Below are 72,089 nucleotides of genomic sequence, written 5' to 3'. Positions count from 1 at the left end.
TCCACATTTTCCAATAGTTTCCTCTTTATCAATCTCCTCTCACATTATACTATATTAAGCAAGGAGAAATTAAAACACACCATCCACACTTTGCATAGAAATCCCCTCAATCCCCTCAGCTTTTTTTTTTTTTGACGGAGTTTCACTGTTGTTACCTGGGCCTTGGCCTCCCAAATTGCTGGGATTACAGGCATGAGCCACTGCATTGGGAAGCTTGAACTGGGCAGAGCCCACCTCAGGTCAGCAAGGCCTACTCTCTCTACAGACTCCAGCTCTGTGGGCAGGTCATAGCTGAACAAAAGGCAGCAGAAACTTCTGCAGACTTAAACGTCCCTGTCCAACAACTCTGAACAGAGCAGTGGTTCTGCCAGCATGGCATTTGAGCTCTGAAAATGGACAGACTGCCTCCTCAAGTGGGTCTCTGACCCCCGTGTAGCCTAACTGGGAAACACCTCCCAGTAGGGGCCAACAGACACCTCATACAGGTGGGTGCCCCTCTGGGACAAAGCTCCCAGAGGAAGGATCAGGCAACAATATTTGCTGTTCTGCAATATTTGCTGTTCTGCAGCCTCTGCTGGTGATACCCAGGCAAACAGGGTCTGGAGTGGACCTCCAGCAAACTCCAACAGACCTGCAGCTGAGGGACCTGACTGTTAGAAGGAAAATGAACAAATACAAAGGAATAGCATGGCCAGGCACAGTGGCTCATGCCTGTAATCCCAGCACTTTGGGAGGCCGAGGCGGGTGGATCACAAGGTCAGGAGATTGAGACCATCCTGGCTAACACAGTGAAACCCCATCTCTACTAAAAATACAAAAAACAATTAGCCGGGCGTGGTGGCGGGTGCCTGTAGTCCCAGCTACTCGGGAGGCTGAGGCAGGAGAATGGCGTGAACCCAGGAAGCGGAGCTTGCAGTGAGCCGAGATCGCGCCACTGCACTCCAGCCTGGGCAAGAGCAAGACTCTGTCTCAAAAAAAAAAAAAAAAAAAAGAAAGGAATAGCATCAACATCAACAAAAAGGGCATCCATACCAAAACCCCATCTGTAGGTCACCATCATCAAAGACAAAGCTTAGATAAAACCACAAAGATGGGGAGAAACCAGAGCAGAAATGCTGAAAATTCTAAAAAACAGAGCATCTCTTCTCCTCCAAAGGATCACAGCTCCTCACCAGCAACAGAACAAAGCTGGATGGGAATGACTTTGACGAGTTGATAGAAGTAGGCTTCAGAAGGTCAGTAATAACAAATTTCTCCAAGCTAAAGGAGCATGTTCTAATCCATCACGAGCAAGCTAAAACCTTGAAAAAAGGTTAGATGAATGGCTAACTATAATAAACAGTGTAGAGAAGACTTTAAATGACCTGAGGGAGCTGAAAACTATGGCACAATAATTTTGTGATGCATGCATGAGCTTCAACAGCTGATTTGATCAAGTGGAAGAAAGGATATCAGTGATTGAAGATCAAATTAATGAAATAAAAATAGAAGACAAGTTTAGACAAAAAAAGAGTAAGAAGAACAAACAAAGCCTCCAAGGAATATGGGACTATGTGAAAAGAAAAATCTAAGTTTGATTGGTATACCTGAAAGTGATAGGGAGAATGGAACCAAGTTGGAAAACACTCTTCATGATAGTATCCAGGAGAACCTCTGCAACCTAGCAAGGAAAGTAAACATTCAAATTCCGGAAATACAGAGAACACCACAAAGATACTCGCTGAGAAGAGCAACCCTAAGACACATAATTGTCAGATTCACCAAGGTTGAAATGAAGGAGAAAGTTTTAAGGGCAACCAGAGTTGTGCCATGGCACAGTGTTGTGCCAGGTCCTTTCTCTGTTTTCTTGCCTGTTTATTTATGTCAGATGTGCCACCTACATGTAATAAGGTCAGAATTCTGCCTCCAGTAACACATCAAAGGTGACCTTTGATTGTACTTTTGGTTTATGCTCCAAAATATTGATTATAAATTTCATCACCGTCATATTTTATGTCAAAATAAATCTGCATAATCTGAATGTCAATACATTTTGGAATCTACTAAATAACTGAAATTGCAAGAAATATTACCCACTCCAAAAACTGGAGAGATGGGCATGTCCAGAATTGCAGTTAGCACTTGCTTAACTGGTGCAGAAACTGCAGGAGCTGCAGAAGCCACAAGCTGTTGAAGGCACTTATATGGTAACCACTATAGACGTCTGAAAGACAAATGTGGACTCGGTAAATGTGACCATTCCAGAGGGTCTTATACTTCTAAGGTTTCTGGACTTTCTCTCCAGAAACCTCCAGATTCTAAAATATACAATCCAAATAAATTTCCTGTGGGTCAGAATTGAAGATGAAATGAAGATGATTAATTACAGAAAACTATACCAGGAGCCTACTTCAAAAGCTTCTAAAGGGAATGACTTTTCCAGAACCTTATCCTATGTGAAGGAAGACAAATCTCCCATTCCAGATTCTCTCCCATTCTTCCATTATTATATGAATGAGTAAAGTTAGCCAAAAGGGGTAAGATGTACGTAAATAGTCCAGGGAGGCCAAAACCACAAAAGGGAGTAACAGCCAAAAATGAGCTTTTCCCCTGGAGATGCTTTTTCAAGGTCACAGCCCAGAAGAGGAAGCCTATCGAATCTCTAGGTTTCCATTGGAAGAACAGGCAGTGCTTACCTGCACTGCACAATCCATTCTAACTAGGATGATGACTATGGATTAAAGATGAAAGTGTGGCAATGCACAGACTCTATCTGAGGAGAATACAGAAACACTAAGACAATGACAGAGGGTGAGACAAAGGCAGTACAGCAATGTGAAGCCTCTGACATCATGATTTTTAAGACCAACATCTTGTAAATGCCATCATAGATCTCAGCTTCTTTTATTATGGGGACTTTGCTGGTTTCCTAGCTGAGAAAGTGAAAATAACAACCTGCATGCACTTCCCAAGTCTCCACCTGTATCCTGTTTGCTTTAAATCTCTAGGAGAAGAAAGTCAGATAACTGGGCCTAGTGTCAGCATAGGAGGCACTTCCTAAAAGCTACATATTAGGAAGAAGGGAAAATGTGTGTTATTGGAATAGTGGATATGGAGTGGGCTTTCATCTGAATGTATCTGCACCTGCTGGTATTCTCAGATGCAACATTCAACTGCAAGAGCCCAGTGAAGAAACACGGCACTCCCAAATCTCCTGTAAGTTTTTGTCTTCATTTTGGTTCCACTAATGAAGTGAATCTGGAGCTTCAGAGAAGGGGCTCCTTTCTGTGTCATTGAATCCTTGCTCTGGGTCTCCTTGCAGAGTTCAATAGGTTTAGTAAGGCTAATCAGTTGTTTCAAGAGATCGTGTCAGTAGCATATGGTGTCACTGAAGGAGTGTGATAAACCAGGACACAGCCATTTCATGCTGGGCTAGAGAAGCTTGGGGGAAATGATTTGTAAGTCCCAGCAGGAACCTCTTTGCAAGGCAGGGTCTGGGCTGTTGGGGGCACAGACCAGGTGAGTTAGATATCAATATGTAAAGATGAGGACCTATGGATATTAATTGAAAATACATAAATACTTCAAAAAATTCCAATAAATTGAGTCCAAAATTAACCCGAAATTATTCAAAACACAAATTCCTTGACAAATATTTTGGGAGCAATGAGTTCATAAAGAATTTGAAACTACCGTTTCAGCTTCTGATTCTTATTGTTCCTGAGATGAGAAAATCATCTCTAATCACACATCACAGAGCAAATCTGTAAACAAGAGTGTTTCTATTGAAGATCCGGGGGGATCTGAACACCAGGCAGGTGCTGGAGACACTGTTTCAGGAGTGCCCAGCAGATCTCAGAAGGACCTGCTGGTCACTCACGTGGGACATGAGCAGTAACTTCCTCAGTCATCAGTCAGCTGTGCTGGTGACTGATGGATCCAGGACAGAACCACGGCACCTGCTCAGTGTCATGGAGAGTGATGGTTCCAGAAATTATCCAGGTGGTCTCTGTGCTTATAAAATGTAGGTTCACAGTGAGGAGCGTGTCCTGAGGGGGATTGTTCTTCTGTGAAAGGACCTCTGTTCATGAATGTTCATAAATGGAGCAGGGCATGCATTTCCTCAAACAGGAATAGGGCTTGGACCATCAGCATCTCACTCTTGTAAATCTGATGTGTCATTTATCTTCCCTTTCTTATTATTAACCAGGCTTTCTTCTATGAAATGCTATGTCATGAATATGCAAATAACCTGAGATCCACTGAGGTAAATTTGGATGTCTGTGCCCTGAGAGCATCACCCAACAACCACATCCCTCCTCTATAGAAGCCCCTGAGAACACAGCTCCTCACCATGGACTGTACCTGGGGGATCCACTTCTTGGTGGCAGCTGCCACAGGTAAGGGGCTCCCAAGTACCAGTGATGAGGAGGGGATTGAGTTCAGTCAAGGGGGCTTTTATCAACTCCTCCATTCTCCTCACAGGTGTCCATTCCCAGGTTCAGCTGTTGCAGCCTGGGGCTGAGGTGAAGAAGCCTGGGTCCTCAGTGAAGGTCTCCTGCCAGGCTTCCAGATACACCTTCACCAAATACTTTACACGGTGGGTGTGACAAAGCCCTGGACAAGGGCATAGTGGATGGGATGAATCAACCCTTACAATGATAACACACACTATGCACAGACGTTCTGGGGCAGAGTCACCATTACCAGTGACAGGTCCATGAGCACAGCCTACATGGAGCTGAGCAACCTGAGATCTGAAGACATGGTCATGTATTACTGTGTGAGAGACACAGTGCAAAAACCCACATCCTGAGAGTGTCAGAAACCCCAGGAAGGAGACACCTGTGCTGACACAGAGGAGATGACAAAGATTATTAGATTAAAGATTTGCTTAGAAAATGACATTAAGTCATTAAAGAAAAGGAACAATATTAATGTGTATTTGAGAAATTTTAATTATTTGAGAGATTTTTCATACAACATTTATTCTGTAAACAAATTTCAATGATTAGAGAATTAATCAAATTAATGAAACTAATATAGAACTTCCTCTGAAGGTATCTCTGTAAACATTAATTTCTTAATCAGTGCTGTAAGTATTTTGGAATACAGACACAAAATCACATTTTAAGTCTGCATTTATATCTATTAAAAATGCCAAAAAAATCTCCTTTTGTGCGTGTAGCATTTTGAATTCCCACCATCAATGCATGATAGTTCTTGGTTTTCCACATTCATATTGCCATGTATCCTTATGAGAGTTGTGTGTTTTAACCAATCTAGTAGGTGAGTAATGGGATCTAATTTTTATTTAAATGCACATGTCCCTCAAAAAGTTCATATTTAACAATTTTCCAATAACTTTTGTTGAGATGCCTCTCCTGATATTTGGTTCATTTTAAATGCATTGCTTTGTTTTGATTCATTGTAAGTTTACTTGCATATTGTTTATAAAAGTCATTTAACAAATTAAAAGAATTCATTTAACAAATATGTGACTTGGAAGTATTTTTTCCAAGTCTGTGGCTGTCTTTACTCCCTTATCAGTGTGTATTGCAGAAACATACGTGTGTGTGTGCATGTGTCTGTGTGTGTATGTGTGTGTTTGTACAAATTTAGATTCAAAAACATGTAAAATTGTATTCATTCATAGATGATGTTTTGACATTATATCTGAAGTCTCATTATAGAATACCAAATAGTGGTTATTTTTTCTATGTGTCTAACCTCAGGCCACAATCAACTTATGAGTGTTTAAACTTCACCTACTTGATTGGAGGACTATTCACCTCAGATATTTGGAATACTTCTGTAAGGAGATGTGTTCGTCTTCCCAATATTTATTTTCATAATCATCTATTAATATGTGTATTGGTTTATGAATATATATTTCATACTCTGAAGAAGATCCATGCTATATTACTCATTTTATCGTTCAAATCACCACAGCTTTATTAGGTCCTGGGAGCTCATTTAGTTTGGATCCTGTATCCTTACAGTGCACCTCATCCTTTTGTTTTTGAACACTTCCCTGTTTCCTTGTATTACAACAAATTCTAAGTTCATTTTCTATATTACCTCTTTTGTACATAGAATTAGCCATTTTTCTAAAGCTTGCTTGTTTCTAACGTTAACGAATAGCAGTAAAATAAAAAAAAATTGTGATACCGTGTATAATTACTTCTAGGACCTCTCAACCTACTGGCCTAGCAGATGTGCATGTTTATATGAACCCATGTTTATGGACGCATCAAAACTACTTATGTACCTAATCTTCTGTAACTTTATTATATTAAAAATGAGAACACACTGGTCTCCTGACCCAACTATGCTACCACGTGGACCTTTCTAGCCTTCCTTCCTTGACTGTCCATAACCATCCACTTTAAAGTGAGGAATCCTATCCCACCAATTGCCTTATTATTACCTGGTTGCACAATTTTAGGACACATGCATAGCGGTATCAGAAATGTAAAGCTCATTGGAAATATGTTTATCTACTAGAATAGAGTGCTATGTGTAGTTTCTTTACATTTTAAACATACAGAATTTCCTCATTTTCAAAGTTAATTAGACTAGCAACTTCATTTTCTACTTTCTTCAGTGAAGTCATTTCAATTACACCATATAATATCATTTATTTGAAATTCGGTATAAACCAAAACTATAGTCAAGTAAACAGATAGAGGATATTCAAGGAATTTAGAGAATGAGTATTAAATAAGTAAAAATGGCACTGTTTAAGAATAGTAAAATTATTTTTAGTGCTATAAAATGGTTGAGACACGATGCAGTTAATTTGTCTAAGCTCATAATTGTGTGATGGAAAATATAAACCTAAATATATACAATTTTTGTAAAAAGTATTTAGCAGTTCATTAAACCCAGGATTAAATGCAGACTGTATAAAGTTATCTAATAACTTATTTGGTGAGGGTGGGGATATCATGAGATGCATGCAAAAAAGAATGAAGTAAATTTCCTCATTTGCATATAAGATGTTACCATTCACTAAAGACCTTTAATTTAAAAAAATCAATTTTCAACGTGACCCAGGTTTTTTCTTCCTGACAAGCAAATAACCCAGATAATTCTTTTCTTTCCTTGGTTGATAAAGATTTTCCCCAAACTTCAGCTCAGTTCAGGCACACACTGTCCCTGAATGGGCATTTACCCGCAGATGGGTACACACACCTGTCAACATGGGGACTCTTCTGTCAGACAAACACACCTTTACTCACGTGGATTCTTCCCTCAGACAAACACATATGTCCCCACATGGACTCTTTTCTCAGACCACCACGTATGTCCTTACATTTACTCTTTCCTCTGGTAATGACATTTCCTCATGTGGACTCTTGTCTCAGACAAACATGTCTGCATGTGAACTCTTCACTCTGATAAGTACACATATTTCCACAGTGACTGTTTCCTGACACAAGCAGATATATCCAATGTTGAACTGTTTTATGGGAAAATGATCTCAAGATAATAATTATAAAATCCCTCCCTGACAAGGTGTAGATCTGCATTTTTTTATTGTACCTTAACTTTGCCTTATTGTCAAGAACAGTAGTTTGTAGCTCTAAATGCACCGATTAGAGATTGGTGTCCGTTTTCTCTGGAAATGTATTTTTAAGTTCTTACTGGATGTATTTTTTTGATAATGTTTGCTACTGTGAAGATACCTGAACAGGGTCCACACTAGAAAATAAAAAAGACTAATCAGCAGATTAACCCTGTGCATCCAGACCCACGAGTCCTTTGAACCTGCCCCCCTGAAATGGAGACACAGAGGATGGATGAGCAATGCCGAGCGGTGCACCCAAGACCACGAAAAGAAAGACAAGGAAATGTGTCCCCTCCCCTCCTCATGAAAGGCAGCTCATCCCCTGTTCCTTCAGGCCCTGGCGAGGAGCCAACCCATGTCTCTTCCCTTCCTCAGTGTCCACACCGTGGGATCTGCACTGATTTGGGCTTCCCTTCTCATCACCCTCAATATTAGTGTCCCTTGTGAATCAGGTCCAGGTGCGGCTGCTCCACATGGGGCCGTTCTTCCATTTCCTCAGTGTTTGCAGAAGTCCTGTGTGAAATTTATTGATGGAGTCAGAGGGGGAAAAATTGTACACCCAGTGGCTCACTGAGACTCTCATGCAAAGCCTCTGATTTCACCTTTACTGGCTACAGCAATGAGCTTGGTCCAGCCAGCTTCACGACAGGGATTTGTGTAGGTGGAAACAGTGAGTGATCAAGTGGGAGTTCTCAGAGTTACTCTCCATAAGCACAAATAAATTAACAGTCCCAAGTGACACCTTTTAATGTGCAGTCTACCTTAAAGGGACCAAACTGAAAGTCAAGGACAAGGCCTTGTAATACTGTGAGAGACACAGGAGAGGGAATATCTGTGTGAGCCCCAACAGAAAAATCTCTGCAGGAAGACAGGAGGGAGCTGCATGGTAGATGCTCCTCAGAACCACCAGGGCGCCTTGAGGACAACCTGGGGGCACTCAGAACCACCAGGGTGTGCTTAGGACCATGGGGTGCTCAGGATATTAGGGGGTGCTCAGGATCATGAGGGGGTGCTCATGACACCAGGGGGCACTCAGAATCACAAGGGGGCACTCAGGACACGAGGGTTTGCCCAGGACCACCAGCAGGCACTCAGGTCACCAGGGGGTGTTCAGGACCACCAGGGGGCGCTCAGGACACCTGGGGGAGCTCAGAACCACCAGGGGGCGCTCAGGACACCTGGGGGCGCTCAGAAGCATCAGGGGTGCTCAGGATATCACAGTGCCCTCAGTACCACGAGGGGGCGCTCATGACACCAGGGGCACTCAGAACCACCAGGGGGTGCTCAGTACACGGGGGTTCTCAGGAAGCAGCTCCAAATCAGGAGCCTGAGAAGCTGTGGTTTTCTTTTAAACCTTGGTGATTCCCGACCTGGTCAAGCAAAAGTCTTCCCCAGGATCTCTCACCATTTCTTCCTTGTAAATCCATGATTACTTTTACCTACAAAACATTAACTTAGAACAGGAATTTAATTCAACTTTTAATGCTGCATATTTTCCAAGTAATACTAGCAATGATCTCTCAGGACAATTTTTAAAATAGGTTATTTATATATTCTCTTGATTAAAAATAATACTATTATTAAAATAGTAAAATTATAAAAATCACACCTGTAATCCCAGAACTTTGGGAGGCTAAGGCAGGCAGATCACTTGAGCTCAGGACTTTTAGAACACCCTGGCAGCACAGTGAGGTCTTTTCTATACAAAAATAATAATAATAAATACCTGGGTATGGTTCCACCTGTGGTAGCAGCTACTTGAAAGGCTGAGGTGGGAGGATCCCTTAAGCCTGGGAGGTTAATGCTGCAGTGAGCTGTGATTGTGCCACTGCACTCCAGTCTCGTTGACAGAGTGAGACCCTATTTAAAGAAAATGTATATCCTCAATATAAACTGTTTCAATGATTAGAGTTTTGTATTTTTGTGCTGTAATAGTCAAACAATTGTACATGTTTTTTAACATTAACTCAGCGTATACATGGCATTTTGTTTCTTTTTCTTTCATCTGCTGTTTTTGGAAATTAAACACGACTTTAAATACTCTTGTTCTCCATTTTGGTTGGCTTCAGGTGTCCTGTTTTTCAGACTGTTTCTCCATCTTCCCTTTTTCTTTGAAAGTATTTTACCTTCCTCAGTCTCCATGAAGGAAAAAGAAAGTCACTTTACTTTCTGACCTCCAAGTCTGGTGAATCAGTTCCCTTGTCTTCATAATCATTGAAGCCAACCAAGTTTAGAGGATAATGGCTCTCCTTAGAATATGCTCATCTACCTGCAGACTCTGCCCTACTCACCCTTTTCCAGGGTCCTGCAGACCATCCCCTCATTTCCCTAAGTACCACAGAGTGGGCTCTGCAGCTCCTGCTGCCCTCTGTGTGTTCAGCCCTGGGGCTCACTAGTGTTTTGATGATGAAGTCCAAATCCCCATGTGCTTGGACCCTCTGAGACCACCCTCTAGGAAGATGCCATTGTGAGTGAGCCCTGAAAATCATGGGCTGTGTTCAGTTTCATTATCCTGGATGTTCTCTATCATAAAGGAATATTGACAAATAAATACCAGAGTTTGTATTGAATATTCATGCCAAAAAAGTTTTTTTTTAAATTTTTCAAATGAAACAATTTTATCTTTCCTGGTTTGAAAACTACAATCTAAATTTAACAAATAATGTAATACAATGTTTGTCTTATTAGTTATTCAATTTATTAAAAACAGACTGATATTTAAAGTTAATACCATTGCACATTTGAGTGACATATTTGGCAAGAACAGCATTTACATTCAGCTTTAACAAAACATGTATTTAAATATATTTGTCTTTTTAGTATTGGAATAGGCAGACATACACGTAGAAGAGCATTATTTTCTACTACAACCTCAAACTGCAAACACAGTTTAAATTCAATTAAGTAATTAAAAAATATGAAACAAATAGGTGTGCTATTTTGGTGTTTAGATATACGTTCACTTTTGCATGGGCATATGTATGTGTCTTTGCTGGGCTGTTGTGTATGTATGTGTGTTTGTAGAACCATGAAGTTTTCAAATACATCATTAAATGACATATTAATCTTGGCCAGGCATGGTGGCTCAGGCCTGTAATCCCAGCACTTTGGGAGTCATAGGCAGGCAGATCACCTGAGGTCAAGAGTTCAAGACCAGCCTGGCCAACATGGTAAAACCCCGTCTCTACTAAAAATACAAAAAATAGCCAGGTATTGTGGCAAGTGCCTTTAGTCCCAGTGTGACAGGGAAATGTGGGGTCAGAAATCCCACACAGAGTTTCTACTGGTGTACCACCTAGTGGAGCTGTAAGAAGAAAGCCACTGCCCTCCAGAACCCAGAATGGTAGATCCACTGACAGCTTGCACTATATTTCTGGAAAAACCACATACACTCAATGCCAGCTCGTGAAAGCAGCCAGGAGGGAGACTGTGCCCTGCAAAAGTTTTTTAAAACTTTTCATTTGAAAAGTTTTAAAAAAGTTCTGCCACAGGGGCAGAACTGCCCAAGACCATGGGAACCCACCTGTTACATCAGGTAACCTAGATTTGAGACATGGAGTCAAAGAAGATTATTTTGGAACATGAAGATTTGACTGCTCAGCTGGATTTCAGACTTGCATGGGGCCTGTAGTTTGGACCAATTTCTCCATTTGGAATGGCTGTATTTACACAGTGCCTGAACTCCCATTCTTTCTAGGAAGTAACTGACTTCGTTTTTATCTTACAGGCTCACATGGAAGAGACTTGCCTCATCTCAAATGAGACCTTGGACTGTGGACTTTTGAGTTAAGGCTCAAATGAGTTAAGACTTTGGCAGACTCTTGAACAGGCATGATTGGTTTTGAAATGCGACAGCAATCATGACTCTAGAGGACCACATGTGAAATGCAACAAGCAGGAGCAGAAGACAAGTAATTCATTATTTCACTGTAGTGCATTAAAATGGTAGACTCACAGAAGTAGAATAGAATGTTGGTTACCAGGGGCTGGAGGGGTGGACTAGAAAAGGAGAGATTTTGGTCAAAGTGTAAAATGTTCCAGTTAGACAGAAGGAGTAAGTTGCAGTGTTCTAATGCACAAGATGGAAAATATGGCTATGAATGCATTGTATATTTCAAAATGGCTAAAAATGTAAATGTTAAAATTTTTCCCACTAAGAAATTATACAGGTCGGGAGTGGGGGCTCACACCTCTAATCCCAGCACTTTCGGAGGCCGAGGTGGGTGGATCACAAGGTCAGGAGTTCAAGACCAGACTGGCGGGGGAGGAGCCAAGATGGCCGAATAGGAACAGCTCCGGTCTACAGCTCCCAGCGTGAGCGACGCAGAAGACGGTGATTTCTGCATTTCCATCTGAGGTACCGGGTTCATCTCACTAGGGAGTGCCAGACAGTGGGCGCAGGCCAGTGTGTGTGCGCACCGTGCGCGAGCCGAAGCAGGGCGAGGCATTGCCTCACCTGGGAAGCGCAAGGGGTCAGGGAGTTCCCTTTCTGAGTCAAAGAAAGGGGTGACGGTCGCACCTGGAAAATCGGGTCACTCCCACCCGAATATTGCGCTTTTCAGACCGGCTTAAGAAACGGCGCACCACGAGACTATATCCCACACCTGGCTCGGAGGGTCCTACGCCCACGGAATCTCGCTGATTGCTAGCACAGCAGTCTGAGATCAAACTGCAAGGCGGCAACGAGGCTGGGGGAGGGGCGCCCGCCATTGCCCAGGCTTGCTTAGGTAAACAAAGCAGCCGGGAAGCTCGAACTGGGTGGAGCCCACCACAGCTCAAGGAGGCCTGCCTGCCTCTGTAGGCTCCACCTCTGGGGGCAGGGCACAGACAAACAAAAAGACAGCAGTAACCTCTGCAGACTTAAGTGTCCCTGTCTGACAGCTTTGAAGAGAGCAGTGGTTCTCCCAGCACGCAGCTGGAGATCTGAGAACGGGCAGACAGACTGCCTCCTCAAGTGGGTCCCTGACTCCTGACCCCCGAGCAGCCTAACTGGGAGGCACCCCCCAGCAGGGGCACACTGACACCTCACACGGCAGGGTATTCCAACAGACCTGCAGCTGAGGGTCCTGTCTGTTAGAAGGAAAACTAACAACCAGAAAGGACATCTACACCGAAAACCCATCTGTACATCACCATCATCAAAGACCAAAAGTAGATAAAACCACAAAGATGGGGAAAAAACAGAACAGAAAAACTGGAAACTCTAAAACGCAGAGCGCCTCTCCTCCTCCAAAGGAACGCAGTTCCTCACCAGCAACAGAACAAAGCTGGATGGAGAATGATTTTGACGAGCTGAGAGAAGAAGGCTTCAGACGATCAAATTACTCTGAGCTACGGGAGGACATTCAAACCAAAGGCAAAGAAGTTGAAAACTTTGAAAAAAATTTAGAAGAATGTATAACTAGAATATCCAATACAGAGAAGTGCTTAAAGGAGCTGATGGAGCTGAAAACCAAGGCTCGAGAACTACGTGAAGAATGCAGAAGCCTCAGGAGCCGATGCGATCAACTGGAAGAAAGGGTATCAGCAATGGAAGATGAAATGAATGAAATGAAGCGAGAAGGGAAGTTTAGAGAAAAAAGAATAAAAAGAAATGAGCAAAGCCTCCAAGAAATATGGGACTATGTGAAAAGACCAAATCTACGTCTGATTGGTGTACCTGAAAGTGATGTGGAGAATGGAACCAAGTTGGAAAACACTCTGCAGGATATTATCCAGGAGAACTTCCCCAATCTAGCAAGGCAGGCCAACGTTCAGATTCAGGAAATACAGAGAACGCCACAAAGATACTCCTCGAGAAGAGCAACTCCAAGACACATAATTGTCAGATTCACCAAAGTTGAAATGAAGGAAAAAATGTTAAGGGCAGCCAGAGAGAAAGGTCGGGTTACCCTCAAAGGGAAGCCCATCAGACTAACAGCGGATCTCTCGGCAGAAACCCTACAAGCCAGAAGAGAGTGGGGGCCAATATTCAACATTCTTAAAGAAAAGAATTTTCAACCCAGAATTTCATATCCAGCCAAACTAAGCTTCATAAGTGAAGGAGAAATAAAATACTTTATAGACAAGCAAATGTTGAGAGATTTTGTCACCACCAGGCCTGCCCTAAAAGAGCTCCTGAAGGAAGCGCTAAACATGGAAAGGAACAACCGGTACCAGCCGCTGCAAAATCATGCCAAAATGTAAAGACCATCGAGACTAGGAAGAAACTGCATCAACTAATGAGCAAAATCACCAGCTAACATCATAATGACAGGATCAAATTCACACATAACAATATTAACTTTAAATATAAATGGACTAAATTCTGCAATTAAAAGACACAGACTGGCAAGTTGGATAAAGAGTCAAGACCCATCAGTGTGCTGTATTCAGGAAACCCATCTCACGTGCAGAGACACACATAGGCTCAAAATAAAAGGATGGAGGAAGATCTACCAAGCCAATGGAAAACAAAAAAAGGCAGGGGTTGCAATCCTAGTCTCTGATAAAACAGACTTTAAACCAACAAAGATCAAAAGAGACAAAGAAGGCCATTACATAATGGTAAAGGGATCAATTCAACAAGAGGAGCTAACTATCCTAAATATTTATGCACCCAATACAGGAGCACCCAGATTCATAAAGCAAGTCCTCAGTGACCTACAAAGAGACTTAGACTCCCACACATTAATAATGGGAGACTTTAACACCCCACTGTCAACATTAGACAGATCAACGAGACAGAAAGTCAACAAGGATACCCAGGAATTGAACTCAGCTCTGCACCAAGCAGACCTAATAGACATCTACAGAACTCTCCACCCCAAATCAACAGAATATACCTTTTTTTCAGCACCACACCACACCTATTCCAAAATTGACCACATAGTTGGAAGTAAAGCTCTCCTCAGCAAATGTAAAAGAACAGAAATTATAACAAACTATCTCTCAGACCACAGTGCAATCAAACTAGAACTCAGGATTAAGAATCTCACTCAAAGCCGCTCAACTACATGGAAACTGAACAACCTGCTCCTGAATGACTACTGGGTACATAACGAAATGAAGGCAGAAATAAAGATGTTCTTTGAAACCAACGAGAACAAAGACACCACATACCAGAATCTCTGGGACGCATTCAAAGCAGTGTGTAGAGGGAAATTTATAGCACTAAATGCCTACAAGAGAAAGCAGGAAAGATCCAAAATTGACACCCTAACATCACAATTAAAAGAACTAGAAAAGCAAGAGCAAACACATTCAAAAGCTAGCAGAAGGCAAGAAATAACTAAAATCAGAGCAGAACTGAAGGAAATAGAGACACAAAAAACCCTTCAAAAAATCAATGAATCCAGGAGCTGGTTTTTTGAAAGGATCAACAAAATTGATAGACCGCTAGCAAGACTAATAAAGAAAAAAAGAGAGAAGAATCAAATAGACACAATAAAAAATGATAAAGGGGATATCACCACCGATCCCACAGAAATACAAACTACCATCAGAGAATACTACAAACACCTCTACGCAAATAAACTAGAAAATCTAGAAGAAATGGATACATTCCTCGACACATACACTCTCCCAAGACTAAACCAGGAAGAAGTTGAATCTCTGAATAGACCAATAACAGGCTCTGAAATTGTGGCAATAATCAATAGTTTACCAACCAAAAAGAGTCCAGGACCAGATGGATTCACAGCCGAATTCTACCAGAGGTACATGGAGGAACTGGTACCATTCCTTCTGAAACTATTCCAATCAATAGAAAAAGAGGGAATCCTCCCTAACTCATTTTATGAGGCCAGCATCATTCTGATACCAAAGCCGGGCAGAGACACAACCAAAAAAGAGAATTTTAGACCAATATCCTTGATGAACATTGATGCAAAAATCCTCAATAAAATACTGGCAAACCGAATCCAGCAGCACATCAAAAAGCTTATCCACCATGATCAAGTGGGCTTCATCCCTGGGATGCAAGGCTGGTTCAATATACGCAAATCAATAAATGTAATCCAGCATATAAACAGAGCCAATGACAAAAACCACATGATTATCTCAATAGATGCAGAAAAAGCCTTTGACAAAATTCAACAACCCTTCATGCTAAAAACTCTCAATAAATTAGGTATTGATGGGACGTATTTCAAAATAATAAGAGCTATCTATGACAAACCCACAGCCAATATCATACTGAATGGGCAAAAACTGGAAGCATTCCCTTTGAAAACCGGCACAAGACAGGGATGCCCTCTCTCACCGCTCCTATTCAACATAGTGTTGGAAGTTCTGGCCAGGGCAATCAGGCAGGAGAAGGAAATAAAGGGTATTCAATTAGGAAAAGAGGAAGTCAAATTGTCCCTGTTTGCAGACGACATGATTGTATATCTAGAAAACCCCATCGTCTCAGCCCAAAATCTCCTTAAGCTGATAAGCAACTTCAGCAAAGTCTCAGGATACAAAATCAATGTACAAAAATCACAAGCATTCTTATACACCAACAACAGACAAACAGAGAGCCAAATCATGGGTGAACTCCCATTCGTAATTGCTTCAAAGAGAATAAAATACCTAGGAATCCAACTTACAAGGGATGTGAAGGACCTCTTCAAGGAGAACTACAAACCACTGCTCAAGGAAATAAAAGAGGACACAAACAAATGGAAGAACATTCCATGCTCATGGGTAGGAAGAATCAATATCGTGAAAATGGCCATACTGCCCAAGGTAATTTACAGATTCAATGCCATCCCCATCAAGCTACCAATGACTTTCTTCACAGAATTGGAAAAAACTACTTTAAAGTTCATATGGAACCAAAAAAGAGCCCGCATTGCCAAGTCAATCCTAAGCCAAAAGAACAAAGCTGGAGGCATCACACTACCTGACTTCAAACTATACTACAAGGCTACAGTAACCAAAACAGCATGGTACTGGTACCAAAACAGAGATATAGATCAATGGAACAGAACAGAGCCCTCAGAAATAATGCCGCATATCTACAACTATCTGATCTTTGACAAACCTGAGAAAAACAAGCAATGGGGAAAGGATTCCCTATTTAATAAATGGTGCTGGGAAAACTGGCTAGCCATATGTAGAAAGCTGAAACTGGATCCCTTCCTTACACCTTATACAAAAATCAATTCAAGATGGATTAAAGATTTAAACGTTAAACCTAAAACCATAAAAACCCTAGAAGAAAACCTAGGCATTACCATTCAGGACATAGGCGTGGGCAAGGACTTCATGTCCAAAACACCAAAAGCAATGGCAACAAAAGACAAAATTGACAAATGGGATCTAATTAAACTAAAGAGCTTCTGCACAGCAAAAGAAACTACCATCAGAGTGAACAGGCAACCTACAACATGGGAGAAAATTTTCGCAACCTACTCATCTGACAAAGGGCTAATATCCAGAATCTACAATGAACTCAAACAAATTTACAAGAAAAAAACAAACAACCCCATCAAAAAGTGGGCGAAGGACATGAACAGACACTTCTCAAAAGAAGACATTTATGCAGCCAAAAAACACATGAAGAAATGCTCATCATCACTGGCCATCAGAGAAATGCAAATCAAAACCACTATGAGATATCATCTCACACCAGTTAGAATGGCAATCATTAAAAAGTCAGGAAACAACAGGTGCTGGAGAGGATGCGGAGAAATAGGAACACTTTTACACTGTTGGTGGGACTGTAAACTAGTTCAACCATTGTGGAAGTCAGTGTGGCGATTCCTCAGGGATCTAGAACTAGAAATACCATTTGACCCAGCCATCCCATTACTGGGTATATACCCAAATGAGTATAAATCATGCTGCTATAAAGACACATGCACACGTATGTTTATTGCGGCACTATTCACAATAGCAAAGACTTGGAACCAACCGAAATGTCCAACAATGATAGACTGGATTAAGAAAATGTGGCACATATACACCATGGAATACTATGCAGCCATAAAAAATGATGAGTTCATATCCTTTGTAGGGACATGGATGAAATTGGAAACCATCATTCTCAGTAAACTATCGCAAGAACAAAAAACCAAACACCGCATATTCTCACTCATAGGTGGGAATTGAACAATGAGATCACATGGACACAGGAAGGGGAATATCACACTCTGGGGACTGTGGTGGGGTCGGGGGAGGGGGGAGGGATAGCATTGGGAGATATACCTAATGCTAGATGACACATTAGTGGGTGCAGCGCACCAGCATGGCACATGTATACATATGTAACTAACCTGCACAATGTGCACATGTACCCTAAAACTTAGAGTATAATAAAAAAAAAAAAAAAAAAAAAAAAAAGACCAGACTGGCCAAAATGGTGAAACCCTGTCTCCACTAAACACACAAAAGTTAGCCAGGCGTGGTGTTGGGCGCCTGTAATCCCAGCTACTCGGGAGGCTGAGGCAGGAAAATTGTTTGAACCTGGGAAGCAAAGGCTGCAGTGACCGAGATCGCACCACTGCACTCCAGCCTCGGCGACAGAGTGAGACTCAGTCTCAAAAAAAAAAAAAAAAAAGAAATTACACATTTGTGAGGTGATGGATATTTTAAATAGCTTGATTAACAATTCCATGATGTATACATGTATCATAGCATGTGTGAAGCGACCTACCTGTATGAAGGTGAGGTGACCTGGTCACGTGACAGTGAGGTGACCTGGGGGATGTGTGAGGTGACCTGGGGGATGTGTAAGGTTACCTGGGGGTATGTGTGAGGTGAACTTGGGCTCATGTGAGGTGACCCAGGGTGCATGTGTGGTGGCCTGGGTGCGTGTGAGGTTACCTGGACATGCATGAGGTGACATGGGGAACTCATGAGGTGACTTGGGCATGTATGATGTGACCTAAGGCATGTGTGAGGTGACCTGGGGGACGTGTGAGGTGACCTGTGGGACGTGTGAGGTGACCTGGGGGATGTGTGAGGTGACCTGGGGGATGTGTGAGGTGACCTGTGGGAATGTGTGAGGTGACCTGTGGGACGTGTGAGGTGACCTGTGGGACGTGTGAGGTGACCTGGGGGACGTGTGAGGTGACCTGGGGGATGTGTGAGGTGACCTGTGGGACATGTGAGGTGACGTGGCAGATGTGTGAGGTGACGTGGGGAATGTGTGAGGTGACCTGGGGGACGTGTGACGTGACGTGGGGAATGTGTGAGGTGACCTGGGGAACGTGTGAGGTGACCTGGGGGATGTGTGAGGTGACCTGTGGGACGTGTGAGGTGACCTGGGGAATGTGTGAGGTGACCTGGGGAACGTGTGAGGTGACCTGGGGGATGTGTGAGGTGACCTGTGGGACATGTGAGGTGACCTGGGGAATGTGTGAGGTGATGTGGGTGCGTTTGAGGTGACGTGGGGGATGTGTGAGCTTAGCAGGAGTGTGTGTGAGGTGACATGGGGAATATGTGAGGTGACCTGCCTGATGTGTGAGGTGACCTGAGCACATGTAAGGTCACCTAAGGCGCATCTGAGGTGACATGGGGGACGTGTGAGGTGACCTGGGGAACGTGTGAGGTGACCTGTGGGACATGTGAAGTGACCTGGGGAATGTGTGAGGTGACCTGTGGGACATGTGAGGTGACCTGGGGAATGTGTGAGGTGATGTGGGTGCGTTTGAGGTGACGTGGGGGGATGTGTGAGCTTAGCAGGAGTGTGTGTGAGGTAACATGGGGAATATGTGAGGTGACCTGCCTGATGTGTGAAGTGACCTGAGCACATGTGAGGTCACCTAAGGCGCATCTGAGGTGACATGGAGGATGTGCGAGGTGACCTTGGGTGAGTGTGAGGTTACCTGTGGGATGTGTGAGGTGAATTGGGACTTGTGTGAGGTTACCTGGGAAATGTTTGAGGTGACCTGCGGGATGTGTAAGGTGACATTGGGGATGTGTGAGGTGACTCAGGGCACATGTGAGGTGACCTTGGGGATGTGCAAGGTCACACTGTGTGAGTGTGAGGTCATGTGGGATATTTCAAACTTTGTAAGGAAAGCCTGCAACAATATATGGCTCTAGAAGCTTCACACTCCAACACTGTTAATGCGCACATCCTCAAGGAACTCTAAATGTTTCCAGGTTAGCTTAAATGCCATGGAGTGACACCTGCCCCAGGTACACTCATATATGCATCCTGGGTCTCCCTATCAACCCCTATCCTCAAATTTTCAGTTCATGTTTGCTCCATGATATCAACTCTGATATGCTGAGGTTTTTTTTTTTTTTTTTTATCTGTAGTTGTTCAGGTTTGCTGTTTCACTCTCATTACTCTGGGCTCAGTCCTCTCCTCAGGTGTCCCACTTCAGAGCTTGCTATGTAATAGGAGACATGCAAATAGGACCCTCCCTTTTCTGATGAAAAGCAGCCCAGCCCTGACCCTGCAGCCGTGGGAGAGAAGCCCCAGCCCTGGGATTCTCAGGTGTTTCTATTGGGTCAACAGCAATAAACAAATTACCATGGAATTTGGGCTGAGCTGGGTTTTTCTTGCTGCTATTTTAAAAGGTAATTCATGGAGAACTAAGGATATTGAGTGTGAGGGGACATGAGTGACAGAACAGTGGCTATGTGTGGCAGTTTCTGACCAGGATGTCTCTGTGTTTGCAGGTGTGCAGTGTGAGGTGCAGCTGGTGGAGTCTGGGGGAGGCTTGGTCCAGCCTGGGGGGTCCCTGAGACACTCCTGTGCAGCCTCTGGATTCACCTTCAGTAACAGTGACATGAACTGGGTCCTCTAGGCTCCAGGAAAGGGGCTGGAGTGGGTCTCGGATATTAGTTGGAATGGCGGTAAGACGCACTATGTGGACTCCGTGAAGGGCCAATTTACCATCTCCAGAGACAATTCCAGCAAGTCCCTGTATCTGCAAAAGAACAGACAGAGAGCCAAGGACATGGCCGTGTATTACTGTGTGAGAAATCCTGTGAGGGGACACAAGTGTGAGCCCAGACACAAACCTCCTGCAGGAACGTTGGGGGAAATCACTGCAGGGGGCGCTCAGGACCCATTCATCAGAGTCAACCCCAGAGCAGGTTCACATGGAGGCTGGGGTTTGTTTCCTGTCAGGATTTGGGACTTCCTCTGCTTCTGACAGTTTCTCTAGGGAAACTCTTTAATTTTAGATTTCTGTGCCCACCAATGTCATCTCTACATATTTTTTTTAATCATTGTAATATGAGGACTCATTCTCACATGCACAGTATGTACATTGCCACCTACCGGAATGAGAAGTCCTCAACCATGCGCACCAGCATCAGAGTCGTGAGGAAGCTCAGGGGTGCCCGGTGAGTCTTCTCCAGTCAGACTCAGGACAGGAACTTCAATGGGATTCCCTGACTAGAATGGCTTTTAGGGATTTTGATTACAGCCAAGAGAGAGGCTGGACCAGGTTCAGTGTCATGTAGGACCTCACAGGTTTTATGTATGACATTTCTCCTGAAAATATTCAAATGAGTATCAGCACTGATCTGGTTCTTTCTGACTTTCATTTTTAGTGGTTCTTGCTTTTCCATTTGCTTTTCCTGCTTTCTGGAAAAAATGATGTTGTCCCTGTGGTCTAAATCCTGGGGCTCAAGCCCTTTCCCTGGAGCTTAGGTGGGGCTCAGGCTGTGACTCCTGCAGCCATTGGGAGAGGCTGCTGAGACTTTCTTCTCTCTCATTATTAAGCACACTCCACTCTGTTTTCTGGAGACGCATCTGGGAATGCATGTGGCCATTAGGAATGAGGGCATAAGCTTCTTTGGTCAAAGTGGGGTGAGGATGTGGAATTGATCCTGTGCTGTGTAAACTGTCACAGAGTCACCTTCTTTACCGGTAGTGTTAGAAGAGCCTGTAAAAGTTGTCGGAATCCAACTGGAGTCCCTTGTGTTCAAACCCTGACACATGGAGCTGGGGAAGGCCATTTATGGAAGCTTCTCATGCACATACCCCTGAGAACAAGACCTAGCTTTATAACACTCCAAAAAACCACAAATTGAACAAAGGCAACCACAACAATAAAAGAATTACTTATATCCCTAAGAACAACAGCTAGCTTTATAACACTCAGAATAGCCACAACTGTGCACAAAGGCAACCACAACAACAAAATAATTACTTATATCCCTAACAACAAGAGCTAGTTTTATAACACTCAGAAAAGCCACAACCTTGCACAAAGACAACCACAACAATAAAATAATTACTTCTGTGAAAATATCTGCACAGCAACTGCCTGTCCAACCTTACACTGATGTCAACCTTGTTATTGATGCTTCTAGCCTGGGATCGTTCTCATCAAAATGTCATTCAGATGCTGCGTATGACAAAAATTGTGTTTTTCAGTGCAGTCATGTTCTAGTAAAGCCCTCAGAGACCCTCTCCTTCACCTGTGCCGCCTCTGGATTTCCGATCATAACCAGTACTTCCTCCTGGAGCTGGATCTGCCAGCCCCCAGGGAAGGAGCTGAAGTGGGTCAGGTGTGTAGGTCATGAGGAAGCACACAGTACCACCCGCTTCTCAAGAGTCCAGTCACCACCTCCAGATACACATTCAGAAAGCAGTTTTTCCTACAGCTGAGCTACATGTGCAATGAGTACACCACCATGGATTTTTATGCAAAAGACACAGAGGGGGAAGTCATTGTGGGGCCAGACACAAACCTCCCTGCAGGGAAGCTCAGAACACCAGGGGGTGCTCAGGTCACCAAGGGGCGCTCAGGACACATTAAGGCAGGTGCAAGAGGGGAAAAAAGGTGCTGGAGGTGGGGTTTTTCATCACTGACATATTTTACTCTCCACCATATTTATTCTAATGTATATTATTGTATTATTAGACAATGATATTTATATAAATATATAGCCACACGTAGGTGCACCAAGTTGTCCTCTCCATCTAATGTGGACCTTGTCCTTCAGGACTAAGTCCTTGTATATATTTGAGCACCTCATAAATTATGGTCAGTTATGTAGGATCTCTCACTTGTTCTGTGTCCCTTCCTCCCTCCTCTCTCACACACAAACTGACACACACAAAGAGTTCTACAACTTTAATTACCTGATGTGTTGAAGAAAATGTATTGAAGTGCAGCTTTTTCAGTTTAACTGCTGTTCACGTTGATGTAGGAATAAGAACATTGTCTTTCTCAACTGTGTAGTTCTCTAAGCTGAGTAGCACCTTTCTTTATAATACCCAGATACTGAAAGCAATCCAAATATTGATCAGCAGGTTAAGCAGTAAACACTTTGTTCTAAATTCATTCACTTGAATAATACCCACTGTTCAAACAAGTACTGCTGGAAATGAGCAACAAGGGTAAATTCACAAGTACTTATGACGAGTAACATAAACCAAAGAAATACAAGTACATACATACAGTTCCACTTTTATAAATTCTATAAAATGAAAACTAATCTAAAGTTACATAATGAAAACCAGTAGTTGGCCGTGGTCATGGTATGAGAAGGGAAGGTGTAGGAAGTGGAAATTACAGGACAACAAGAGGAAATTTTGAGGATAATTTTTTCTGTTTTGAGAAAAGTTATGGTTATGTCATTATTTGTTAAATGGTACACATTAAGGGAAGATAGTTACTTTCTAATTTCAACTTATTAAAATACTACAAATTGAAACATATATAATTTGGTAGAAAAGAATTTAGAGATGGATAAAATATATGAGAAATAAAAAAGAAAATCTCAGAACGATGGCATAAGGACTTCAATCATCAAACTAAAGAAATTTTAAATTTCTCAACACAGAATTAAAGATTCATAAAACCAGCTCCTGGATCATTGATATTTTGGAGTTGATTTTCATGTCTTTATCTCCTTCAGTTCTGCTCTGATCTTAGTTATTTCTTCTCTTCTGCTAGCTTTTGAATTTGCTCTTGCTTCTCTAGTTCTTTTAATTTTGATGTTAGGGTGTCAGTTTTAGATCTTTCCTGCTTTCTCTTGTAGGCATCTAGTGCTATAAATTTCCCTCTACACACTGCTTTAAATGTGTCCCGGAGATTCTCATATGTTGTGTCTTTGTTCTCATTGGTTTCAAAGATCATCTTTATTTCTGCCTTCATTTCTTTATTTACCCAGTAGACACTCAGGAACAGGTTTTTCAGTTTCCATGTAGTTGTGCAGTTTTGAGTGAATTTCTTCATCCTGAGTTCTAATTTGATTATTGCACTGTTTGTTATGATTTCTGTTCTTTTGCATTTGGCGAGGAGTGTATTACTTCCAATTATGTGGTCAGTTTTAGAATATGTGCGATGAGGTGCTGAGAAGAATGTATATTCTGTTGACTTGGGGTGGAGAGTTCTGTAGATATCTATTAGGTCTGCTTGGTCCAGAGCTGACTTCAAGTCCTAAATATCCTTGTTAATTTTCTGTCTCGTTGATCTGTCTAATATTGACAGCGGGGAGTTAAAGTCTCCCACTCTTGTTGTATGGGAGTCTAAGTCTCTTTGTAGGTCTCTAAGGACTTCCTTTATGAATCTGGGTGCTCCTGTATTTGGTGCATATATATTTAGGATATTTAGCTCTTCTTGCTGCATTGATCCCTTTACCATTATGCAGTGCCTTTCTTTGTCTCTTTTGATCTTTTTTGGTTTAAAATGTTTTATGAGAGATTAGGATTGCAACTCCTGCTTTTGTTTTTTTTCTTTCTTTTTTTTTTTTTTTGCTTTCCACTTGCTTGGTAAATATTCCTCCATCCCTTTATTTTGAGCCTATGTGTGTCTTTGCACATGAGATGGGTCTCCTGAATACAGCACATCAACAAAATAGATAGAAAGTTAGCCATATTAATAAAGAAGAAAAGAGAGAAGAATCAAATAGATGCAATAAAATGTAATATAGGGGATATCACTACTGATCCCACCGAAATACAAACTACCATCAGAGAATACTATAAAAACCTCTATGCAAATACACTAGAAAATCTAGAAGAAGTGGATAAATGCCTGGACACATACACCATCCCAAGTCTAAAGCAGGAAGAAGTCGAATCCCTGAATAGAACAGTAACAAATTCTGAAATTGAGGCAGTAATTAATAGCATACCAACCAAAAAAAGTCCAGGACCAGATGGATTCACAGCCAAATTCTACCAGAGGTACAAAGAGGAACTGTTACCATTCCTTCTGAAACTATTTCAAACAATAGAAAAAGAGGGACTCCTCTCTAACTCTTTTTATGAAGCCAGCATCATCCTGATACCAAAACCTGGCAGAGACATAACAAAAAAAAAAAAGTTCAGGCCAATATCCCTGATGAACATCAATGCACCAATTCTCAATAAAATACTGGCAAACCGAATCCAGCAGCACATCAAAAAGCTTATCCACCACGATCAAGTCGGCTTCATCCCTGGGATGCAAGGCTGTTTCAACATATGCAAATCAATAAGTGTAATCCATCACATAAACAGAACCAATGACAGAAACCACATGATTATCTCAATAGATGCAGAAAAGGACTTCAACAAAATTCAACACCACTTCATGCTAAAAACTCAATACTCTAGGTATCCATGGAATGTATCTCAAAATAATAAAAGCTATTTATGGCAAACCCACAGCCAATATCATATGGAATGGGCAAAAACTGGAAGCATTTACTTTGAAAACCAGCACAAGACAACGATGCCTCTCTCACCACTCCAATTCAACATAGTATTGAGAGATCTGGCCAGGGTAATCAGGCAAGAGAAAGAAATAAATTGTATAAAAATAGGAAAAGAGGAAGTCAGATTGTCTCTGTGTGCAGATGACACGATTGTATATTTAGAAAACCCCATCGTCTCAGCCCAAAATCTCCTTAAGCTGATAAGCAACTTCAGCAAAGTCTCAGGATACAAAATCAATGTGCAAAAATCACAAGCATTTCTATAACCCAATAACAGAAAAACAGAGAGCCAAATCATGAGTGAACTCCCACTCAAAATTGCTACAAAGAAAATAAAATACCTAGGAATACAACTTACAAGGGATGTGAAGGATCTCTTCAGGGAGAACTACAAACCACTGCTCAAGGAAATAAGAGAGGACCGAAACAAATGGAAAAACATTCCATGCTCATGAATAAGAAGAATAAATATCATGAAAATGGCCATACTGCCCAAAGCAATTTATAGATTGAATGCTGTCCCCATCAAACTACCAATGACTTTCTTCACAGAATTGGAAAAAAATATTTTAAAGTTCATATGGAACCAAAAAAAATCCTGCATAGCCATGACATTCCTAAGCAAAAAAAAAAAAAAAAACAAAGCTGGAGGCATTATGCTACCTGACTTCAAACTATACTACAAGGCTACAGTAACTGAAACAGCATGGTACTGGTACCAAAACAGATATATACACCAATGGAACAGAGCAGAGGCCTCCCAAATAACACCACACATCTACAACCATCTGATCTTTGACAATCTTGACACAAACAAACAATGGGGAAAGAATTCCGGAACTATTTAATAAGTGGTGTTGGGAAAACTGGCAAGCCATATACAGAAAACTGAAACTGGACCCCCTTCCTTACAGCTTATACAAAAATTAACTCAAGATGGATGAAAGACTTATCAAGACCTGAAACCATAAAAATCCCAGAAGAAAATCTAGGCAATACCATTCAGGACATAGGCATGGGCAAAGACTTCAAGTCTAAAACACCAAAAGCAATGGCAACAAAAGCTAATACTGATAAATGAGATATAATTAAAGTAAAGTGCTTCTGCACAGCAAAAGAAACTATCATCAGAGTGAACAGGCAACCTACAGAATGGGAGAAAATTTTTGCAATCTATCCATCTGACAAAGGGCTAATATCCAGAATCTACAACAAATTTACAAGAAAAAAAAACCCATCAAAAAGTAGGTGAAGGATACGAACAGACATTTCTCGAAAGAAGACATTTATGCAGCCAAAAAAACATGAAAAAATCCTCCTCATCACTGATCACTAGAGAAATGCAAATCAAAACCACAGTGAGATACCATCTCACACCAGTTAGAATGGTGACCATTAAATAGGAAACAACAGATGCTGGAGAGGATGTGGAGAGATAGTAACATTTTTACACTGTTGGTGGGAGTGTAAATAAGTTCATCCATTGTGGAAGACAGTGTGGCGATTCCTCAAGGATCTAGAACTAGAAATACCATTTGACCCAGCAATCCCATTACTTGGTATGTACCCCAAGGATTGTAAGTCATTCTACTACAAAGACAAATGCACCCGTGTGTTTATTGCGGCACTATTCCCAATAGCAAAGACTTGAAACCAACCCAAATGTCCATCAATAATAGACTGGATAAAGCAAATGTGGCACATATACACCATGGAATACTATGCAGCCATAAAAAAGGATGAGTTCATGTCCTTTGCAGGGACATGGATGAAGCTGACAACCATCATTCTCAGCAAACTAACAGAAGAACAGAAAACCAGACACCGTTGTTTTCACTCGTAAGTGGTAGTTGAACCATGAGACCACATGGACACAGGGAGGGGAATATCACACACTGAGGCCTGTCAGGAGGTAAAGGGCTAGGGGAGGGATAGCATTAGGAGAAATACCTAAGGTAGATGGCAGGTTGATGGGTGCAGCAAACAACCATGGCGTGTGTATACCTATGTAACAAAACTGCACATTCTGCACATGTACCCCAGAACGTAAAGTATAATTTAAAGAAAGGATTACATATTCCATTAAATATCTATGAGAAATCAGTGACTCCTGAATATATACATGAATACACGCTGGGTCTACCTGTATTTTTAGGGAAACACTAGAATACAGCAAAATAATGTCATGATTTTATTAAAAATGGGGGTTTATCAAACCACACCAGGCATGTCCAGCTCTGTCCTGGAGTTGGTTCAGGGAACAGGTGGGTCCTGTGTTTAGCAGCCATGACAACAAGCTCACAGCGTCAGTTCTAGTTGACACCTCAAAAAGGCGAAGGGATCTCAACTAAAATGTCATGTGGATGTCACATCTGTGGGTGCTGCATACTCCCTCGATGTGAATATGGAAAAGTTAATTACCTCTTGAGGGGTCTGTTGAGATTAGTGCTGGTCTCTAAGGAACACCCAAAATGGCTCGATAGAGCCAGAAAGCAGACTGGCTCAGGGCTTTTGTGATGGTTTCGTGGTGGGTCAGAGTGAGGCTTCCCACTCACAGGAAGGGGATTGCACAGTGTGAAACACCCACTGGTGTCAAATGAGGAAGCTCCTGCGATTCCTAACTAGATTCACATTGTGTGATAAAAGACACACAATAGACATAACTTCATGGTCGGATATCACAAAATGCTGTTAAAAGATGTGGTAAAAAGGCAACTTTAAATTTTTAGTCATTGGAGTGTGTATAACACAAAAATCATTTTCAATATTTTGTTAACACATGCATGCAATAGGACAAAGGTATGTGATGAGGGTAAAATCTCGAAAGTGTGAATCTTCCAGCTACCAAGTCATAGGGTAATAACTGATGTGTGCTGAGGGAGGAAACCATCATGCCATAGTGCTAATGGTATAACCCTTGGTGAATAGAGTTCAATATTTTATTGAAGTTTTCATAATTTTTATTTGAAGGTGCCATTTTTCAACATATTCAGATGCTTGTGAGTGCCATTGATTCTGTATCATATGAACAATGGCAATACCTTCCATGTTTACATAATATTAAAAACCATGTTAAGACTGAATATTTGGTGTAATGGTGCATCACATTATTCTAGCTTCCATACTAGTTGTTTTATTTGTTTGTTTTCTCCTTTGTTGGCATTTGGTTTCAAATTCATATGTCAGGTCTCTATAATGTAGGAATTTATTTAAAAGTGTCTTTTTTGTCCATTTTGATGGGGCTTCTAGGAGACATAAGAACCTCCTCTGCTTGCAACACATTTCAAAATTACACACTAATGTAGAACATCTGTATTTAATCCTGGTTTTTAGTTAATTGACAAGCTCTAATAAGAGAATTAACTTCTCCATTCTGGGCTGATTTTACATCAGGTATAGGAATATACCCTAGGTGAAAGTTTGTACCAGTAATATGAATTATTAGGTAATAACCTCCACCTTTATGATTTAGGTGTTATTCATCAGGAAATAGTGTTAAATCAGGAGTCTCAATGAAAGTATTACTTAAGGGATATACAAAATATGTTGCTAATCTACATAAAACAGATGTGAACACACTCTTAGTATCCAGCCATGTTTCCTGTCAACCACACAGTAACTTTGACTTCACTTGGGACTTGTTCTAATTTTCAAATTAGTTACTTATTAATCTTAATGCTTCTAGATATTATGTGTGACTATTTTAACAGAGAGTGAAGAAAGACAACCTAGGCTGACTACACAATGAGGAAAATCACAACCTGATGAAACAGGAAGCCTCTGGAAGTGAATGGCTCCAGGATTGAATAATTTGACAGCTCATGTGCCCAAGAAGTTTCTTTTCTCAATTTTCCACACTGATGCATCCAGAAAGTCAGCTTCACCCCTCAGGTGACTCCCATCATGCAGTTACATGGTGACAATATTCCCATGGTCACATACATATTTTATATATTGGCTGGAAAAGGGGCAGAGACAGTTCTGCAATTCTCCTCTGAAGGACCAGGAACACCTGAACAGACCACCTCCCCTGCCCCCATGACTAGAACTGCACCACGTGCCCACATGGACACTCATCCCTGATGGGGATAATAAGACTCCATTGATGAGGCCAACTATTTTAGCATATAAATTAGTAAAGACTGATATAAAGGTTTCAACAACTAATTGAAGTCTGTTCTTCTATGTCCACCAGAGACTACAGATGCTCCAGTGATATCTTGTTCTTCTTTGCTGCGTGACTGTGTCTCTTCTCCTTGTTCCATCCTCCAGAGAATCTCTTTCAGCTCCCACAGGTGCATTCCTCCGTTATATGTAACTGACAATTGATAAATTAGTGGAAGCCCTTACACTGAAGGAAGAGTCTCTGACCTCATCTCGGTCCATATTCCTAGAAAGGCATTGTGCCCGTAAGTCTGGGTGTGACCTTCTGAGTGTTCCTGACCCTCCTCCAGATGAGATGCTCATCTGTGTGTTCCTGTCCCTTCCACTGGGGTACAGCCCCCCTGTTTCCCCCAGGTGTTCCCTCCCACAGCTCCAGTGTTCCCCATCAGTGTCATCACCTCCCAGATCTGCTGCCCTGCCCTGCAGACTAAAGCTCTGATTCCATAAGAAAGAGAGTTGTGTCTCAACAGAACTTCGTGGCAGTGACCTCTGTTCCCATCTCAATTCCTGAGGAGTTGCACCAGTGCCCCTAGGGTACTGGTTTTGGTGGTTCCCCTGCAAAGTAATTTTTAGTTCTGTAGTGGATATAAGGGAGTCGAGTCTGAATGCCTTTCAAAAATGGGGGCTCTTGTTCTCTCCCAGACAGACACTTTGGGAAAGGAAGATTTTGTGACTGCCCCTTTTTTGGGGAAAGGGATTCAAGAGGATAGAAAAGCTCTTCAGTATGTGGTCCCTTAGAATTTCAAACTACAACAAGCTAACCATATTCAATTTCAAGCAATCCCATATATATTTGTATTTTTATCTTTAACAGCCTATATTTCATACGCCAGACTCTGCCTTAGGTAATCTCATATGCTGGCTTTGTTACTCTCTACAAGAACTTGCTTCTTGTTAAATTTAAGATTTTTTTTTAACTTCAGTTATCCTAAGCATTCAGAAATTTGCAAAATTTCATCTTGACTGTTTATCTGTTATTGTTGATGTAGTTGTAAGAAAAAAAGAAAATATATTCCTCATTTATGTACATTTTCAAGTTGAGTAGTAGATTTTTAGTACTACCAGAGTAATAAAATAATTTGAACATTGTTAAGCTGCTTAACAGAAAATCAAATTATGGTAAATTTGTTCAATGGAATACTACACAACATTTATAATAAATAATTGTCTGATACATGCAACAAGAAGGTAAAATATCTAAGTATTTTTGCTGAGTAAAATAAACCAGACAAATGAGAAGATTTACCATATAATTTCATTTATATAAATTCTGGAAAATAAAAACTGAACTTAAGCAATATAACAACAAGGTAAAATATCTAAGTATTGATGTTCAGGAAAATAAAGCAAACAAGAATATGTACTATGTTATTCCATTTTAATAAATTCTGATAAATTAAATTGAATCTACAGCAATATAAAGAAGATCAGAATTTACCATTTGGGGAAATGGTAGAAGAAGGGAAGAGGAAAGGAGGAGGAATATGGAAGAATGAGAGGGAAATTTTGAGAATTTTCTGGTTCACCTTGATAACTAGGATGGTTACATCAGGTTTATCAATTGTACACTTTAAATATGTGAAGTTTATTATCAGTAAACTGAAATTTATAAAATTTATTACCAGCAAACAAATGAAAACTTGCACAAGAAGTAAGTGATATAAAGATAGAAAAAATACTAAATTTCAGAAACACCTAATAATTTATCTTCGTGAACCCTAGTTCTCACCATATTTTTAGGTGAATGCTAGAATGCAGCAAAATTACACATGTTCTCAATACAGAAAGTGGGTTTCACAAGCCACACTAGGCATGCCCAGCTCTGTCCTGGAGTTGGGTTAGGGAGTAATATAGGGCCAGTGGATGAGGAGCACAGGCCCAGATACTGGGGCTCACTAACCTCAGGTATGAGCTCTTAGATACATACAAAGCCCCTCCACGTATGGGTTTACTTCACCATCTGTAAATAGAGAAACCATTGACCTCTAAAAATATGATTTACACAAATATGTAAAAATGTAAGAGAGTGATTAGTGCAAAGTGTTTATCACAGCACAATTTCCTAATAAGACAGCAAGTTTTCCAAACACCATCATTGTCATCAGATTCTTGCAGGGCATCATTACCTTATCTGGGCACTGCCCTCTGCTCAGGCGTCCCACCCCAGAGCTTGCTATATAGTAGGTGACATAAAAATAGGGCCCTCCGTCTCCTGATGAAAACCAGCCCAGTCCTGACCCTGCAGCTCTGGGAGAGGAGCCCCAGCCTTGGGATTCCCAAGTATTTTCATTCAGTGATCAGGACTGAACAGACAGGAATCACCATGGAGTTTGTGCTGAGCTGAGTTTTCCTTGCTGCTATTTTTAAAGGTGACTTATGGAGAGCTAGAGAGATTGAGTGTGAGTGGACATGAGTGAGAGAAACAGTGGATATGTGTGGCAGTTTCTGACCTTAGTGTCTCTGTGTTTGCAGGTGTCCAGTGTGAGGTGCAGCTGGTGGAGTCTGCCGGAGGCCTTGGTACAGCCTGGGGGGTCCCTTAGACTCTCCTGTGCAGCCTCTGGATTCACTTGCAGTAACGCCTGGATGAGCTGGGTCCGCCAGGCTCCAGGGAAGGGGCTGGAGTGGGTTGGCCGTATTAAAAGCAAAGCTAATGGTGGGACAACAGACTACGCTGCACCTGTGAAAGGCAGATTCACCATCTCAAGAGTTGATTCAAAAAACACGCTGTATCTGCAAATGAACAGCCTGAAAACCGAGGACACGGCCGTGTATTACTGTACCACAGACACAGTGAGGGGAGGTCGGTGTGAGCCCAGACAGAAACCTCCCTGCAGGGGCGCGCGGGGCAACCAGGGGGCGCTCGGGACCCACTGAGGACGGGACAGGTCCCAGGAGCTGGTGCCGGGAGAGGTTTCCTTTCTCCTCAGCTGGAAAAGTCACGTTTATCTTCGCAGGACTCTGGAGTCTTCTAGGCTGTGATATTTTGTTACTTATATTTATTATGAATTTTATCATTAATATTTAAATTTTAGTAATTATTAACATTCTACATATTATTATATTTTTAAGTATATACTTTCAAGAAATAAACATTCCTAATTGTTTGCACTGATTCTTCCAGAGTTTTATTAACATTTGTTGACATCAGCAACTACATAGCTATAGGGACAAAAATTTATACCCATAAAAAGATGTATAAATACACAGAACAATGCGTATATATGTAGGCATTTGTATTAAACATTACAATGAAATGATAAAAAAAGTTTGAAAAAAATCAAACTTAATTAACTACATTATTAACTTTTAATTATTAAATTATTACAGTAATTCATAATTGATTTCCCAGATTTTCAATTGTTTACATAAATTGGTTTCTATTGGTTCATTTAAAATAGTACATTGGTCATTTTAAAGAGCTAAGAGTAAATGTTAAATGTTGTCACAATAAAAGATAAAAATTTGAAACAATGAATGATAATTACATCAGTTATTTCTTAATTATCTTAGTTATTTCATATTGTATTCACAAACCATAACATTGCCCTTTACCATGTACATATAAACAACCATAATTTGTAAATTTGCAATAAATTTTTTATTGTAATTTTTTATATTTATCCCAGATTATAATCTTTTTCTTCACTTCCAGATCTCACTGGATTGTCTCAAGGGCCCCATCCACACCACTGAGCCCTGATGAAAGGCTCTAGGCTGTGGCCGGGAGAGGCAGTTTCTTCTTCCAGAGCACACTCTGTTTGAGGGGGAGATGTCATCTCTGCCCTTGAGGAGCCCCAGCTGATGGGGGAGCTTTTGCCCTTAGGAAGCTCTCAGTCTGATGGGGAAGACGCTGTCCCTGCCCTCAGGAGGCTCTTGGTCTGAGAGGGGAGACATAATTCATTCTCTCTGAGTGCCCTCAGTCTGATGGGGGAGACACTGTCCCTGCCCTCAGGAGGCTCCCAGTCTGATGGGGGAATATTGGCTCTGTCCTCAGGAGTCCGGTCTAAGGAGGGTGTCTCAGCCCCACTCCTGAGGGTAAGGATTCCATGGCCACAGTCTGGACAGTGGGCCAGTCACGCTTGACAGTGGGCATGTTGCCAGCAGGACCCTTTGGGATGTGTCTGAGCCTGGAGGTGAGTGGCACGGGGGCTGGCAAGGCTAGGGTGGAGGCAAGCAGGTTCCGCTGTCTGCCGCCTTCACACCTTTCTCCTTCCACATGCATAGATGAGCCCACCAGCCCCAGCACTGACCTCCAAGCCAAGCATGTCCCTGCCTTTGCTGTGGTCTCCAGTGCCATGAACTCAGCCGCTGTCCTGGGCACCAGCCCATCTTCCCCGACCTTCACCTTCACCCTCGGATGGCATTACTCGCGGGACTGCAGTGAGCGCTCCCCACACCCCCAGCCCCACCCTTTCCCTCGCTGCCCAGTCCCAGGGGTCTCTGTTAGGTCTGCTGCTGGATGTCTGGCCTCTTCCTCTGGTTTCTGCTTCTCCTGGGGCACCTTGGGAGAGTCACCTCCTGCCCCTGCCTAGAAGGGAGGGCTCTGGGAAGCCCCTGACCTGCTGCCCCGCTGACCCTGAGGCCCGATGTGGGCGGCTTTGCAGGCAGCATCAAGGCTGGCCGCCGCTCCTCCTACCTGCTGGCCATCAGCACGGAGCGCTCCAAGTCCTGCGATGATGGACTCAACACCTTCCGTGACGAGGGCCAGGTTCTGCGGTGAGGCCCTGTCTGGACATGGGGTGGGGTGGCCACAGCCACCCTGGCCAGCTGCTCTGGGGCAGGGCTTTTGGCCCTGGGGGTCCTCTATGCATGGGACAGTGTGTCTCCCCCGCTGGAAGGCTTCTGGGCTTGGGGTTTGGTGGGTGACGAGATAGTGAGGTCCCAGCTTTGCTGCCCACATCCCTCACCCTCCACCCTTGCTTCCCAGGCACCTGCCAAACCGCATACCCAGCCTGCCGTTGCTCCGGAGCTTCTTCACAGACAGGGTGGGCTGCAAGTGTGTGTGCGTGCGCAGGAGTGAGGGTGTGGGGAGAGAGGGTGTCAGGGAGGTGGGGCCACAGCCTCGGCATGGGGGTTCCTGCTCCAGCTCCCGCCTTCCCCCTCCTCCCTGCACCCCTCACCCTTGTGTCCACCGCGGGACCGGCCCTCTGCTGTGGGCCCCGACATCCCTGAATGACACCATGCAGCCCCACCCAGGGGCCCCTGTCTGGACTGCCTCTTTCCAGACCCATCCCCCATAGCCACACGACTCACTTCTCCACTGTCTTCGCAGCCTTTTAGGTCTTCCCTGAAATTCCAGTCTCCACTCCTGACATTTCATGCCTCCCTTCGCTACTCTGTTTTCCTCCTCAGCACGCCTCATGCACAATTGGTGTTTCCCTTCCTCCCTGCCTGGCTCCCCAGCTAGAATAGAAGCTCCCCGAGCTTATATTTGGGGCTTCATATGTTTCCTTCACTACCCTGAGTCAGTATTTGCATCGCATCTTGTCTTCATGGGATGGGGTCGGGGTGGACACTGGAAAGGTGTGGCCTGGACACAGGGTTGAGATTGGTGGACAGGTGGAGTTCCCAGCCTCAGGACCTGGGGAGGCAGGATCAGGCCTGTGATAGCCCTGGCTGTTTGTTTGTTTTGAGACAGAGTCTCACTCTATTGCCCAGTCTGGAGTGCAGTGGCATGATCTTGGCTCACTGCAACGTCCACCTCCTGGGTTCAAGCTATTGTCCTGCCTCAGCCTCCCGAGCAGCTGGGATTACAGGCGTGTGCCACCACACCTGGGTAATTTTTGTATTTTTAATAGAGACTGGGTTTCACCATGTTGGCCAGACTGGTCATGAACTCCTGACCTCAGGTGATCCACCCACCTCGGCCTCCCAAAGTGCTGGGATTACAGGCCTGAGCCACCGCACCTGGCCTCAAGTGATCTTCTTGCTTCGGCCCCCCAAAATGCTGGGATTACAGGCATAAGCCACCACACCTGGACATATTGTTGTTTTTAAAATCACATATATATTTTTCATGCACGATTTTTCTTTTTTTTTTTGAGATGGAGTCTCACTCTATTGCCCAGGCTGGAGTGCAGTGGCATGATCTCAGCTCACTGCAACCTCCATCTCCTGGGTTCAACCAATTCTCATGCCTCAGCCTCCCAAGTAGCTGGGATTATAGGCATGCGCCACCACACCTGACTAATTTTTGTGTTTTTAGTAGAGATGGGGTTTCACCATGTTGGCCAGGCTGATCTTGAACTCCTGACCTCAAGTGATCTGCCTGTCTCAGCCTCCCAAAGTGCTGGGATTACAGGCATGAGCCACCGTGCCCACCCCACCTTCCCCTGGCTGTTTTTGATTCTAGATGGACTGGAAAAGCCATCTTGATGTCAAGCGCTCTGTCTCATTGGTTGGTTGAACACCCCGGTGATATTGGCACCTAGCTTATTTCTTATCACTTCTTCTGCTTACTTAACTCTCCCTTGACTTGCGCCCTCTGGGTGGAGTCCTGTTGACACTGTCACTTCCTCTGTTTAACGCCTCGTGGACATGACTACCTGCTCCACTCCCTCAGCCTTTGTTGATGTTCCCACTTCCCCTGTTTATTTAACTCCTCGTTGACACGATCACTTCCTCCATTTCCTTAATTCTTCTAAGTCTATATAGTTACGGGAGGCTCCGAATTGGCTCCTCTAGCGTGGTGAGGCGTGTGGTCTGCTGACAGGTCATAGCCTTTCCTCCTTTCTGGCTTCTCCTTTATGTAGGTCTCATGACCTCAACACAAGTGGTCCAGAGAGGACAAGCAATGCCCATGAGGTCGCATGGCACATCGGGGTGTAGCACAGACATATATCAGGACTGTGCGGCCACAAGTGGTCCATGGGGTTCCTGAGATGCTGGCATTGTGGGAGCCACCCTAAATTGTCCTCTGTTGTCTCCCTGCAGTCCTTGGATAGCTGGGGCACCTCTGAAGACGCTGACGCTCCTTCTAAGCGACACTCAACCTCTGACCTCTCAGATGCGACCTTCAGCAATATCAGGAGAGAAGGCTGGTTGTATTATAAGCAGATTCTCACCAAGAAGGGGAAGGTAAGATGGGTGGAGGAATGAGGTGGAAGCTGGCTCCAGCAGAACCCTCCAGCCTCTCCTAGGCCTACCCTGACAGCCTCTGGAGCCAGAGAGAACCAGTGTAGGTTGTTGCATGAAGGATGGAGGATAGATGCTAGGAAGAACTTCCTGGCAGGGGGATTTAAAGAACTTATGTAAAAGAAGTTAACAAGAGAGGTGGATTTTGCTGTGGGATGGATCTGATCGAGTCGTGCTTGGAATTCTGGCAAAACCATCCCACAGTGGCCCTGGCTTGACAGGCCATCCTGAAGATGGCCGCTGGGGCTCATGGAAAACAAGGAACAAGGCCGGGGTGATTTCCGTAGGAGAGTTAAGGCCCAAGAAGATGCAGGCAAGCCAGCAAAGGGCTTAGTGTTCATCCTAAGGGCAACCAAAAGCTCTCGGGGGCTCTTGCCAAGGGAGTTACAGCTTTAAAATATTCATTTGGCTCCCTGGGAGTGAGTTAGGGAGGGGCCACGCTGGAGGCAAGAAGACCAGTTAGAGCCACCATGGAGATCCAGGTGAGAGGCAAAGGGGGCTTCGGGTAGTACTTGGGGAGGGCCTGGGAGGGAACCAGCAGGACTCTGAGAGGAGAAGGGCAGAGCCCCTGGATCCATGGGGTGCAAATCCTGGCCCCAGGCTGCGCTGTGGGCTGGAGAAGTGGGAGGAGAGACCACTGCCTTCCCTCCCGGCAATTAGGATGAACCCGGGTTTGACTCTTGACTACATCACCCATTGCTCTGAGAGCCTGGGTGACTCACCTGGCCATGACTCAGTGTCCTCGTCTGTAAATGGAGCTAACAGTAATCCCTAGCTCATAAGCCTATTGCTAAGGATTAAATGAGATGATCTAAGTAAAGGGTTTACCCAGTGCCCAGCACTTGAAACTGCTGTACTTCTGCTTACTGCTATTTGTTTTCTTTTTTTGAGATGGAGTCTCACTCTGTTGCCCAGGCTGGAGGGCAGTGGCGCGATCTCAGCTCACTACAACCTCTACCTCCTGGGTTCAAGCAATTCTCCAGCCTCAGCCTCCTGGGTAGATGGGACTACAGGCACTCACCACCAAACCCAATTAAATTTTTTTTTTGTATTTTTTTAGTAGAGACGGAGTTTCACCATGTTGTTCAGGCTGGTCTCAAACTCCTGACCTCAAATGATCTGTCTGCCTTGGCCTCCCAAAGTGCTGGGATTACAGGCGTGAGCCACTGTGCCCAGCCCACTTACTGCTATTTGAATTTTTTGCCCTGCCTTCTGGGGTCTTGGGGGTCCCTGGAAAGAACATAAGCTTTGAAGCAGACAGACTTCGAGTTCCTATCCAGCCACATATCAAGCACATGGCTTTGGGCACCCCACTTACCTTCCCCGAGCCTCACTTTCTGATCTGTACGATGGGAACAATGTTATCCTACCCCAAGGGCTGCTGTGGATTAAGTGAGGGTGAAGTTGAGGCGGGACTGATGCGCCTCCGTGGAGAATGACTAAGGCCTCCCTGCTCGGGAGCCTCTGTGGAGGTTCTGGGGAGTTAGTGGTGAGGGAGCCAGGGCAGCCCTGCCCTCCTGGGGCTCCTGTTGCTCCTGTTGAGCAGAGAGAACGCATGTGGCATCATGGTTCCAAGTGCACAGACTGCCGTGACGCCCGGGTGCAGGGGCAGGTGGGCGTGGGTAGGGAGGTATCCAGAGGCTGAGACACGAAAGGATGAGAAGCCACAAAACTGGGAGACAGTGGAGGGGCCTGACAGGGAGGATGTCTCCTTAGAGGGTCCTGGGGAAAGGTGGGGAGAGGTGTGCTGGGAGCCAGGGCGAGAGGTGGAAGATGAGCTGGGTAATTGGGTGCCTGCCCAGAGTGTGGGGCCTTCATACCCAGAAAGAGCCTGTCCAGGGTTTTATTATTTTATTTTATTTTATTTTTTTATTTTATTTTATTTTATTTTATTTTATTTTATTTTATTTTATTTTATTTTATTTTATTTTATTTTATCTATTTTTGAGATGGAGTTTCACTCTGTTGCCCAGGCTGGAGTGCAGTGGTATGATCTCAGCTCACTGCAACCTCCGCCCCCCGGGTTCAAGCAATTCTCGAGCCTCAGCCTCCTGGGTAGCTAGGACTACAGGCGCCTGCTACCACACCCAGCTAATTTTTGTAGTTTTAGTAGAGACTGGGTTTCACTATGTTGGCCAGGCTGGTCTCGAACTCCTGACCTCAAGTGATCTGCCTGCCTTGGCCTCCCAAAGCGCTTGGATTACAGGCGTGAGCCACCGTGCCCGGCTCTGTCCAGGGTTTTAAATGTGGGCTGGGGCTGGCAGGAGACTGGGGTTATGTCTGTGACAGGAGGAGCCAATCCCATTGCTCTTGTCCAGGTGAGTGAGGGTGGGGGCCCCGACCCAAGGCAGTGGTGTGGGGCTGGGTGGAGCGGACACTTTAGAGAGAGATTCCATGGGAAGGACGGCCAGGGCTTGCCGGCTGCTGGGAGGTATGGAAGGAGGAGGAGGCGATAAGGTTCCTGGATTCCTGGCTTGGGCTGAGGGAGGGTGGTGGGTGGTGGGACCCTCCCTGGGCCATGGCACACTGGAGGAGCAGGTTTGGGGAGAGGAAGCCAAGTGGCTCCACTTGGGCTATGTGAGTCTGAGGGCCCTGGGACAGACCCCAGTGGAGATGTCCTGGGGACAGAGGCTCTGAGGGCGTATTACTAGAGGGAGGCCCACCTGGGGACGGCCTTTGTCTGTCAGCACCCACGAGTTACATATGCCTCTGTGCAGGGGCTTGAAGGAAGAAGGCAAGAGACCTGGCTGAGCCTTGAGAGAAGTGGGGGGGCCGGGGAGGCCAACAGAGACCAAAAAGAGCCAGCAAGTTGGCAGCGACCCGTGGGGTGGGAGCCATGAGGCAAGGAGGGACCAGCCACGTGCACTGTGCGAGGAGAGCCGCAAGTGGGCCAGCCCTTCCAGTCTAACGTGTGAGCCACATGAAGGGTCCTTGTGAGGGTGGCTGGCTCCCCCTGCTGGGGAGCCTGACCCTCAGCTCCTGGGGGCCCTGAGCCCAGTTCAGGGACAGGAGCTGTCCCCTTCCTGCTCACTGGCCAGTTCTGGAGGACCAGGCCTCCACTCCCTTGCTGGCCAAAACCCGATGTCACTTGTTCCTTTGGTGCTGTGGCCTGGACGTTAGAGGAGAGTCTTCAAGTCAGCCTCAGGCCCTTGGTCCACCCAGGCCGTGGGCACCCTCTCTGTGCTCCCTCCCAGCCCCAGCCTCTTTCAGAGACATGGACTGTCAGGCAGAGGAGGGAAAGGGACAGTGACTTGTCCCCTCAGCCTCAGCCCCAGCATGGGAGCTGCATGCAGCCTTGGTGACCAACTCCCTCACTCATTTACCAGCCGGAGACACTGAGGCCTGGGAGTGCGGTTGACTTGTCCTAGGTCATGCCGCTGGTTTAGCCTCAGAGAGGTGCCCTTGTCACCACCTCACTGTCACATTAAAATTCTCCCTGGAGGGCTCTGCTGTCTCCTACTCTGAATGTCCCTGTCCCCCTCCAGCAGTTCTGTGATGAGCAGGGCTCACAGCTCAGGATCCACATGATGGGAGGCCAGATGTGGGCTGTGCCCATCTGCCAGCCACGGGACCTCTTTGTCTGGTTTGTTCTGAGAGCTGAGGCCTGTGCTGGATGTGGAGCCACCAGCCAGCAGAGAGGAGCTCTTGGTCTGATGGGAGATGGAGCTCCTGCCCTCAGGGTGCTCCAAGGATCATTAATTCATTTATTCAGCAAATATTGATGAGCGCTTGCATGCTGCTGTAGGCCCTGGGATATGGAAATGAGAGGACGGACAAGCTCCCTGTCCCCAGGACAGCCTGAGGCTGCAGTAAGTTCTTGGAAAGGATCAAGCTGATCAGAAGCGGGAGCTGCATTGAGGGAAAAATATGGCCAGAGAAGGCCTCGCTGAGGAGGTGACATTGGTGATGCTGGAGTTCAGATCTGAAGGGGAAGAAGGAAGCAGCCACATATAGAAGTGAGGGAGGGGGGCTTAGGCAGAAGGAACAGCAAGCGGAGAGGCCCTGAGAAAAGAAAGGCTTGGCTCGCTCACCTGCAAGGGCCCCCTGGCTTGACATAGTGAGAAAGGTGTGAAGATGAATTTGGAGAAAGGCAGGTACAGACCACAGGAGACTTTAGATTTGATTCTGAGGGCGATGGGATCTCTTGAGAGGATGCTGAGCATGGGAGAGATGTGATCTCCTTTTCATTCTAACATGATCGCTGCAGCTGCTGCTGGAGAATGGATGCAGGAGCAAGAGTAGAGACTGGGAAGGTCTGTGCATCCTCCAAGCAAGAGGCGTTGATGGCATGGAAAGATGTCTTTCCTCTGGCAGGAAAGACAGAGACAGGGGATGTTTTGGAGGCAGAACAGTTGTGACTTCCTGATGGATGGGATGTCAAGGGCGAGGAAAAGGGAGGAGTCAAGGGCAGCTCCCAGGTTTCTGGACAACTGGATGGATTGACTGAGCTGGAAAAGATGGGGGTAGAGAGTGGAGAAGAGGTTTGATGGTAAGAAATCACATGGCCTGGCAAGTATTGTGCAAAGTGCCCATGGGACCTGCAAATGAAGACACTGAGCAGGGTGGGGGTGCCGGGCTGTGGCTGGGGGAGATGCTGGGCTCGGGAATGGCCATCAGCAGGTGGACCTGGTTTAAAGGCATGGCACAGGTGACATCCTTGAGGGAGGTGTGCAGGGAGAGGAGAGGAGGGGAGAGTCAGGGCGAAGTTCTGGAGCTCCGCCTCCTTTAGGGCGGGGTCTGTTACCCTCTGCTCTGCTGACATTTTGAGCCAGATAATTCCTTGTTGGGGGAGGCTGTCCTGTGCATTGCGCAATGTTTAGCCGCATCCCTCAGATGCCATAGCACACCCTCCAGCTCCCTCCACACAAATGTCCCGTGGTGACGAGTCTCCTGGCTGTTTAACTACAGGTGTAGAGGGTGGGGGAGGGGAAGCAGAGAAGACTAGGAAGGAGCCAGTGGCATTAGGAAGAAAGCCGGGAACGTGGGGTCTCAGGTGCCGAGATGGGGTCTGGAGAGGGAAGGAGGGGCTGGCTGTGTCAGATGCCGCCAAGGGGTTAAGGCAAGTTGGGGAGAAGCAGCCATTGGCTTTGGCCACATGGCGGTTCTGGGTGTCCCTGAGAGGAGCTTCTGGGCAAGTGGAGTCTTGGGTGGGCGGCAGGAAAGTGGGGAGAACGACTCTCTAAGAGTGCGGACAGCTTCTGAGCAGGTTTGCTGGGGTGAGGGGCAGCCTGGGGAGGGGCGTGGGCTGGGAATGGCTTCCCGAGGATTTCATGTACGGAGGGCCATGCTGGGTGTCTGAGCATTGCCACCGCTCGGTGAGTGTTGATGCTGGTGTTTAGAGGGGGAGAGGGTTGGGGTCTGCTGGCGGGCTTTAGGGTGATGGGTAGGGGTGTCTAGGCAGGCGAGGGACTGAGAAAGCATTGGTGGGCTGTGGGCAGGAGGCTGCCCAGGTCTAGCCGGGTGGAGCAGGCGGCTCCTGGTAGGCAGCGTGGGGTCCATCCCCCGGCTGTCCTCTGTCTGCTACTGTGAGAGCAGTGGGCAGAACTGACCTCTCACCACTCCTGTTTCCCCCAACCCCGTGTCTCCCTGCAGAAAGCGGGCAGCGGCCTGCGCCAGTGGAAGCGGGTGTACGCCGCGCTGCTGGCGCGCTCGCTCTCGCTGAGCAAGGAGCAGCGGGAGCCCGGGCCGGCGGCGGCGGGGGCTGTGGGGGCCGGCGCAGGTGAGGACAAGGCGGCGCCCGTCTGCATCGGCTCCTGCCTCGTGGACATCTACAGCGAGACCAAGAGGAGGCACGTGTTCCGGCTGACCACCGCTGACTTCTGTGAATATCTCTTTCAGGCTGAGGACCGGGATGACATGCTGGGGGGATCAGAGCGATCTGGGAGAACAGCAGGGCCGAGGGCGAGGTGAGGGCCCGGCCAGCCCGGCGGCCACAGAGGGCGGGCGGGGTGGCCTCTCACCGGCTGTGGACCTGGGATGTCCGCTCTGAGCCTCACTTCCCTCTGCTAGAAAGGGGGGCTGACAGGAGTGCACCTCGTGATTGTGTCCCCCTAGGTTTCGGGGTGACAAGGGTGCAAGGGCAGGGCTCATGGAGGACCTGGCGTCCTCGGGTGCGGGGACCAGCAGTCACCATCCTGACCCTAATGATGACAGGGATTATTGTGACTGTGTTAGGATCGCCATGAGCAGGCTCTGATGTGGAGTGGTCAGCTCCAGGCCAGTCTCAGCTTTTCTCAGCAGGCGAGGAAGGCAGGGGCCTCCTATGGAGTGTGTTAGGGCATGAGTGTCCCCACACCAGAACTGCACTGGGCTGGCCTGACTGCAGGAGGATGAACACATTGACCTTGTGAGGAGGCTGAGAGGCTTGGCCTTTGGCCACAGGTGGGCAGGGTTGGAGCCAAGGGCCTCGGCAGGGACTTTGGGAGAATTTTTTTTTTTTTTTGAGACAGAGTCTCGCTCTGCTGCCCAGGCTGGAGTGCAGTGGCGCAATCTCAGCTCACTGCAACCTCCGCCTCCCAGGTTCAAGTGATTCTCCTGCCTTAGCCTCCTGAGTAGCTGAGACTATAGGCACATGCCACCATGCCTGGCTAATTTTTTTTTAATAGAGACGGGGTTTCACTGTGTTAGCCAGGATGGTCTTGATCTCCTGACCTCATGATCCTCCCACCTCAGCCTCCCAAAGTGCTGGGATTACAGGTGTGAGCCACTGCGCCCAGCCGAAGAATTTTTTTTAATGGCGCCCATTGCGGTCAGCCGTAGCTACACTCCAGGGGCCTAGGTAGGGATTCCTCCCTGTTTACTTCTTTGGCCAGGAGCCTGCACAGAAGTGCCTTGAGACACCCACACAAAGTCATGTGGGCATCCCGGGCCTGGGGTCTCTGCCAAGAGGGCAGTGGGCCTGGGCCTGCTCTGGCCGTGGGAGGGGGCGCTAGTGCATGGCCTCTTGCTGAGGACACATCCTCTCGCTGACCAGGCTCTGCTCTCCCGGGAACAGCTTTCCCCACTGCAGGGAGGAAGGCACCTGGAATTTGGGCCTCCTCCTCTGGGGGCCTGGCTTGGCTGTCTCCAACAAGGCTTAGTCAGGGGGGTTCCAAGTCACATCACTATGGCAGTAGCAGTCCCTCCTGGGGCACCTCCTCCATGCCTGCTCAGCATCTGCCAGGAAAGTGGCGAGTGCTGCATGATTCTGCACCCAGCCCCGAGCCTTCCCTTTTAGCCCCCCATGTTTATTACCGAGGAGACTGAGGCTCAGAGAGCCTAAGAGGCTTCCCCAAGGCCTCAGCTGGTGAGAGGGTGCTGGGGAGTCCAGGCCTGGTCTTTCTCACTCCAGGGTCTGGGCTGTCCACCTGGCAGGTGGACAAGAGGGGAAGCAGGGCTAGGGATGAACCCAGGGGTGGGCTGGCTGTGGGCACTGACATGATCCGCTCTCTCCTCTCCTGCTTCAGGACCCCGGCTGTGCCAACCAAGCTCTGATCAGCAAGAAGCTTAATGATTATCGCAAAGTGAGGTGAGGCCTAGCCCTCATGGAGCAGTCTCCTCTGTGGGGGTGGTAGGGGGCTGAAGGCAGAGGATGTCTTCCTGGACCACCTCCAGGGCTGCCCTCTGCTGGGGAAAGGGGTATCCAGGGTATCCAGGGTCTCCAGGCTGCAGTTTGGCATGGAGGCATTGCCTCAGGGTGGAGGGGATGTCCCGAGGGGCAGGAGGCCAGGGTGGGTGGCCTGCTTGGCCACCCCAAGTGAAGACCTCTCCTCTCCCCCTTTTTCCTACACAGCCATAGCTCTGGGCCCAAAGCTGATTCCTCCCCCAAAGGCTCTCGCGGCCTGGGGGGCCTCAAGTCTGAGTTCCTCAAGCAGAGTGCGGCACGTGGCCTCAGGACTCAGGACCTGCCCGCAGGGAGCAAAGGTAGGAAGGTGGCCACTGAGACAGGGTGGTGTGTTGGGGAAGAGGGCATGGAGAGGGGAGAGCATGTGTGTGTGTGTTGGGCTGTGTCTGCTCGTGTGTGCCTGACTGTGTGCCAGGGTTACCGGTATGTCTGTCTGCATGTGCATGCCTGTGAGGGTCTGGGGGCTCTCAGGGTCTTGGGGTGGAAGGGCCTGGAGCCTGATTCCCCTCCCTGACATCCCTGCTGGGTGGTCCTCTAATCTTTGCTGGTGTCTCCGCAGGGATGAGAGGCCCACCCTTTCCAAGAGCAACCTTTCCCATTTCCCTCACCTTTGGCTATTAGAAAGTTCTTACCTGGCTGGGCAAGGTGGCTCACACCTGTAATCCCAGCACTTTGGGAGGCCAAGACAGGCAGATCACCTGAGGTCAGGAGTTCAAGACCAGCCTGACCAGCATGGCGAAACCCCAACTCTACTAAAAATACAAAAGGCCGGGCACGGTGGCTCACGCCTGTAATCCCAGCACTTTGGGAGGCCGAGGCGGGTGGATCACAAGGTCAGGAGATCGAGACCATCCTGGCTAACACGGTGAAACCCCATCTCTACTAAAAAACACAAAAAATTAGCTGGGCGTGGTGGCAGGCACCTGTAGTCCCAGCTACTCAGGAGGCTGAGGCAGGAGAATGGCATGAACCTGGGAGGCAGAGCTTGCATTGAGCCAAGATTGCGCCACTGCACTCTAGCCTGGGTGACGGAGCAAGACTCCGTCTCAAAAAAAAAATACAATAAAAGTACCCGGGCGTGGTGGTGTGCGCCTGTAATCCCAACTACTTGGGAGGTTGAGACACGAGAATCACTTGAGCCTGGGAGGTGGAGGTTGCAGTGAGCCGAGACCACACCACTGCACTTCAGCCTGGGTGACAGAGTGAGACCCTGTCTCAAAAAAAATAAAATAAATAAATAAATAAAAGAAAGTTGTTCCCTTGGGCCAGCAGGCATGGTGGCTGACACCTATAATCCCAGCATCATTTTGGGAGGCTGAGGCTGGAGGATTGCTTGAGGCCAGGAGTTTGAGACCAGCCTGGGTAACATAGCAAAGTCCTATCCCTACAAAATATTTTTTTATATATTATTTATTTATTTAGAGACAGAGTCTTGTTCTGTCACTCAGGCTGGAGTGCAATGGCATGATCTCAACTCATCGCAACCTCCACCTCTTGGGTTAAAGCGATTCTTGTGCCTCAGCCCCCTTAGTAACTGGGATTACAGGCATGCGCCACCCCGCCCGGCTAATTTTTTTTTTTTTTTTTGAGACGGAGTCTTGCTCTGTTGCCCAGGCTGGAGTGCAGTGGTGTGATCTCGGCTCACTGAAAGCTCTGCCTCCTGGGTTCGCACCGTTCTCCTGCCTCAGCCTCCTGAGTAGCTGGGACTACAGGTGCCCGACACCACATCTGGCTAATTTTTTTGTATTTTTAGCAGAGACGGGGTTTCACCGTGTTAGCCAGGATGGTCTCGATCTCCTGACCTTGTGATCCGCCCGCCTCAGCCTCCCATAGTGCTGGGATTACAGGCGTAAGCCACTGCACCCGGCCCACGCCCAGCTAATTTTTGTATGTTTAGTAGAGACAGGGTTTTGCCATGTTGGCCAGCTGGTCTCGAACTCCTGGCCTCATGTGGTCCTGCCAGCCTCAGCTTCCCAAAGTGCTGGGATTACAAGCATAAGCCACTGTGCCTGGCAAAAAAATTTTTTTTAATTAGCCAGGTGTGGTGGTATGAGCTTATAGTCCCAGCCACTCGGGAGGCTGGGGAGGGAAGATTGCTTGAGCCCAGGAATTTGAGGCTGCATTGAGCTATGATCATACCACTGCACTACAGCCTGAGCGACAGAGACCCTGTCTCTAAAGAAACAAAGTTCTATGGCTTCCGCCTTGTAGTTTTGGCCCACGAGCCACACAGAAGTCCTTGCATTGCTCTGGGCCTCTCCTTTGGGGTAAGCATCCTCCCCTTCAGGCCTTCTCTCTTGCCATACAATGTCCCATCAGCCCTGGGCATCTGGTTTCTTCTCTGATGGAATCCCCATACATCCAAATGTGTGAATGTGGCAGTGAATGTGTGCGACCCTCCTGGATACTCCAGCTCACTCTGGCTCTGTCTCCCCCACTTCAGATGACAGTGCTGCAGCCCCCAAAACCCCCTGGGGCATCAACATCATCAAGAAAAATAAGAAGGCTGCCCCAAGGGCATTTGGGGTCAGGCTGGAGGAGTGCCAGCCAGCCACGGAGAACCAGGTGGGTCTCTGCCACACGCCAGAGCAGGCCCGGCAGGGGGAGACCAAGGCACAGAGGGTCAGAGCAGCAAGGGACATGGAACAAGCTCTCCACCTCATTGTACAAACACAGCTGGGAAAACAGCCCAGAGAGGGGAGGCCTGCCCTGGGCCTCCCAGGGAGGGAGCAGCCGGGCTGAGGCTGAGCCCGGCTCCTTCTCAGACCATGGCGAGGCTTTGGTGTCATTTGTAGCTCCCAGACTGGAGGCAGCAAAGGCCTTTTGTTCCCCCCAAGGGTTCCTGGCAGCAGCTCTGGGCCTTGCATTGTCCCCTTCTTGGCCTCCCCAGCTCCTCTGGCCCCTGTCCCCCCTAACACCCCTCCCCTGTGTCCCCAGCATGTCCCCTTAATCGTGGCTGCATGCTGTCACATTGTGGAGGCACGAGGGCTGGAGTCCACAGGCTTTTACCGAGTGCCTGGCAACAATGCAGTGGTGTCCAGCCTACAGGAGCAGCTCAATCCTGGGCCTGGTGACATCAACCAGCAGGATGAGGTGGGTGAAGCTGGGGGGTCTGTGGAAGGGGGGCTGAGATGGTGTGTGGGTGGTGCTCCGCTTGGAGAGTTCTGTAGTCTATTGTGTTGCATGCATTGTGCCCTATGACATGTCCGGCATTGGTCCAGGACACCAAGATGGGCAAGATGGGACCTGCCCCCGCTGGCCAGCCCGGGGATGGGCATCACCCCAGGCTGAAGCTGACCAAGTAAATGCAGTCATGGCCTGGGGAGCTCTGAGGCAGAGGCTCACAAACGGCAGTTTTGTCCGAGTGTTTAGGATGAGTAGAGTTCACCAAAGGCCGATGAAAGCCAGGTGAGGGCATTCCAGGCAGCAGAATGGGCTGCGCAATGGTGTAGGCGCGAAAAGTGTGCCAGGAGTCAACCAGCTTTCTCTGTAGAAGGCAGAGAGTAAATATTTTCTGCTGTAGTTTTCTCTGTTGCATTCCCCCCTTCTCTTCCTCCTCCTTCTCTTCCTAATCCTTTAACAACATAAAAATCATACTTAGCTCAAGGGCCATCCAAAAGAAGGCTTGGCTAGATATTGCCTACAGATCAAGTTTTACAAACTGCCGGCTTAGAAAAAGGGGAATATATGATGTTTTCTAGAATGGCCAGCCATTTGGGTGGCTGCAACATGGAAAGAGAAGTGGCTGATCAGGCGAGATGAGACCAGCCTGTGAAGGAATCTGCAATCACACTTAAGTGTTTCCAGTAGGGCCGGCGATTCTCAAAGGGTGTTCCCCAGAGTCCTGGGGTTCCCCAGAGGGGCCTTGGGAGGCCAGGGTCAGGTCAGGACCCCGTGTCCTTGCTAGAGCAACCCTGCTTTGCCCTGTCTGTTGTACTGGGTTTTCACGTACAATTTTATTTGCCCAAAGGGGCTCTGATAAAAAAGATATTTTGGAAAACCATGAACATGGGCAGTGATGTCCCATGAGTCACACACGTGAAGGCTCATGGAATACACAAGTCTTCCTGTCCTTGGAGAATGAGGAGCTGAGACAAGTGTGTGTGAAATTGTGGACAGGAGAAAAAGATGATCTCTCATCAGGGACCACACTGTGATGAGGAAGGACAGGGTGCTCAGGCTGGAGCAGGTGGTGGCTGGAGGATTTGAGTATTGGAGGAATGAATAGGAGGGGGTAGGTGGACAGGAAGCCTTTCGGGGTGTGAGACGATGGCATTTTCCAAAACCCCAGCAAGGGCCAGGGAGGGCTTGAGGGTTAGGACAGAGAGTGGATCTACCTCCTGGGCATGAAGGTGGGGAGGGTGAGGCCCCAGGGGGACAGAGAGGGCATTTGATGGCTTCACTGAAGACTTCGACCTTGATCTGATGGACAGTAGGGAGCTTTTGATGCTTCTTAAGCTGGGGAGGCATCGTGAGTACAAAGTTCAAGAAAGAGTAATGCTCCTGCTCATGTCCATTGGATACGAATGCGGAGGGCAGGGGTCTGGGGAGAAGTCACTGATCTATGGAAGTGCTAAGTGTTGGGAGGACTTGGTGGTCCCGGGGGAAGGGGGAGGATGGGAGCAACCCTAAGAGTTGGCTGCATGAGAAGGAGGAAGGAGGGGCGAGGAAGAGCCGCATGTTTGAGCTGGGGCTGGTGGTATCTTCCCCTGGCAGAAACCAGGGAGTAGGGCAGCGTGAGGAGAGGTGGAAGGGAGGGGCCGTCTCAGGGAGTGGCTCCATTGGATTTGGGGTATGGAAAGTCCCTTGCATGGGGCGAGGGCATAAACAGGCGCTAGATTGAGCGTGGACTAGAGAGTGGCATGGGTCCTGCTGCAGCTGGGGCATGGGATGACCAAGGGTGGGCCGCAGAACAGCAGGGGCCACGCGCTGAGTGGGACAGAAGGAGAGGACCGCCGGTGAGGCTGGGGTGAGGGCAGACACTTCACTCTGGAGGAGCCAGGAAGCACTGGCCAGGGCATTGGGTTTGGCAGCTGGGAGATGAGAGGAGCTCACACCTGAGGGCCAGGAGGTAACGGAGTCGGGTGGGCAGGAGCCGCACTGGGTGTGTGTGAGATGAGGGGGCCGTGCTGGCAGGCAACTGGTCCAAGCCAGGGCCAGCTGGGGGCATACAAGGTATATTGGGTGTGTTGTTTTGTCTTGGATATCATTGTGTCATTTGTTGTGGGTCGTGCTGGGAGTAAGTGTAGTGGGGGATGAATCTAACCCCTGGTGAGCCTGTGCGGAGTGTATTGTTTATGGGATTGTCTGGCATTAAGCTGTGGATCCATTGTAATGAGTGTGTGTACTGCTGTGCTGTGTCTCTTTGTTGGGGGTATTAGGTCGCTTTCTGGGCCTGAGTTATTGTGAGCCATTCCCAGCGAGGCGGCTGTGCCCGACTTGGTTGCAATGTGGGGTGATGCTGCCCCCTGGAGGACAGAAGGGACAACGACCCGGCAGTTAGTTCTTGTACTCAACAACCATTTATTTTAGAGTAGGGTTTCTCAACCTCAGTGGACATTTTGGGAAGAACAATTATTTGTTGTGTGGGGTTGCCCTGTGCACTGGAGGAAATTTGGAATCATCCCTGGCCTCGATCCACTAGATGCAAGTGTCACCTCCCAGTTGGGAAAATCAAAATGGCTCCAGACATTGTCAAATGTCCTCTGGGGGTGGAGTGGGAGTTTGGGGGACAAAATTGCCTCCTTCTGTTAGAACTACTGATTTAGGGCCATGTAAGTATCAGGTTAACTGTCCTAGCTAGGTGATAGGAGCACAGTGGGAAATGAGACAGACGGGATCCTGGCTCCTCCTGGAGCTTACAGTCCTGCAGGGAGACAGGCATGAACATAGAAACAAAAGCAGAAAATAATGACAAATTGGGTTAAGCGCCATGAAGGAAACAAAGTCAGGGCTGGGGTGCAGGTGACAGGGCAGTGGTGAAGGTGGCTGCTTTAGCTATGAGGGTCAGAGAAGGCCTCTTTGAAGAGCGACTTTTAGGCGGGGATGAGGAGCCAGTTGTGTGGAGGCGGGGAGGAAAGTTCTGGTTGAGGGAACCAGCACATGCAGAGGACCTGAGACAGGAAGGAGCTGGCACGAATGACTGCTGTGTCACAGATGCTTAAACTGTGTCCAGTGGAGGCAGCAGCTGCCACTCACTGTGTCCCCACAGTGCCTGGGACTTTCTGTGAATGGGGAGGTGTTGGAGCCCACGCGCTGGCAGGAGCAGGGAGGGGCTGGGGCCAAGTGTGAGTGTGGGCACAGGACCTCTCTGGGGACTCAGTTCTGCTGCCACCATCCTGATGAGTAGAGAGCTTAGTCTAAGTGGGTCCCAGGGAGGGCCTGGTGGGCTTGATTGGGCTCTGGGGTGAATGATCATGGAGGCATGGGCATTGGGCTAGGCTTGCCTGTGGCCTGACATCTGACTCCTCCCCCAGCGCTGGCAAGACCTCAATGTGATCAACAGCCTGCTCAAGTCCTTCTTCCGAAAGCTGCTCGAGCCTCTTTTCACTGCTGGTGAGTAGGAGGTGGAAGTGGGGGTGGGGAGGGGACACCAGTCTGTGCCGCACCCTGACCACTACTTTTGCATTTGGTTTGTTGGTTTTACTCTTTTATTTATTTATTTTTTTGGAGACAGTCTTGCTCTGTCGCCCAGGCTGGAGTGCAGTGGTGCAATCACAGCTCATTGCAGCCTCAAGCTACTGGGCTCTAGCGATCCTCCCACCTCAGCCTCCTGAGTAGCTGAGACAGCAGGTGAACACCACCACACCCAGCTAATTTAAAAGTTTTTTTCAGAGATGGGGGGAGTTTCTCACTATGTTGCTCAGACTGGTGTTGCACTCTTGGGCTCAAGCAATCCTCCTGCCTGCCCCAGCCCCACAAAATGCTGGGATTACAGGCATGAGCCACCACGCTGGCTTTTTTTTTTTTTTTTAACACAAAATCTTATTAAAAAAAAACATAGATTGTGCAGATGTGAATAAAAACAGCACAGGACCCTGTGAATCTCCTCCTCCCTTTCACGGGAGGTTGTGGCTAACACTTTCTGAGCATTAGTGTGTGCCAAGCACAACTCCCTACAGCAACTCCATGAGGAAGGTGCTATTGTCTTCCCTCTACAGATGAGGAAACCAAGGCTCAGAGAGGTTTAATGCCTTGCCCAAGGTCACACAGGTTGTAAATGGCAGAGCCAGGATTCCACCCCAGGCGTCGGGCTCCGATGGGCTTTGGCTGTTTGCTGAACTGCTTATTCACAATCTGTTGTGTTTCTCTCCTGGCCCTCTTATATGCATGGCAGAGATACACACGTGCCTGCGTGGGGTTTGGAGTTGGGTGGGTTCAGGGGTGTGCTGGCAGATGTTTAACATCTGTTTCTGGGAGAAAAAAGCCCTAATGCCTAGCGTTTTCCAGCTTCCATGGTGTAAATACTCCTACCGTGGTTTATTTCAAGCCACCAACATGATGTCACCAACATGGAATTGGGAAGAGAGGCACACAGTCGCTCTCAGGAGCTGGTGTGAGCGGACTCCAGCACACCGCTGGTTGAGTTGTTTTTAACAAAAGCAGAGTTGTAATTCTGAGATTCATTCGTGTCAGTGCAGAGAGCTCTACCTCATTCTTCTTTTAAATCAACCACATAGAATTTCATGGTTTGAATAGACTATAATTTCTTTAAGTACTCCTCTATTGATGGATATTTAGCTTGTCTTCAAATGTTTGCTATCACACAACCTGTTGCAATGGCTTTCCTTGAATAAGTCCTTGAACGCCTGGATCTGTGCTCTCTAAGGGGATTCTTAGATGTAGAATTGCCGGGTCAAAGTCCTGGTGAACCTTTCTGAGACCAGTGTCAATTGCACTCTGAGAAAGAGGCCCTGATTTAGACTCCCACTAACAATGTAGGAGTCTGTCTCTCCACATCCCCAACAGCATTGGATATTACAACTATTATTGTTATTTGAAGGCCAGGCATGGTGGCTTATGCCTGTGATCCCAGCACTTTGGAAGGCTGAGGCGGGTGGATCACCTGAGGTCAGGAGTTCAAGACCAGCCTGAGTGTGGTGAAACCCCATCTCTACTAAAAATACAAAAAGTAGCTGGGTGTGGTGGCAGGTGCCCGTAGTCCCAGCTGCTAGGGAGGCTGAGACAGGAGAATTGCTTGATCCCAGGAGGCAGAGGTTGCAGTGAGCTGAGATCGCACCACTGCACTTCAGCCTGGGTGACAGAGCAAGACTCCATCTCAAAATAAATAAATAAATAAATAAATAAATAATACAATAAAATAAAAATAAAAATACTATTATTTGACACAGGATCTTGCTCTGTTGCCCAGACTGGAATGCAGTGGTACAATCATGGCTCACTGCAGCCTCAACCTCCTGGGCTCAAGTGATCCTCCCATCTCAGCCTCCTGAGTAGCTGGGACTACAGGTTTGTGCCACTATACCCATCTAATTAAAAAAAATTTTTTTTCTGGTAGAGGCAGGGTCTCACTACGTTGCTCAGGCTGGTCTTCAACTCCTGGTCTAAAGTGATCATCGCTCCTCGGCCTTTCAAAGTGCTGGGATTTTAGGCTTGAGCCACCTCACCCAGACAGCATTAAATATTATTAATATTTTAAACTTTTGCTAATCAGATAAGAGAAATGGTATCTCATTATTGTTTTTATTTTCATTGCCCTCATTACTAGGGAGATTAAATCTTTTTTCATTAGCATACTGGCTGTTTCTATTTTCTCTGTAATTACTTGATCAGACCATGTGCCCATTTTTCTGTTGGGTTGTTTATCTTTTTCTTATGTTGATTTGTGGGAGAAAAGCTCTTTGTGTTTTACACATATTAACCCTTTGTTAGTTTTTGCAAATATTTGCTTTGGCCTGCCATTTGCCTTTTCACTTTGCAGTATAGAAACTGAAAACAAAATTTTTGTTTGTTGTTGTTTTGTTTTGTTTTTTGAGACAGAGTTTCACTCTTGTCGCCCAGGCTGGAGTGCAATGGTGCGATCTCGGCTCACTGCAACTTCTGCCTCCTGGGTTCAAGCGATTCTTCTGCCTCAGTCTCCCGAACAGCTGGGATTACAGGTGCCCACCATCATGCCCAGCTAATTTTTGTATTTTTGGTAGAGACGGGGTTTCACCATGTTGGCCAGGCTGGTCTCAAATTCCTGACCTCAGATGATCCACCCTCCTTGGCCTCCCAAAGTGCTGGGATTACAGGCGTGAGCCACCGCTCCCTGCCTAACAATTTTTAATTTTATTTTTATTAAATTTTATTTATTTTTTTGAGACTGAGTCTCACTCTGTCACCCAAGCTGGAGTGCAGTGGTACGATCTCAGCTCATTGCAACCTCGGCCTCTCGGGTTCAAGCCATTCTCCTGTCTCAGACTCCCAAGTAGCTGGGATTACAGGCACCTGCCACCATGCCCAGTTAATTTTTATATTTTTAGTAAAGATGAGGTTTTGCCACATTGGCCAGGCTGGTCTTGAACTCCTGACCTCAATTGATCAGCTGATGCACCTCAGCCTTCCAACGTGCTGGGATGACAGACGTGAGCCACCGTGCCTGGCCGAAAACAATTGTTTAAAATGTGACCAAAGCTGTTCATCTTTTCTTCATGGATTCTGCATCTCATGTTTAGGATGGCCTTAGGATTATAAAAATATTTTCTTATTTTTTCCCCAGTGCTTTTATAATTTTCACAATTGGCTCTGCCGTGTGATTGCATTTGTGTATTGTGAGCTAGAAATGATCCCCCCCGCCCCCGATGGTAGCCATTTGTCCCGGGGACATCTGTTGAGGCCCCCATCCCTCCCCCCGATTGGAAGTGCTGCCTTTATCATATAATAAATATCCACATGGCCCACTTCCCCCCTTTCTAGCCTTAACATTGCTCTGCCTTTTCTGCCGTGCCAGCCGGCTTCAGCTGTGCCATCCATTCAGGATGTTTCAGTCCCTGGTAGGGCAGATCCTCCCGCGTTACTCTTTTTTTAAAAACTATTCCTGGCTGTCTTTGTGCATTAGCTCATCCAGATGAATTTCAGAATAGGCTTATCATGTTCCATTCTTTAAAGGTCCCCATGGAATTGTTCTGAAGGGAGTTGGGGGAATCCTTGGTCGAGGGTGTCTGAAGCCCCTCCTCCTCTCCAGGTGCCCTTCTCTTCTGACCTGCTGAACCTTGGTGTCCATGTCCTGGAGACGGGGGCATGGACCCCTTTCCTGCGATCAGCATGCACCTCAGGTCGTATTGCCTCCCAAATGAACACAGCTGGGCTACCCCAGGTCAGGTGCACACCCGAGTGTAGCTGTGGTGAGTGCAGCTGTGGTGAGTGCAGCTGTGGTAAGTGCAGCTGTGGTGGGTGTGTTCACATACACAAGAGGCTGTCGCCCATGCTGGAGCCCCCGAACTGGAGGAGTTCAAAACACAGCCCTCCCAGCAGGGCCCTCGGCCTGGAGAACAGGGTAAGGTGCTGCCCCTACCTCTCTAAAGAGTCTCTGCTGTGTTTTAGACAAATACAACGACTTCATCGAGGCCAACTGCATTGAGGACGCGCGGGAGCGGATGAGGACGCTGCGGAAGCTGGTAAGGAGAGAGAGGTGCTGCCAGGCACGAGGTGGGGCAGCTGCCTGAGCACCTCTGTCCCAGGAGGCAGGGAGTCCGGTGTTACCCACGACCCCTGTGGCCTTGCCCTGCTCCACTCAGGGCATCAGTTTCCCCATCCACACAAGAGAACGGGGGGTTAGAGGATAGGTTCCAGACTCCCTGAGGCATGGTAGTGGGAGATCTTTGGGGCATGGTGGTGACGGGGGACAGGGGCAGGCCCTTACAGCCTGTCCCCATGCCCCTCCTCTCTCCTGCTCAGATCCGGGATCTCCCAGGACACTACTATGAAACACTCAAATTCCTTGTGGGCCATCTCAAGACCATCGCTGACCACTCTGAGAAAAACAAGGTGGGTAGGAGTCCCGCATGGAGTCTGGGGGAGGCAAGCACGGACTTACTGTGTGGGGGCCCTCAGCACGCACTGAGCTCCTGCAGGTCCAATAACTCAGGCCCCTCTAGGCACGCCCTCCTCCTATGACTGCTCCGTCCCCATCCCGCTCCTACATGCTGGTCAGTGCTTTCCCCCAGAGAGCCATCTCCTGAGTTTCTGAGGGCTTTCCAGAGGCAGGGAACCCCGGCTCCCCGTATCTGATGCATTGCCATCCTCCGAGTTAGCTCAAGTCCCTCGCATTGCATTTTCCTCATCAAACCCCTTATGCCTTCTGGTTCTGCAGTGGAGAAAATGAGGGGAGTGATAGGATTTTTTGTGTTTTTTGTTTGTTTGTTTTTTTGAGACGAAGTCTCACTCTGCCACTCAGTCTGCAGTGCCTTGGCACGATCTCAGCTCACTGCAACCTTCACCTCCCGGGTTCAAGCAATTCTCCTGCCTCAGCCTCCGGAGTAGCTGGGATTACAGGCACCTGGAAGTGATTGGATTTTTTCCCAGGCCTAAAATAACCCCTGGGACCTCCAACATGTTTCCTACTGCAGGGTCTCCCACTGCTGGCACTGACCACTCAGGGCTGCCCTGTATAGGTGTGCAGGTTGGGCACTGCTCATGGCTGCTGGGCCTGGGGATGAAAGGGGCTGAAATCTGGCCTGTGCTCTACTCATCAAGCATCTCCATGCCCATACAAGGGGGTGTCCACCCTCTAAGCTGGGGACTGGTGAGGATGTAGTTGGGGACAGAGGCCTTAGGGGCCAGAGTGAGGGAGGACTGAGTTCAGGATGTTGACAGTGACCTGCTTTCCCTGCTGCCCAGATGGAACTCTGGAACCTGGCCCTGGTCTTTGGGCGGACACTGGTGAGGACGTCTGAGGGCAACATGACAGACATGGTGACCCACATGCCTGACCGCTACAAGATCGTGGAGACACTGATCCAGCACGTAAGCCCCTGTTCCGGGGGTCACCCGGCAGCCCCTGGGGCCCAGGCCATGTTCCTCTGAGCCCCTCACTCTTGCTCAGCCTGGCGGGGTGTGCCCCAGGAAGGGCTCGGCAGCTTTAGAGCATGCTGCTAGGGTGGTATATACTCCTCCAAAGCCATGGGCTGCATTTCAAGGCAAGGCAGGAATGGATCCTGGAATCCTTGCTGCCCTGGGATGTTGTGTCCCCAGCAGGAGAGTCAAGAGGCCCCCGAGCGTCCAAGATGCCTGGGAAAGGCAGAAGAGGAGGAAGGGCAGGGAAGGTGCTACAGGTGGAGGGCAGAAGGGGCAGCTTCAGAAGGTGGCCCCTGGAGAGGTGTCCTGGCAGACACGAGCAGACGGGGGCCAAGGTCTGGCCTGACATCAGGAGGCCCCGGCTCTAGTGACTTTCCCTGCTGGCCCCACTGAGGTTTTGGGGAGGTAGTGGTGATGTCCATGGTAACAAGGGGTGGATGGGGCAAGGCACAGGGCCTTGGCCTGAGGCAGGATCCTGCACCAGTGCTTGGCATGTACTGGGCTGGCCACCTCCCTTCTCATGGCTTCCTGGATGCCAACAGCCCGTGGTCCTGTAGGTTCTTGTTACCGTGCATGGGCGGAGGAGAACCCAGAGTGGCCAGCAGAGGGCTCAGGAGGCCTTGGTCTTCCAGAGCCCAACCCTAAGGCAGCACTGCCGCCTTCTGGGGCACACACAGATGTCATTATGAATCATAGATTTTCCATTTCCAATTCTTGTTACAGCCCACAGAGGATGAGAACAGAGCCCCTCCTGCCAGGGGAAATAAGACTGGCAGCTGGTCAGAGGAAGGGAAGCCTCAGTCCCAAGCACCCTAGACACTTTAGGGAAGGAAAGCTGGGCCCTATCACCCCCATTTTACAGAGGAGGAAACAGGCTCAGAGAGGCAAAGCAACTTGCTCATGGTCACACAGCTAATAAGTGGCAGCCCAAGATTTCAAGCCAGATCTGACTGACCAAAGCCTGTGTTTTCCTCCTGCTATCAACCCAAAGGCCAGACTCCTAGGTCCCTCCTTGAGCTGGCTTGGGACGGAGGGAGGGGGCCAGGGTAAGGATGCGAGGTGGTGGGCAGCTGAGCCATGTTAACAGCCTTGCTTGCCCATCTCCTCCTTCACTGCATGCTCAGGGCTCCGAGCCACAGGAGGGAGCATCACAGCCTGCTGCATCCGGACACTGGGAACACCACTCCAGAACTGTCTGGGAGGCCAGAGCTGCCCTGCAGCGTCCGGGATCCTGGTGAGGCCTTGGGAAAGCTTAGCTCTCCAGGGCACCAGGGAGCCCCGGAACCTCCCAGGAGGGTGTGTTTTGGGGGCAGCAGCAGGGAAGAGTGGGTGTCTGGCCCTGTGCTCCTGGAGCAGCCCCTGGAAGCCCAAGGTCTGAAGTCAGCTGAGGTGTCAGGAACTGCAGTCTTCAGGGAGGAAGGAGGCCAAAGCCCCAAGGGGGAGTCCCTGCTCTGGGCAGGGTGGAGAAGGTGGAGTTTGTCTCATTTAGCACTGACACTAGCGCCTGGCACACAGTGGATACTCTGGATACTCAGTGTTTGTGGAGTATAAATGAATGAGTAAATTGCTAATTGAGGTTATATCAGGCTGGGCTTTTCTTTCTCTTTCTTTCTCTCTCTTTCTTTTCGCTTTCTGTTTTTTTTTTTTTTTTTTTTTTTTTTTTTTTTTTGATAGAGTCAGTCTGTCGCCCACACTGGAGTGCAGTGGGCAAATATGGCCCACTTCCAGGCTCAGGCGATCCTGCCATCTCAGCCTCCTGAGTAGCTGGGACTAGAGATGCCACCACCACACCAACTGGCTAATTTTTGTATTCTTTTGTAGAGATGAGGTCTTACTATGTTGCCAGGGCTAGTCTTGAACTCCTGGACTCAAGCAATCCTCCCATCTCGGCCTTCCAAAGTGCTGGGATTACAGGTTTGAGCCATCACGCCCGGCCAGGCTGGGCTTTTCTACTCAGAGATTCATTCCCGAGAGCTAACTGAGCTAGTGTCCTTCCCTTCTCTGCCTCCTTGGCATTTGAACGTAACCAGCCCTGGATGATTGTCAAGGGAATGAGCCACCCACTCTGCAAGCCCTGAAAGCCTGCCCACCCAAGCGTGCCAGCTCTGTCTAGCCCAGAGGCTCCATAGCCAGGGCAGTGCTGCTGTCACTTGGGGCACCCAGACCAGTCTTCAGGTCGGAAAGAGGGTGGCAACTGAGGGGTAAAGAGGAACAGCGACTTGCCCAGGGCCACGCAGCAAGATAATGGCAGAGCAGAGAGGAGAGCAAACCTGGATGTCTGATCTTGCAGCGGGCAAGTTGCCAGGAGCCTCTACCTATGTTTACAAAGTCAAGTGGAACCCAAACAAAGATCACCCAGGGCATTTGCTCAGGGACTCACTCAGCAAAGGCAGTGACACCTAATGTTTCTCAGCTTCAGCACTAGTGACCACTGAGGTCCAGATAAGTCTTTATTGTGGGAGGCTGTTCTGTGTGTTATAGGACATTTAGCAGAATCGCTGGCTTCTACCTGCTGGATGCTGGGAATATCACTCTAGTTGTCACAATAAAAAATGTCTCCAGACATTGCCAAGTGCCCCCTGGGGTGGGAGATTGACGGCAGTGGCTCTAGGGCCAGCCTGCTCCTATGTGCTGTGTGGCCTTGGACAAGTTCCTTACCTGCTGTGCCTCAGTCTCCACACCTGTAAAGTAGAGATGACAATACTGTTTACCTCACATTGTTGTGAATGTCTGCTAAAGCACTCACGGTGGTGCCTGGCAGGTCCTAAGTGTTGTGTGAGAACTGAATGTCATCCTCTTCCTCGTGGTCATTATTCCACGCCAGAGACAGATCCCCATGCTGGAAACACGGAGGTGAATGGGAACCTGCTCAGAAGGAATATTGCCAGCGGGTGTGGTGGTGCGTGTCTGTGGTCTCAACTACTTGGGGGGCTGAGGTGGGAGGCTGCAGTGAGCCGAGATTGCGACACTGCACTCCAGCCTGGGTGACAGAGTGAGACCCTGCCACACACACACAAAAAAAAATCCATAAAATGATGTTTCTCATTCATTTATTCATTTAATAATGTTTATCAGAGTAAGAGCTGCATCTCTTTTTGCTCTGGGCTATGTCCAAGGAAGCCCCACAAAAGGACCCACCCTGGCCCTGGGTGCAGGGCTGGGGTCGTAGTCATGGAGTTCTTGAACTGCCTTAGAGGACCATGATGAGAACTTAGCCAGGCAGAGCAGGGAGAAAGGGCATCCCAGGCGGAAAGAACAGCATGTGCAGAAACAGGGTGGCAGGAACTAGTGTGGATTCCTCTTGAGAGCCGTGGCCACCCGGGCACTTCCTGTAGATGCTGTGGCTTGCAGAGTACTTCTGGGCACCTTCCAACCCGAGTTAACAGCTGGCTTCTTTGGGCCAATCCTCAGGCTCCCCCTGGTCAGCCTGTCTCTGGAAGCCGCACTTTTGAATAACGGTAGCTGACATCTATTATACATTAACAACGTGCTGCACTCAACATTTTCCATACAGTATTTCATCTCAATCCTCCTCAGGCCTAGAAGGAGGTACTCACATCATGCCCATTTTAGAGATAAGTAAATAGACTTACAGAGGGAAAGTAACTTGGCTAAGGTGAACTCGAACCAAGATAACTGACTCCAGAGCTTCCATTTTTCTTTTTCTTTTCTTTTTTTTTTTTTTTGAGACAGAGTCTCACTCTGTCGCCCAGGCTGGAGTGCAACGGCGCAGTCTCCACTCACTGCAGCCTCCAGCTCCTGGGTTCAAGTGATCCACCTCAGCACCCCCAAGTAGCTGGGATTATGGGCGCACGCCACCATGCCAGGCTAATTTTTGTATTTTTAGTAGAGCTGGGGTTTCACCCTGTTGGCCAGGCTGGTATTGAACTCCTGACCTCAGCTGATGCACCTGCCTCAGCCTCCCAAAGTGCTGGGACTACAGGTGTGAGCCACTGTGCCCAGTCAGAGCTTGCATTTTTCTTATCTTCCTTCGCTCTCTTCTCTTCTATCTCTTTCTTGTTTCCCTTCTGGCCTTCCTGTGCTGTTTGATTTAATCACATGTCAGATCATGAGCAATAATAACTGAGGCTCATGGCGCATGCTCAGGCAAGTCCCCTTGTTTCCCCTCTTCATTCCCCTAGGTGCCCACTCTTAATAGGCTAATATGTGTCCTTCCAGGACACCTTCCACTTATTGTAAATGCATGGCTATCCTTAAATATATATAATATTCTTTGTGTGTTTTAAGTCTACATAATGAGATTATAAATTGCCTGTTCCTGTTCTTTCATAGGTGTTGAGGGGGGTAAAGGGTAATTGACTTAATTTTTATTCATTTATTTTTTTTGAAATGGAGTTTCACTCTTGTTGTCCAGGCTGGAGTACAGTGGTGCGACCTCAGCTCACTGCAACCTCTGCCTCCCGGGTTCAAGTGATTCCCCCACCTCACCCTCCCGAGTAGCTGGGATTACAGGTGTGCACAACCATGCCCAGCTAATTTTTATATTTTTAGTAGAGATGGGGTTTCACCATGTTGGCCAGGTTGGTCTCAAACTCCTGACCTCAGGTGATCCACCCACCTCAGCCTCCCAAAGTGCTGGGATTACAGGTGTGAGTCACTGCACCCAGCCTGTCACTGTCAATTTCTAATGCTTATCAGTTTCTGTGTCTTCCTTCCACCACATCTAAAAGCCAAAAGTGGTGGGTGCAGTGGCTCATGCTTGTAATCCCAAAATCTACAATTTTTTTTTAATTAGCTGTGCAAGGTGGCACATGCCTGTAGTCCCAGCTATTCAGGAGGCTGAGGTGGGAGAATCTCTTGAGCCCAGGTGTTCAAGGGTACAGTGAGCTAGGATCATGCCACAGCATTCCAACCTGGATAACAGCGAGAGACCCTATCTCAAAAATAAATTAATAAATACAATAAAAGCCAAAAGTGCCTTAGTTATTTCTTGGAGCTTGCCGAAGTCCATCTCTTTACTTGCTCAAGTATTCAATTAAGAGAGTCTTTGTGTAAAAAATTTTCTGCTGTCTCAGGATAGCTTTATTTCAAGGCCAGGTGTGGTGGCTCCAGAGAGCAGGAGGTTCACTTAAGGGGTGATTAAAACAATCTGTGGTATGCCTGTAATCCCAGCACTTTGGGAGGTGGAGGTAGGTGGATCACTTGAGGTCAGGAGTTGAGACCAGTCTGGCCAACATGACGAAACCCCATCTCTACTAAAAATACAAAAATTATCCAGGCGTGATGGCATGCACCTGTAATCCCAGCTACTTGGGAGGCTGAAGCCAGAGAATCACTTGAACACAGGAGGCAGAGGTTGCAGAGAGCCAAGATTGCACCACTGCACTCCAGCCTGGGTGACAGAGTGAGATTCTGTTGGAAAAAAAAAAAAAAGAATAGCTTTATTTTACATTCTCATTTTTTTAAATGAGAGTTTAGCAGGGTATAAAATTCTAGGTTCCTTCCACACATCAAAACTTACTTTCTTGTCTTGTCTTCTTGTGTCTTGCTGCTGAAAGTTCCAAGTACCTGTGATACGTGTTCATTTATAAGCAATCTGGATTTTTTTTTCAGAAAACTTAGAATTTTATCTTCAAGATTCTCAAATTTTACAAAATATATTAAACTGTGGGGGTCTTTATTTTGTCTCTTGTTTGGCCTTTATGAGAAAGCTCTCGCCTCCTGCCCGTCAGGAAACCTCCAACACCTTTCTCCTGTCATTTTCCTTTTCTGGGCTGAGTATGTGACACCCCTGTTGTCAGTGTGGCACCCATGGGTGGCAGGTGGCCTGGGGCATGCTCGGCTGTCACAGCCATGGACCTGGCCAACACTAACGGCACTGGTGCCTCCCTGCCCCCCGGCTCGCTGTGGGGAGTATACCATAGGGGTGTGCCCAGGACAGTGTTTAGAGAAAAGCAAGTAAAAGCGAAGCTCTCCCTAAGCCTATCTCCCGTCTGACGTGGCCGCTCCCACTCACTGCCGTGTCTCCTCCCACACTGGGGTCCCACCTTTTCTCTCCCCAAGGGTTTTTCATAGTCTGTGGAGTCAGGTTTTAGCATCCATCAAGCTCCCTCTGAGCCCTCTTTTGCAGCCCCACCAGCCTGGGGTTTGTTGAGAGAGAGGCGCCCCTTGCCGCCTGAGTGGGTCCTCTGGAATGAGCAGGTGGAAGAGACTCTTCTTTCCCATGCTGATTTCATCCCTTCCTTTTGTCTTCTCTGCAGTCAGACTGGTTCTTCAGTGACAAAGAGGACAAGGGAGAGAGAGAGTAAGTGATGCCGTGGGCTGGGCTGGCATGGGGGCTGGTCTGGGGTGAGCCCCAGTCCTTGGGGGTGGGGCAGGCAGCGAGACTTAAGCTGGGGAAGGTGTCTGTCCTTGAGGCTTCCCTCAAGTCTGATGGAGGAAACACAGACCCTCTCCTCAGGAGCCCCTAGTCTGATAGATAAGCACAAAGCTTGCCTTCAGGAATCTCCAGTCTAAATGGGGGAGATACAGGCCTTGCTCAGAGGTAACCCAATTCAGGAGTAAAGGCAGCTCCTGCCCTCCAGGCTACTGAGAAGGACTTAGGTTGGAGGAGTTCCAGTCTAGTGCGGGAGACACAGCTCCTGCCCCTAGCTGAAGGGGCCGCTCTGGCCTTCGTGGTTCTGAGATGTTGAGGAAGGCACAAAGCTGTCTAACAGGGGACATGTAGGAATCATCCTTAAGAGCACCCGGCTGATGAGGGAGACGGTCCCTGCCCCAGTGAGCCCAGTCTGATGGAGGAGACACGGGCTCTGTCATCAGGGCACCCCCCTCTGGGGGGTCGGCAGCCCAGCATCCGAGGGCATGCCAGTTGACCCCTCCTCCTGTTCGCAGACCCCTGTGGGCAGCAAGGAGCCTCAGGCAGTGCCCAACATTGAGTACCTCCTGCCCAACATTGGCAGGACAGTGCCCCCTGGTGACCCGGGGTCAGGTGAGCACAGGGGCCTGGGAGTGGGGAGGCAGGAGGGTGGACACTGCATTCCTGAGGGTCCCAGATACCTGGCCAGATGCCCAGCTTCCCTGTGCCACCCCAGCGGGGCCCTCCCCTGCCAGCCACCATGGAGATGGGGCTGTTGGGGGCCTTCTACCTCCCTGGGGAAGTCCAGCTTGCCCCGTGCCCACCTCCTGTCTGTGCAGCTGCCCCGCCCCAGGCAGGGTTGGAGCTTTGTTCCCCCTCTCTCACTGGTTTCTTTCCTCAGCCTTTAATTTCTCATGGGCTGGCTGTGTCCCTCTGGGCATGTTCCTCTTTTTAATTTTTCTTCCTTTTTTCCTTGCACCCCCACCTCTCCCTCCTCCTCTCCCCGTGCTCTCCTCCCACCCCTTTCTCTTCTCCTCCCCCTCCCCTCCTCCAGCAGACCTGTTGGAGATTTAAAGAGTACAGTGCAGTGTCGCGGCCTCGGTCACTAACAGTGGCGGGTGATTATAAGAAGGCTGGGTGGGCACAGAGGCAGGCAGAATGTCCCGGACTGTGAGGACCCCACACTGACATGCCAGTTACCCCTGCTTTTTATCCACTTACCCCAGCAGTCCATGCCCCTCCCATCCTAGAGCCCCTTCTCAGGAGGAAGGAGGCACTCACTGGGCCCAGGGCCCTCCCCGTTGCCTGGACACCGGGGCATCGAATTGCTGCCCTTCTGCAGTGCCACAGACCTTGTGGCCTCTCTTTGCCGAGTCTCACCACTGCTAGTCATCCGGGCTGGGGACCGACACTCTCTGGAGACCAGCGATGCCACGCCCAGAAGCTTCTCTTTATCTCTAACTCCTGCCTCAGTCACCCCAATGGGCCGCCTCCTCCTGCTTAAGAAACCGGGGCCCTAAGTCCTGTTTGCAGGGCCTGTGGCCCTCTCATGGCAGAGGACAGATGATTTACATGCTCAGAGACAGATGAGGGCCACTCCCTTTGTGGCTGCAGCCACTGACTCCTCCCCCCGCCATTGTTGTCCCTCTCTTTAGTTTTAGCATTTCTGTTTGTCTCTGACAGAGGCACACAGGAGCTCCCTAGTCACCAGAGGCAGGCTCAGGAGGGGCCAGAAGACATGGGGGTGGGACGGCAGAGAGGGACCCCATGTCTCTTCTAATCACTCACCGCCCCCCGCGCCCCGTGTGTCATGTGTGATCGCCCATCTTGCTTTTCTCACCTTGTGCAGGGGGAGGGGTCCGGAGAGGGGGGCATCTAACTTGCCTGCCAGAGAGTGTGGATTAACCACACCTGCCCACTACCCTGTGGGACCCCAGGAGGCCCTTGGACCAACCTGCTCCCTCTCTAGCCTTGGAGAGGACCCACAAGGATGTGTCTCTGGTTCCTTCTCCACCCCAGTGATATTAAGGGAGTGGGACCCAAGTCCCATAGAAATCATGCTTTTAGTCTCCTTCATAACTGGGTGATAACTGGGGACCCTGCCCATGAGGCAGGGTGACCCCAGGTCTGGAGGTGCACTGTGTGGTCTCCATTTCTCCAGAGCATCTGTGATTTGCTGTGTTTCACTGTGGTGGTTTCCATGGACTGCACCTGATATTTAGCATTTTCTCTCCAGTGCTTCAGAGTAAAAGGGACAGGCGGGGAAGGAGAGAGGAACTAGGCTCAAAGACAATGCCCCCTTGCCCTTAGCCTTCGGTAAATGAGGGGCCAGTGGCTGGCAGCCTGATGTCACTTCCTGCCTCTAGAGGAAGTGGCAATTAACATCATTTTCTGCTCCATCCCTTTCCCATAGATGGACATCAGAAGTCCGTCATACTCCTAGGGCCTGGGGAGATCTCATGTTTCAGAATTCCCTGGTTTCTGAAGCCTTTGAGGAGAGGAATTGTGTGCATAAGACTCAACTTTCTTTTTCCCTGATGCAACTTTCATTTTTTTTTCTGTCTTTCACCAACAGATTCTACCACCTATAGTTCAGTCAAGTCCAAGGTACGTACGAAGGCAATTCTGAAGGCTTGATCCCTGTACAAGCCAGCCCACTTTGGTTTTTGTTCAAGAGAATTGAGGGAATGGCAATTGGACCGTGGGGAAAGTTGATGGTCCCTGGGAGGGAAGGCAGGAGGTACCGAGTGCCCAAGGTAAGCTGAGAAGTTGCTTACCTTGGCAGTGTTTGGTGAGGCATCTGCTGTAGTAGAAGGACTTGGCCTGGGAGTTATGTGGCTAGGAGGCAATGTCACTCAGTAGTTAGAAGCACAGACTCTGGAGTCAGACAGTCCTGGGTTTGAGTTCTGGCTCCACCATTTAGTAGTTTGGGACATTGGGCAAATTACTTAACCACTTTCTGATCCTTAGCTTCCTCATCTATAAAATGGGAATATCAGTAAATCTGTGGGGTGCTATAATAAATAAAACAGATATCCTTTAAGGTCTTTGGAGAGCCTAAAGCAAGCAGAAGGAAATAAAGAGAGGAGCAGAAATCCATGAAATTGAAAACAGTTGAAGAAAAGCAATGAAACCAAAAGCTGGTTCTTTGAAAAAAAATCAATGAAATTGATAAACCTCTAGCCAGACTAACAGAATAAAAAGAAAGATGGCACAGATTATCAGTATCAGGGATGAAAGAGGGACATCACTACAGACCCCTAAGTTATTTTTTATTTTTTATTTATTTATTTTTTTGAGATGGAGTCTTGCTGTGTCACCCAGGCTGGAGTGCAGTGGCACCATCTCGGCTCACTGCAAGCTCCGCCTCCTGGGTTCACACCATTCTCCTGCCTCAGCCTCCCGAGTAGCTGGGACTACAGGTGCCCACCATCATGTCCAGCTAATTTTTTGTATTTTTAGTGGAGATGGGGTTTCACCAGGTTAGCCAGGATGGTCTTGATCTCCTGACATTGTGATCCGCCCCCCTTGGCCTCCCAAAGTGCTGGGATTACAGGCGTGAGTCACCACGCCTGGCTATAGACCCCTAAGTTATTGAATTTATGGGCATAAAGTTGCCCATAAATTCAATAACTTAGATGAAATAGACCAATTCTTTGAAAGATTCAGACTGCCAAAACTCACTTAAGAAAAAATAGATAACCTGAATAGTCCTATACCTCCTAAAGAAATTGAATATGTAATTTAAAACCCCCCAACAATGAAAACTTCAGGACCAGATGGTTTCACTGTTAAATTCTACCAAATATTTAAGGAATTTTTTAAATGTTTAAACAATTTACTTTAATAATTTTAAAATATTCTAAATAGAAAATAGTATAATTTTAAATATTGATATATTTAAATAGTTATTTAAATATTTGAATTATTTAAATATTTAAATAGTTATTTAAGAAATAATACCAATTCTCCACTCTCTCTTTTGGAAGATAAAAGAGGATGGCTGGGCACCATGGCTCACACCTGTAATCCTAGCACTTTGGGAGGCTGAGGTCGGATCTTGAGATCAAGAGTTAAAGACCAGCCTGGCCAACGTGGTGAAACCCCATCTCTACTAAAAATACAAAAAAATTAGCTGGGTGTGGTGGCATGAACCTGTAATCCCAGCTACTCAGGAGGCTGAGGCAGGATAATTGCTTGAGCCTGGGAAGAGGAGGTTGCAGTGAGCTGAGGTCGTGCCACTACACTCCAGCCTGGGCAACAGAGCGAGACTCCGTCTCAAAAAAAAGGAAGGAAAATAGAAGAGGAAGAAACACTTTCCAACTCATTTATGAGGCCAGCATTACCCTGATACCAAAACCTAACAATGCTTTTGAAAAAGATAGGGCTAATTCATATGATAATACCACAAATATTTGTTGAATGTCTACTTTATATCAGTACTGTGCTGGGTACTGAAAATATAAATAATGAGCCAAACAGATAGGTTCCTGCCCTCACAAAGCTTATCTTCTACTGAGAGACAGACACTAAGCTAATGAAGAAATAGACTATCTGTCTGGCAGGTTTGGAGGCACAGTGGAGGCAGAAACCAGATGGAATGAGCTAATAAAGTGAGGGAGGGAAGAGCGCATACATAGACCACTCTTGTGAGAAGTCCGATTGTGAAGAGATATTTACAGAACAAAAATGGGAAAATATGTGGCTTGAGGGAAACTTTCATTAAAAGATGAAAGCAGCCAGGCATGGTGGCTCATGCCTGTAATCCCAACACATTTGGAGGCCGAGGCAGGAGGATCCCTTGAGCCCAGGAGTCCGAGACCAGCCTGGACAACATAGTGAGACCTCGACTCTACAAAAAATGCAAAAATAACCAGGCATGGTGGGGCATGCCTGTAGTCCCAGCTACTTGGGAGGCTGAGGCAGGAAGATCATTTGAGCCTGGGAGGTTGAGGCTGCAGTGATGAGCCATGATCATGCCACTGCAGTCCAGCCTGGGCAACAGAGCAAGACCCTGTCTCAAAAACAAACAAACAAACAAAAAAAGATGAAAGCACATATTTACTTGCCAATGGGAATGATCCAGGTGAGAGACAGAGAGAGAGGAAGAGCTGGGCCCAGAGCCCATGAAGCAGCAGTAGCCTGTGCTCCTAGCAGATGCATCCCCAGGTGTAGTAGGAAGAGAGGGAGGTGGCAGGGGCACACTAGCAGGCAGTGTTGGCAGCAGGTCATTGGGGTTGTTCCCAGCTGATGGCTCTTTCCTCAGCGAAGTGGAAGGTGAGGACCTCTGCTGGGCATGAAGGTGGCAGGGAACGTCTGAGCAGAGTGAAGGAAGTCTGAAATAGGTCCCATAAAGCAAGGCAGATTTCCTGAAGGGGCCGAGGAGCATCATGGGCAGGCTGAGGCCTCTGAAGGCTGCGGCCCCTTCTCGAGAGCCAGCACTTTGCCCAGCAGCCGTGCCCTGCCCCTTTGGGCCTGGCTTCTCCACACTCCCCGGAGAGCCCCTTCTGAGTCCCTTCTGGCCAGAAGATGTCCTCATTTGCTTCCTGTGACCCCACCGTGTCTCCAGTGGACTCAAAACTGACCTCCCCAGAGCTCACAGGCCACTGCCTCCCTGAAGCCTCCTGGCTTGAAATTCCTTCCTCCTGAGACCCTAGCAGTTACTGCTTCCCAGTCTGGGCCTGCCTGACTCCTGCAGGAGGCCTTCTCAATTATAGGGGCTTGAACAATAGAACGTGCTTTTCAGAGAGTACGTCTTTACTGTAAACTGACTCAGAGACCTCACTGTGACCCAGTGAGTTCATCACAATCACTAGCATGAGATGAAAGAGGAGGGAATGCACATTTACTGAGCACCTACTAGGTGCCAGCCAGTATGCAGATAACTTTTCACAAACATCGGTTTCATTTCATTTTTACGGAAAACCTTGAATTTTGTACCATCCCCATTTTACAGATGGGGGAACCAAGGCTCAGAGAACTTAAGTAACTAGAAGGTTGGGCATATTCTTGGGCCTCAGGCAGGGGAGCTGGTTAGGTGGCCTCCTTCCTTGGTGGTGCTCTGGTATCTGAGTTCTGATCCTCTGTTCTCAGGCTCTGAGTGTTTCTTGATTTTCTGGCACACGGACTGGCTCTGTCCTGAGCCTGAGCTGAAACCAGCTGGCCAAGCCTCTAAGAAACGGAGGCATGGATGAGGCTGCCAGTCTATTAAGTACAGCGATAGGAATAACTGTTGCAGGGACAGGGACGTTGAGTTGTGTTTGCCGCAGTGGTCTCAGTCTCATCTACTGGGGAGACCAGGAATCAGAGTCAGGGAAGCAGGAGGCACCAGGTGTCTGAGAACCTGTGGCCTCCTGTCCCAGCTGTAGGGAAGGGGCTGCCTTGGGCACCAGGGCCTGGCCTCCCACCAGGCTGTGAGTGCTGAGGGTGGGCACAAATCCTGCAAGTGCCGGACACTCACGACTGCCAGCCTCTGTCTCTCTTGCCTGACTCTAAAACCCAGGTCCGTGATGGTCAAACTGTGTTCCCTGGAGCCACCATGGGGTTGTGACCACCAACAGGTATATGAGAGGACCAAGTGTGCAGGCATCCAAGCTCCCACGGCCTCCATCTGAGCCACTCTTGGTTCTGTCTCACATTGCTGGGTTTCTCGGGAGGATTCAATTTGGACAGGGTGCTCCCAAGCTCATCAGAAACCATTGTTCTAGATGTGACAGCCCTGTCTCTAGACTTTCTCCAGGCTGTGTCCAGGACACCCAGGCGGCGTCGGTGCCCCAAGTTACAGCCACATTCTGATCCTGCCTCCCTGTGTGGATGGTTTAGGCTGTCCTGGGTAGGAGTGTGGGCAGGCACACATGGCGGTCTCTCAGCTCCACGGCAGGTGGAGTAGAGCTGTTCTTTACTCAGAAGCCTCCCTTATCATCTTTTTTTTTTTTTTTTTGAGACAGGTCTCGCTCTGTCACCCAAGCTGGAGTGCAGTGGCCTGAACACAGCTCACTGCAGCCTCTAACTGCTGTGCTCAAGTGATCCTCCTGCTTCAGCCTCCTGAGTTAGCTGGACTACAGGCACACACCACCACTCCTGCCTAATGTTTTTGTATCTTTTTGTAGAAATGGGGTCTTGCTTCTTTGTGCAGGATGTTCTTGAACTCCTGGCTTCAATGGATCCTGCTGCCTCAGCCTCCCAAAGTGCTGAGATTACAGGCATGAGCCACGGCACCCACTCTCCTTATCATCTTAATTCTAAGTTCTTGAGGAAGGGGACCACTTTTGTCTTCTCTGGTGGTCCCTCGCCTAATGCTTAGCTTTCTTTACGGCCTGCAATAATCCCCGAGCACCCCCACTGGTACAGGGAGAAGTCTAGCTCCTGACCAGGCTCTGATTTCCTCGGCCCTGCCCTATTCAAGTTCCTCAAATTCCTTGACCCCAACCCTTGCCCCATAAGAAACCTCCCCATGACCCTGACCCTGACAGAGAACTGGCCGTGAAAATTTTTGCATTGACAACAGATATTGGAATGCAGGGTTTCCCTATCTACTTCAGGCCCCTTCAAGAATCAGAGAAGGCCAAGCATGGTGGCTCATGCCTGTAATCCCAGCACTTTGGGAGGCCAGGGTGGGGAGATCACTTGAGGCCAGGAATTTGAGACCAGCCTGGCCAATATGGTGAAACCCCGTCTCTACTAAATATACAAAATTAGCTGGGGGTGGTGGTGCATGCCTGTAATCCCAGCTACTCGGGTGGCTGAGGCAGGAGAATTGCTTGAACTGGGGAGGCGGAGGTTGCAGTGAGCCAAGATGGCACCACTGCACTCCAGCCTGGGCAACAGAGTGAAACTGTGTCTCCAAAAAAAAAAGAAAGAAAGAGAGAGAGAGGGAGAGAGGGAGGGAGGGAGGGAGGGAGGAAGGAAGGAAGGAAGGAAGGAAGGAAGGAAGGAAGGAGGAAAGAAAGAAGGCAGAATCAAGGAGTAGAGGAACAAAAAAGGCAAGACATATGAAAACAATTAGCAAAATGGCAGACATAAATCCTAGCTTATTAGTGATACATTGAATGTAAATGAATTTAACACCCCAATCAAAAGGCAGAAATTGGCAGAATGGATTATTATTTTTTTCTTTTTATAAGACTGGGACTTGCTCAATTGCCCAGGCTGGAATGCAGGGGTGTGATCCTAGATCACTGCAGCCTTGACATCCTGGGCTCAAGCAATCCTCCCACCTCAGCCTCCCAAATAGCTGGGACTACAGGGCCATGCCACCACGCTTGGCTAATTTTAAAAACAAAATTTTTGTAGAGACGAGGTCATGCTATCTTAACCAGGTTGGTCTCAACCTCCTGGGCTCAAGTGATGCTCCCACCTGGGCCTCCCAAAGGGCTGGGATTACAGGTGTGAGCCACCGGGCCCAGCCCAGAATGGATAAAATAAAATAAAATGATCTGTGAGAGATTTACTTTAGAGTCAAAGACACAAGAGTTGAAAGTAGAAAGATGCAAAAAGAAACCATGTGAGGAGTTATTAAAAGAGAGGGTGGCTACATAAGCGTGAGACAAATTAGACTTTAAGACAAAAATTCTTACTGAAGCCTGGGCGAGGTGGCTCACGCCTGTAATCCCAGCACTTTGGGAGGCTAAGATGTGTGGATCACCTGACGTCAGGAGTTCAAGACTAGCCTGACCAACATGGTGAAACCCCCATCTCTACTAAAACTACAAAAATTAGCTGGGCGTGGTGGCATGCACTATAGTCCCAGCTACTCCGGAGGCTGAGACAGGAGATCCTAATTGCTTGAACCTGGGAGGCGGAGGTTGCAGTGAGCCGAGATAGCACCACTGCACTCCAGCCTAGGCGACAGAACAAGACTCTGTCTCCAAAAAAAAAAAAAATTGTTACTAAAGATACAATATCTTTTATAATGATAAAAGAGGCAGTTTATGAGGAAGATAAAATGATTGTAAACATATATACTCCTAACAACAGAGCCCAAAATACATGAAGCAAAAACTAATAAAACTGGAGGGAACTGAACTGAATTAGACCATTCAATATAGTAGTTGGAGACTTCAATACCCCGCTTTCTTTTCCTTTTTTTTTTTTTTTTTTTTTGAGGCAGAGTCTCACTCTGTTGCCCAGTCTGGAGTGCAGTGGCACGATCTCTGCTCACTGCAAGCTCCGCCTCCCGGGTTCACGCCATTCTGCTGCCTCAGCCTCCCGAGTAGCTGGGACTACAGGTGCCCGCCACCATGCCCGGTTAATTTTTTGTATTTTTAGTAGAGACGAGGTTTCACCGTGTTAGCCAGGATGGTCTCGATCTCCTGACCTGGTGATCCACCCACCTCGTCCTCCCAAACTGCTGGGACTACAAGCGTGAGCCACTGCTCCCGGCCCCCACTTTCAATAACGGATAAAACAACAAGGCTGAAGATCAACAAGGAAGTAGAAGCCTTGAACAACACTGTAAGCCAAGACCTGAAAGACATCGAAACACTCCACACAGCAGCAGAACACACATTGTTCTCAGCTACGCATGACACACTCTTCAGGATAGACTTATACTAGGCCTTAAAACAAGCCTCAATAAATGGAAAATGATTGAAATTATATAAAGTCTGTTCCCCAGCTGCAATGGAATTAAATTAGAAAATGACAACCGAGGAAATTAACAAATATGTAGAATTTATTTTTTTTTCGAGGTGGGTCTTGCTCTGTCCTCCAGGCTG

General features: G+C 47.6%; 1 long non-coding RNA gene and 3 pseudogenes across 11 annotated transcripts in view; all 4 read left to right on the top strand.

Moving 5' to 3' along the window:
* The window catches only part of LOC105369183 (uncharacterized), a 10,944-nt gene extending 5,471 nt beyond the window's left edge, over positions 1-5,473 (top strand). For 10 of the 11 annotated variants that reach the window (XR_002957915.2, XR_951033.4, XR_001752127.3 and 7 more), the window contains 2 exons: positions 4,190-4,379; positions 4,465-5,360. This is a non-coding gene — a long non-coding RNA (uncharacterized LOC105369183). Of the gene's footprint in view, positions 1-4,189; positions 4,380-4,464 lie in introns of all 11 variants that reach the window. The other variant, XR_001752118.3, reaches the window with a different exon arrangement.
* IGHV3OR16-16 (immunoglobulin heavy variable 3/OR16-16 (pseudogene)) lies at positions 19,963-20,527 on the top strand (annotated as a pseudogene).
* IGHV3OR16-7 (immunoglobulin heavy variable 3/OR16-7 (pseudogene)) lies at positions 31,786-32,086 on the top strand (annotated as a pseudogene).
* Positions 33,508-64,994, top strand: ARHGAP23P1 (Rho GTPase activating protein 23 pseudogene 1; annotated as a pseudogene).

The sequence above is a fragment of the Homo sapiens genome, chromosome 16 (assembly GCF_000001405.40).
Source record: "Homo sapiens chromosome 16, GRCh38.p14 Primary Assembly".
In the NCBI taxonomy this organism is placed as follows: Eukaryota; Metazoa; Chordata; class Mammalia; order Primates; family Hominidae; genus Homo; species Homo sapiens.
The sequence above is the reverse complement of the archived record's forward strand: the minus strand, read 5'-3'. Positions and strand labels throughout refer to the sequence as shown.